The sequence below is a fragment of the Cynocephalus volans genome, unplaced genomic scaffold (genome assembly GCF_027409185.1).
Source record: "Cynocephalus volans isolate mCynVol1 unplaced genomic scaffold, mCynVol1.pri scaffold_35, whole genome shotgun sequence".
NCBI classification, from domain to species: domain Eukaryota; kingdom Metazoa; phylum Chordata; class Mammalia; order Dermoptera; family Cynocephalidae; genus Cynocephalus; species Cynocephalus volans.
The window spans coordinates 4467928-4539854 of record NW_026902463.1 but is presented as its reverse complement, the minus strand read 5'-3'; the positions used below and the strand labels follow the sequence as shown (position 1 = coordinate 4539854).

At 47.4% G+C, this 71927-nt stretch overlaps 1 protein-coding gene and 1 pseudogene across 1 annotated transcript; both read left to right on the top strand.

Annotated features, from left to right (window-relative positions):
• The first annotated feature begins 23890 nt into the window (after positions 1–23890).
• Positions 23891–31177, top strand: LOC134369027 (PI-PLC X domain-containing protein 1-like). Its single transcript, XM_063085242.1, has 5 exons — positions 23891–24017; positions 24849–24966; positions 25073–25319; positions 27478–27679; positions 30939–31177. The coding sequence occupies exons 1-5, from the start codon at positions 23891–23893 to the stop codon at positions 31175–31177; spliced, it is 933 nt and encodes a 310-aa protein (XP_062941312.1).
• A 9715-nt stretch (positions 31178–40892) lies between these two features.
• LOC134369026 (histone-lysine N-methyltransferase PRDM7-like) lies at positions 40893–55857 on the top strand (annotated as a pseudogene).
• The last annotated feature ends 16070 nt before the right edge of the window (positions 55858–71927 follow it).

The window sequence follows — 71927 nt, the reverse complement described above, 5'->3', positions numbered from 1 at the left end:
GGGCAGAGATATTAGAATGTGCGTTGCCAGGAGTAAACCATGTTTTATTGGAAGGAAAGGCGATGTTAAAACCTTGAGTATGGAAACCTGTAGAAGTAAAATTAGTTATAGTAACATTAGGTTCCTGAGAGGTGATAGTAAATATGTATGATCAGGATGTGCATATCATAAGAGAGTCACTGGTGTCATTTGGCTATCCATGTAATTTCTCATTTCTTTGAAATTCCCCTTGTCAGATAGTATGAGGGAAAAATGGAGTAGCTAAACACCTAGTAGACTTTTTTTTAAAAAATGGAAGTATAATATTAATTACAGCAAAGCCTCAGAAGAGGACCTGCCAACCCAGGATTCCATTGAGATGACTGACCAGAATAATTAAAAAGAAGAGTATAATTCCAGGTGGTATTAGAATCCAGTACCAACAAATCACATGGACCCCAATTTTCTAAAGTCCAATTATTACACAATGTGTTTTCTGTAAAATTGGTACAGTGGCAAGAAATCCAATTAAAGTCTTGAACATCTCTAATAGACCTCCCACGATGAGAACAATCAGGAATATTGGGTTTAGAATGCTTGTCTCCCCATTTAGAATTTCCACCAACTCCTGCAGTTTGAATAAATATTTGATGTTTTGCAGGTATAATATGATTAAAAGCTGTAAAAATGTGGTTCATATACCACTGTGGTCAAAAAGGAATGCAAAAGTCGCTAGCGATAAAATTAGTCACTATACATAAAGGCAATTCCTCAGCAAGGAAACACCAATTATGAAAAAGTTTGTGCCATCCATTATGATAACCCTTCGTACAGCCATTTATTCAGCAATCTTGTGAGGGGGAAGCCAGTCACCTCCAGAGTAAGCAGTATCATTAGATAACAGAAGAGTCTCTGAATCACCCCAAGTAAGCAAATCAAAAACAGGAGGATTCAAAACATGGGTCCAAAAAATATTATTGGTTACAGAAGCCTGAATAAAAAGGGAAAGCCCATATATCTTGAACAGGCATGCTACCTTTGGACCTTTGCAATTGATAGTTTTGTGAGCAAGCATGGCTACAAACAGGTTTTCTAGCATCTTTGGAGTCTGAGTGGTTTCTAGAGTGCTCTCCATCTGTGTGGTAAGCTTCTTTAAATCACTCCAAGGTGGACCAGAGGACAGCATTGTAGAGGTCAATCTTCCATTTCTTGTTCATCATTCCTGGGGGTGGTTATACAGTAGGATTCTGCAGTTCTGGAATTGGATTTATTCCCACATGGTGACACATGATATGATGAATGGCCTTTGCTGCCATTGAAAGGAGGCCTACAGGAGAAAGAACAGAAGCATATCTTCTTCCCCATGTCTAACCATTTTGGCCTTTGTAAAGGATGTCAATACAAAATGAATGGTTTAGGCCTATCAGGAGGGGATGTGAAATGTTGATCCACCACTGTTAAATTTTGGGAACGACCATTTAAAATTTTTAGGGTAAATGATCTCTCATTAATTGTTCTTGGGGGATCCAACATCCTTCTGTGTTATCCCTTTTTTGTTTATTTAGTTGTGATTTGAGGAGACCATTAGCCCTTTCCACTATTGCTTGACCAGTGGGGTTATTTGGGATTCCCATAACATGTTTAATATTCCATGTATCACAAAATATTTGAAGGCCTTTGGAAGTATATGCAGGTCCATTGTCAGTTTTAATTTGAATTGGAATCCCCATAGTAGCAATAGCAGAGAGAAGATGTTTTCTAACGTTTTATTGTTTCCCCTTTCTGTGCTCAACAGTAACATGTAGATATTTAAGATGCCCAAAAGGGTCATAATGAGTGACATCTATTTGCCATATTTCATCTCCTTTTAGTCTACGGGGATTTATGCTTCCAGGGGAGGTCATTTAGAATATCTTTGGCGAAGCTCCATTGGCGCAATCGGTTAGTGCGCGGTACTTATAGAATATCTTTGGCAGTTAGATAGGCTCAAATAATTTATTGGTTTTGTTTATAGGGTGTTTAAGAGAATGAGCTAATGCTCCAGCCCCTCGATGAAAGAAGTGATGAGAAGCAATGGCCATTTGAAGGGTGATAATATGCATAACTAGTTTATCAGCTCAATTATTACCTTCTGTAATCAAACCTGGCAATCCTGAGTAAGATCTGATATGACTTACAAAAAATGAGATGGTCCTGTTTTGAATTAATTTTTTCAATTGTCTAAACATTTCAAAAAGAGCAGGGTCATTTCCATTATGAATCAATGCATCTTGAATAACTTGTAAAGTACCTTCTACATAAGCAGAGTGAGCCACAACTTTTAATACCTAATGAGGGAAACTGTAAGGCTGCAATAGCAGCTGCTAGTTCAGCTAGCTGTGTGGAGCAATGGTGAAGAGTTAGAAAAGGTTTCCATGAACCCTGTTCTTCTCAAGTAACAGATCCTTTGCTGGACTTTCCAGACCCATCTAAACAAATAGTTAAAACATCTGGATTTAACTGATCCTTGATAGCCAAAGATAGTGATTGAGGGTGAAAAGCTCTTTGGGTAATGATGAACCTAAGTATTTCCAAGGTTCTGTTTTTTCAGTTTTTTCAGGTGCTATCTGTAGGCCTACTTTATAGCTATGATGTAGAAAATGTAAATAAATTTGAGACCCTGGAGGTGAGCCCGCTGGAAGTGGCTGGCAGCAGCACCAGTCGGTGGAACCGCATGACTCCACGTGCCCCATCACCTCGCAGCCAGGTCAGATGCATAACTATATGAAAAAAAGTGTGGATTATTCCCTTGTAGAACAGAAACTGAAACCACTTCTCTTAACATAAATACATGTAACAACTCTTAAAATTCTCAATATTGACCATATCTTCTGGGATGTGAATTATCCTTAATAAAATACAGTTAACTTATATTTAAACCAAATTATGTTTTACAACTTGCTTAGTTTATCTCTCCTATGTGACAAATAGCAGTCTCTTCTCTCTTGCTCCTTTATGACATATTAATATAACATTCTAATATGTACAAGCTCATAAGGGAATTTCATCTTTTCAACCTTATCACATTCAATTTATTGTTTAATTTTTAAAAATTTCCGATGCTTCTTTAGAACCCACAATTAACTTCACTACATTTTGGGAGAAAATGGTAACAAAAATAACAACCTCCTCAATTGTGAATAGCACAAATTTCCTAGAAGTTAAATTGATGTGACGATGTTGCCAGGCTGACACAAAAACTACAAAGCAGAGTCTTTGCTTGCTCTGGAGCATAATCTATGTAGGTGTAGTGTAGCTCCACTTATACCCAAATATGTTCTTCTACTCACCCCCAGAAAACTTAGTCACTTTGGCCTTATTTAAATTTATCTGCATATGCTTTAAAAATAAATTTCAGAGCTTGAATATAACTTTGTTTGAAGAAACAAATGGATATGATGTTAAAATCAGGTTTTCTTGATGTACATATGCTTTTAAGCCTAAATAGAAACTTACCAAAAATATTCTTATAAATTTTGTAAAATATTAGGATCCCACAACACAGTGAATTAAAAAATAATAAATAAACACAAATTCTATGCTATATTTTAAACAAAAGTAGATCAAAGCAAATGAGAATACGTCTAGGTGTGTTGGTTAGATGTAACTTCTAAAGTCGAATATACAAACTAGAATGCGTTAGAAGACAGTTACAGGGAAAATGAGATGACTCCAAATAAGGTGAATTTATGCATTCATTTGTTTATATACTTTTCCTCTCTTTCATCCCACAATTGTTTTGAGGTAGCTTATACAGATACATTAAGAGGCAGAAATTCAGATACAATAAAGCATTGAGATCAAGAAGAAAACAAAAACACGTAATAGTTATGTAGTAATGCAAGTTTTAAAGACTGTTTATGGTGGTGTGGATACATGGTCTTTAGAGTTCTAGAGTTTCCTGGCATCCATTTAGAAAATATGGTTGTTAATTTCATTCACATCCAAAATAAATAAATAAATAAATAAATAAAAAGAAAGAAAGAAAGGAAGGAAGAAAGGAGAAATGCATACAAAAGACTTAGGTTCTTCCTGGCACTAGGCTTAAAAGAAATGACTCACATGGCTCTTTATAGTGGGAACACTGAGCAATGAAGAATCAGCATCCTCAACAGCATCTCAGCAATACATAAAATAACAAGGTCCTTATGCCACTTATGTAAGTGCCCTACGGCATGAAGCTCAGGACAAAACATTCCATGAAAATAATTCCTCCAAGAGCCACATCGCTGTTATATAAATGCAGTGTTTTCTGCACTTTTAGTTTGGTTCAGAGACAAAACCTAGGGAAACATGGGTGACTTGAGAGAGTCACTGGGGATGTTGAGGAAGCTTTGGCTGTGGGGATAGCAGGGCAAGGGTGCTAGCTGTACAGCAGAGTCTTAACTGAGAAGTTTGGAGGAGGCAGCCTGGGTTTAATTTCATTCCATCTATGCCACTTCCTGATGGTGTAACTTGAGCAAATGCTTGAAACGCTCTGTGCTTGTTTGCTTCTTCATAAAATAGAGATGATGATCATATTCTACTTTATATAATTGTCATGAGGATAAGATTAGTACATACATGTAACGTCCCAAGAAAAGGGTCTGGCACTGTCAAATGTGTGATAAACGTTAGCTTTTACTTATATCTTCAAATACGAGAAAGGTTAGTTTGTGGAAGAGGATATAGGCTTGATCTGCTTGACTCTAAGCAGTGAAAATAGGATAAACACAGTCCTCATCCATGGACTTGATATTTTTAAATTCTCCTACTTGCTAAAATTTATGCATAACTGAAAAGCAATTATGGAGGGGCTGTTTTGGTCATTTGTGGACATATGCAGAACAAGGAAAAATCTGAATCACCCAGTGTGCCTGTTCCCAGCTGAGGTTAATAAAGCTACCTCTCAGACTGTAAATAAGTGTCCTATTCATACGTTCTCCTTACTACCACATTTTTCACATTTTTGTGTTTTTTGATGTTAATTTTGTTCTTTAAAATGACCCTCAAGCATAGTTTGGAAGTGCTGTCTGCTGTCCCTAAATGCAAGAATGCTGTGATGTGCCTTTGGAAAGAAGAGCTCTGGGAAGAAGAAAAAAAATAATAAAAGGAAGGTGCTAGGACTGCAGAGACTGAGCGGCTGCTTCCAGAGTGGGTGGGTCCTTAACTGTGATGTTGAAACAAAATGACCGTTTATCCCTGATTATAGAGAGAGGAAGCCAGCAAGACTCACATTTCAGGCATGAATCTTATAGCTCTGAGAAAAATTAAGACAGTTATAAAAGATAAGTATGGTTTCATCATAATACAAATACTGAGGAATGACAAAACATTAAAGAATAATGCCTGGTTTTTATTAAATTTTAATTTAAAGTTTAGCCAAAACTATAGCTATGTTTTTCTTGTTTTGTTGTTGTTAGAGCTCAACTAAGTTTTGAAGTCTTTGTGGTTAAAATTATGTTGTGCGAAGTGGGGTGTGCCTCATCGTACATGCAATGTTTACAACATGACAGACTCAAAATTAACATGGTCTTAATCAATGAGTTTTTACTTTGCACAATCCTTTTATACTTGAGGTAGTCCTAAAGCCAAATATAGTTTATTGAGCTTGCTATAAAACACTTTCTTGTAAACCCAGCACTGGTTTTGTTGAGAAAGAAGAATTATCACAGTATTGTAGTTCCACAACTGGTTATAGACCTCATTCCCAGTTTAGAGCTTAAACAGCGTATGCCCACAGATGAGGAGGGAGGGGCTCAGCCTTCTAATACTACTTTCTCTACATGTCTATTGAGACAGCTTTTGTAGAATATGCTCAAATAATTTCATAACTCAGTTTCTATGCAGTTGAAAGATTATTTCTCCAGAGTGGCCAGCAGTGCCTTTCCCTGAAATGGAATGTGAAAAAGTGTAATTGAGGATCCAGGGTAGAAAAGGAACCTTTTTCTCTGGGTGTGCATTTTCTACAGTGCAATGAAAATGTGTACACCCATTTTTTTCCAGCTATTTCTCGAAAATGGATTCTTTTTCTCTACTGCTTCACTTTTAACAGTTTACATATTGCTAATACCTTGGTGGAAACCAGTTTAGTTCACCTTTGCATCAAGTCTAATTACTTTTTTTAAAATATGGAATATTCACTGAAGTTAGAAAACAGAATAATAAAGTATAAAACTTTTATTATCACCTCCCAGCTTTGGATGTAGACACTGTCAATCTCTTACAACCTACTCTGTGGCTTCCCTATTCTATCCCATTTTTCACCTTCAGACTCCATCACTATTCTGAGTTTGTGGCTGACCCTATCCTTCATTCCTTTTTAATTTAAATGATTTTGTCACTTTGTGTATTTATAGACAACTTATATACTGTAAGATTTTATTTGCTTTATTGCTGATAACTCACGTTTGTGCTCAAATATATGTTTCTAATATTGTGTGTTGTTGCAGATAGCTATAATTCATTTATTTTCATCCAATAAATTCATAAAAGTTTATGTACCACAATTTGTTTACCTACTGTCTTATTCAAGGACATGACATGTAAGTCGTTTCCTGCTTTAGCTATTACAGCATCTAAGTACCTGTATCCTGGCATGTTTGTTTCAGAGCAGAATCACTGAGTTGTGGAAAGTGCACGTGCTCATCTCTTCAAGGCAATAGCAAATTATCCTTCAGCGTGGTGGTACAACAAACATTCCCGCCAGCTGTATAAAAGAGTTCCATTGATACACATGCACACCAGCAATTGGAATCATCAGATATATTAATGTTTGCCAATCTATCAGGTATAAGTGGAAATAGTGACTAATTACAGTTTAAAATTGTAGAACACCTCAATAATTATCAAGGATGAGCAATTTTTCTGTGTTTATGTTCCTTATCGTTTCTGAAAGAAAGTGATCCTAAATGCTGGGTACAGATCAATCTTCATTAAAGGAAAAGAATCTGCCAGGCTGCACTCAAAATGGGGAGCAGCGCTGGCGTCGGCGTGGGAGGGCTTATATAGGCTGTAAGTAAGGCTGATGTAATCAGGGAGAGGTTTGGTGCTGGTGTGGAAAATAAGTTTCTATTTCTCAGAAACCACAAGGTTTCTCATAAGGGAAAAGCTGGTGACCATTTTGTGCTCAGTGTGTGTAAAATGGCGCTAGTCATGTCCAAGATCCATTAGTTTACTCCTCAGCAAAATGCATATTCATGATTTTTTTAAAAAATGGACTTTATATTTTGGAGCATTTTTAGGTTTACAGTAAAATTGAGTAGAAGGTACAGAGATTTCCCATATGCCTTCTCTCCACACATATGCAGAGCCTCTCCCACTATCATTCCACCTGTTCACGACCTTTGTAAACTTCTCTAGTGATTCGTGTCTGTCCTTCCAGAAAAGTCATCTATTTCCTAGTTTTTGGCTTGTCTTTTAACTCTTTTATGATGTCTTTTGAGGAACAGAAGATCTTAATTTAAATGTGTAGCCTATCAATTCTTTCTTTTATGGTTATCACTTTTCTGTTTTGTTTGCAAAACCCTATTCTACCCCAAGGCCATAAAAAAATATCTTCCTATACATTCGTTCAAAAGTTTTTCTAGTTTTGCCTTTCATATTTGAGGCTTTAATTCACCTGGAGTGAGTTATTGTGTCTAATAAAGTAAGGCTCTAATAGCATGCTTTTTCATAGCAATAATATAGTTCAAGATTAATCAGTATCTCAAATTATTTCTCTCAAAATAGAAAGGCTGTAATAAACTTTAATTCTTATCATTTGTTTCTTATATACATCCTTAATATTATCCATTATTTTAGTTCTGTTTTATTTTCAAACTCTATAAATTTGGCAATATTTTCATGCAGATAATGTTTCATTTGTTTATGTGCATGCTTTTTAATTTCTTTGTTTTCCATTCTTATATCTCAAAGCTTACTTTAATAGAAATTTTTCTTTTTCCTGAAATTATCTAGGATATTGTAGGCTATTTGAAAGTATTTGTTTTCACTGTGAATTCATCATCTCCTGTGCCCAATCTAATCTGTTGGCTTTCTATTGATAATTCTGTTTTATTTTTATATTATGTTATGTTGAATCATAAAATGTGCCTTTAATAACTTTTTGCCATGCCTCATTTGTTACATAGTCTTGGGTAGTGTTCTGTCCTGAATATTTAATGTTTTAAGATGTGACTCCAGTTTTCATCAAGCCCATGGGCTTAAGATTTTATGAGTAACTTTTGTTACTATGCATAACTGTCAGCTGTCTTGAGTAGGGACATAGATAACAATTGTGTTTTAGAAATAAGTGTGGGTAACTTCAGTTTTGGAAAATAGGGAGTTTCCATATGGAGGTGATGAATAGGTAAATGTAAAGTACAGAACAGAGTCTAAGAATAGATCAATAGGAAGAACAACCAGATTATGACCCAAGTTGAAGTATTTAAACAAAGGCACTTCAGTTCCTAAGCTAAAACAAATGAAAAAAATTCACTTTGGTTACATACAGTGAGAATGTGCTAAAAGTTATAATGCTTGTACTTGTAAGGGTAGGGTGAATTGCAGAGAGGGGAATTTGGGGTAAGGCATCAAATTTTTATTTTTTATCTAGGATTTTGAAAAGTTGCATTGTTTCTACTAATACTAAGATAGAGCATTGTGAACTCTATGAGTTTGGTTTTAAAACGTGAGATCTCTCACTTTAAAAAGAACCCAGTACTGGAGAATCATCAGTAGTTCCATCATCAGAAACAGTATAAAACCACTAACCAAGACAGCTCTGAAGCTGTGGGGTGGGAGGTACCAAATTAGCTGGGAATTCTTATACCAGCTACGGAGTGCAGAGCCATCAGGGCAGTAAGAATGTACTGGGGTAAACAAAAAGAAAAGAAAAAAAAATCGCATGCTTAATCAGGAGCAAATGGACACAGGTGTAAGACGGATCTGGTAGCTAATACCAGGTAGCAAAACAGAAAGAGCTGGAGAAGATAAATGCCATGCCCTAAATGTAGGCCAATGCTGGTAGTCAAACAATTAAAATGAGTAAAATTTGGATATATAACCATAGACACAGATACTCAAATAAAGGCACAGGGTACTGAACTGAGTGGAAGTCATAGAAATATTGAGGTGTATACATACAAAATTCCAGATGAATTCGGCTTGATGGATAGGTGCTATGTTTTGTCTGCCTTTTTGTCCCTGATTGCAGATGTTTTTGTCCCTGGACTTCAAGATTTTAATACTTTCGACTTGTGCGAGAGTACACAAGATTGTACTTTAAAAACGGTAAATGCCCTGCACATCATAGGTGCTTAATAAATGTTTATTTAAATGTTTATATAATTTAATTTGGTTCTATTACAGTGCTCAACTGAATTTCACACTGTAATATAACCAAATGAGGAATATGTGTTATTGATTAATAGATTAAAGTGAAGGAAGAATAAAAGGAAGAAAGGGGTAAAGGGAGAGGGAGAAAGATCATGGAAGGAGGAAAGAAAGGGAGTAAATGAATTATTTTCTACATCTTGAGTCACAATATTATTCAAAAAGTTTTTTTGATATTTTAAAAAATTGGGGGGGATAGAAAGTAGAAGAGTATACAGAAGGATCTCATGACAAGAATGATTTTTAATTTCCAATTGGAATATATCTGTAGAATAAAAGGTGAGCATATAGCAGGGGCAGGGGAGTTTAAACACCAGTGAGGTACATAGATAAGCATCTTGTGTGTAATTGGCTCTTTATAGCTTATGTGAAGCAGGTTCACTGTGCATTGGTTACCAACATATCTGAGTCTTGTGAGACAGAACACCCACGCATATAACAAGCTGTATAAAGCAGATTTATTACTTAAAGATTGGTAGCAAGGGACAACCAAAGCCTAGGATTCATTGCCAGCTGATACCTAAATGTTCAGTAAAGCTGCCTGGAATAGATAAAGTCTTATCTGTGTGTGTCCCACTTGTACTGCAGCTGAGGGACCCCAGAAAGCAGACCATCACTGGTTTTATAACCTGGGATCTCAGGAAACACTGGGCTAAAGTGTTGAAAGAAATTCTGTTTTGAGAGGAGTTGGGAATAGAGCCCAGGTTGCTGAAGTCAGTTCCTCCCTATCGTAGGATGCTGCATTCCCAGCACCCTATACAGACATTCTTGAGAACTACAAGGAAGGAAGAAAGAGAAGTGGGTTGGTCCAAGGCCACCCGGAGAAATCTCCTGCACCTCCTGGTATAAACTCAAAATTGCCTTTAAGAGTGAAAAATAAAATCATCATGAGACTAGAAGATAAGATTGAAGACTTTTTTTTTTTTTTTTTTGGAATCACTGAAATGGGAAGGACTATGACCCCAAATTCAAAAACCATAAAGGAATACATTAATGTAGTTTAACTACATACAGTTTAAATTCAAAATCTCACCAAGGAAGAAGCTAGGAGTAAAGCAGCAGATCTAAAGAAGAGGATGAGTTGGTAAAGGGAAATAGATCAACTACATTGTATATTGATCAAGTAAAATAAAAAAAAAAATTAAAGTTAAAAATTTTCTAAAAAATAAAAGAATAATAGCAAAATAAAATAAAGAAGAGGACCTAAGAGAAAAACAGGGCGTAGTGACCAGAGACCAGGGAAACATGGATGACTCAGCAGATATCAATGTGGTGAGATAATATGGAGCAAGCACCAGGTGGAAGATTGTGTTTTCTACTAGATGAGAGTGTGATGAAAAATGACATGCCCACAAAGACATGGCAGTATGTTAGCCTCCTAGAACTTAGTCTTATAGCTTGGATCTGAGGAAAAAGAAAATACCTAAATTGATCAATTTATCCTGTTTTAACTGAATTAGCCTGAAGTGATTAAATTTTCACTCTCAGGCCAAATGGAACTCGAAAAATAAATTAGATTCAGTTTTTAAATTTTTTTAACATAAAAATTTCTTTATAGTAAAAAGCACCAAAAATAAAGTTCCAACATTTCTTGAAAAAGATTATTTAATTTTACGACAAAAAATTAAAACTTTTGTAAATATATCATCAATAAAGTCAAAAATATGAACAAAACATTTAGAAAAAGTATTTGGAATGTATATCACAAACAATAACTAATCTTAATATTTAAAGAGCTCCTAAAAATCAGTAAGAATAAAGGCATACGATCCAAAAGAGTATGAGTAAAGACTAATCATGAAAAAAAACCAAAAATTTATCAAGTATTATTATATAAATCACATTCTAATGCCAAAATCTGGCAACACAGTTTGTTGATAAATCTGTGGGGAAACATGTGCTCTTAGATATTACTAATGGAAGTAAAATAGATTTTTACAAACATTGGGTCAATTAGGCAATATCTATCAAAATTACAAATGCATAATAATATGAACCAGCAGAACATCCTATAGATTTATTTGCATGTGTGTAAAATGAATGTTTACTATATTTTATAATGCAGCGTTGTTTTTAATAGTAAATGATTGCAATCGTTTCTATATTCATAAATGAGGGACCAATTAAATAGATTAAGAAAAATCAATATGTAAAAAATTTAAGAAACATTTTAAGTAGTAATATGGGAAGATTTCTTAAGTGAAAACTTTACTCACAAGGTATGAGTAGGTATTTTAAAATTTCTGAACGTGTAAATTTATCACCTATTTAAATGAATTCTTAAAATGAGAGAAATTACTATATATATAGCATGCAAATAAAACAAAAACTGATTTGAGTGTTTTCTTATTTGAGGAGCAGTGAAAGGAAAAATTCAAAATTTGACAGTACACAGTATTGACAAGACTCTGGAAAAATAGGAAATCTTGTACGTAGCTGGTCTGCCAATCCTGCAGCTTTATCTCAACCTGCTTAACTTTTCTCTTAACAGAGATTGTCTCCCACTATAATAGATGAAAATTCCAGCTACTTGCTGTTTCAGACAAACTTACAGCTAGCATATGAGCATGCAAACTAGTACAGACAAACAGGACCTGACAGGATATTTGGGATTTGCTTTTTTCCATTCTAATAGAAAGCATCACACAGAAGGAGAGCACTCTCCTCTCTGCAGGAGTTTTTACTGTAGCAACGATCTTGTAGTATACAGGGACAAGCTACAAATGACTTGCTTTCAGATAGTGTATTATATGAAAACGGCACGTCTGTCTTTTTAGCCAGATGTGGAGTATGTTATTGCAGCTATAAGAATTCTGATATATAAATTTTATCAGAAAATGGATCAAATGTTAAACATGGAGCAACTTCAACTTATTGTTGTAACTGTTTTCACAGGGTGGAAGAGGATTAGAGGGAGTAAACAATTCTATTTTATATAGGAGTGTTTTCGCTTTGTTTTAACAGCATTGCTCCTTACTTGTGTGGTTTAGGTACAAATGGTTTTAATTTTACCATCAAATGTAATTTGTGGGCATAACAAATGTTAATCTAATTTACTGAATGAATGGGGAATTTGAGAAAATAGCTTCTCAGTGAACAATGATAATCCTGAGGGTAGTCTCCTTTACATCTTTGTTGATTTTATCTATTTCAGATGTCAGCACCTCTGTGATTTGGGCACCTGGAAATAATGATCATTCAGATCAGAATCATATTACTGGTCTCTCTCCAAAGCTATCCAGTGACTAAGAATTGACTTGTGAAAACCCAATCCATCTATAAATCCATGCAACCTGTGCAAAATTACTCTTCCCTTATAAAAGTCAGTTAAGTTTACCTTCAAAGCAAAATTGTTTTTCAGGTTTTCAAGTTTATACCCTAAAGTCATCCAAACAATTTGTTTTTTCTCCAAGTCAAGTCATATGCAAAACTGATTAATTGTTAAGGTATTTGTAGGCAGCACATAAATTAATAGAATTTACAAATAAGAATATAAGTAAATATTTCTATTGCCAATGACTGAATCAATTCTAATCAAAGTACTGGTTGAAGTTATTAATTTACTAGCCAACAAATGACTTCTCCAATTCTACTTTTCTGCACTATGAACCCTCATTTCCAGTGAAAACTTTAGTATACTCCTAAAATTGGGAAATTCTACCTAAACCAATATCTAAAACTCACATATAAAAATTTTAAATTCAGGAGTATTAAAGATATTTTTGTTTGTTTGTTGTACCATTATATCAATGGAAAAAATTATACTTCTTATATAAATTGTGCTTTATGCTTAGCATATTGCTATGGAATCTGAGAAATTTTTTCAAAACCTTAGGAAATCTAGATAAAATTGCAACTATTCTATTTGCAACAGAAGTGGCAACTAAGAAATTGACATTTCACAACTGTTTGGGGTTTTATTTTCCAGAATTAAATGATTATTTAACATAGAATAACTAAATTCTTTGTTAAACATTAAATTCTAAAGTTGACCATTCAAAATGTTTTACTGTATTATCTATAATGATTTATCTCAGGGACAAGAGCGGGAACACCTCAGTGGAGGATACCAGAGATCACATGCCGGGGGCCGCCTGCTGCCCGAGGAGCTGCCCCTCTGCTGACATGAGCGGGCTCGTCCGTCGGTCCCCGGGTGACCGCGGCAGTGGACAGGGCCACAGAGGGGCCCGGCAGTCGGACGTCCTCGATGCCTCTCTGGCCACCAGGACCCTGTGGGCACAGTCAGGATGTCCTCGGAGTCCCTCGTGCCCTGACCACGAGGGCCACGGCCAGCTGTCGGGACGTCCCCTTGGGGGTCTCCGCGGCGGGGGCGGGTCTGCGGTGTCGCGGTCCGGTGGTGGCCGAGCTTCTGTGTGGCAGGAAGTGCCGTGTCCCGCAGAGACCAGGCCGCGCTGCGGGAACCGCGAGACAGACTCCAGCGCGCACCGCAGGGCAGCACCTGTCCCCTCCGCCTGACCCAGAGCCCGGGAGGGCGTGTCCGCAGCACGGGAGGGGACAGCGTCCTCGTCGCTGTCGCGCAGGCCCTGGGGTATTCCTCCCTGCACCCTGGGGTGGAGGGGCACGAAGGGGCCAGGGGCCGTGTCACCCTTCGGGGGGCGGGGTCCGGGCTCCCTGGGTGGTGTCGCCATGGGATGAGAAGGCGCGGATTCGTCCCCAGGGTCAGACCTGCGGCGACAGCGCGGAAAGCACCGGGCGGCTGCGGGCGGTGGCGAGACGGGACAGGGGACAGGCGCGGCCCTGAGGGCTGAGCTGCGCGGGGGGCGGAGGCACGAGGGCGGGCACGTCCGGGGCAGGTGCGCCCCTGCCTGGTTCGCTCACCCCACAGCTATTCCCGGAGAGGGGGCGACGTGCCAGTCACCAGGAGTTTCCTGCGGGGACGGCAGGTGGGGACAGTCCGCGTCGCACCTGCGGGACGTCGGCCTGGACGCGGACCTTCCAAGCATAGCCTCTGACGCGCCGCGACATTGCGGCCACCGTGGCCGGGAAGGTGCGTGCTCCGTGGGGACCGGCAGGTGTGTGGGGATCACAGGACCCGCTGAGGTGGGCGGTCGGGAGGCGAGGGCCGAGCTGCCTGGGAAGGGGGCTGGAGAGGAGGATCCCTGTCTACACGACAGCATTATCTCGTGATGGGCAGAAGCCCGCGGAGGACGTGGCGACAGGAAGGGACAGGGCACTGCTCATGGCCAGGGGACCTGGGGTGTGAGGGAGGGCCTGGAGGACATGGTGATGGGAGGGAACAGGACACTGCTCATGGTCAGGAGACCTGAGGTGTGAGGAGAGGATCTGGAGGACGCAGGGACAGGAGAGGATGGGACACTGCTCATGGTCAGGAGACCTGGTGTGTCACGGGGAGCATCGGCAGGTGACATCTTCATGAGGGTCAAGGGCAAGACAGGTGAGGAAATCAGCTGGTGTGTTGGGACATTCGTCTCCCCATCAGCTCCACCTTGCTCACACCTCTCTGACCAGCCTCCTCGCAGTCCCAGCGGTGGTGACAGCCTGCCATTGCTTGGTCTTGGGGTTTCAGAAGGTCTCAGAGGGTTAGGGTGGGAGCATCTGGCAGCATCTCCTATATCCTGGGTGGATCTGTGGGGTCATTGCCCTTATAATGTTCGATCCCCAATCAGAGATATTTCCCTACGTTTGCATCATCCTTCTCAGGTCAAGGGCGAATATCCCTTGGAAATCCTGTGGTTGGCCTCTCAGTATGATTTAGTTAAACCTAATTATTAAATTTCAACCCTTTCTTGGGATCCTCCCTGAAAAGCTTCGTCTGACTAAGGGGGAAAGAGGGGATCTAAGAGGAGCCCTGCAGGGCGCACAGGCATGGGCCCTGCTGTAAGAGCCTTTCAGCCCCTGTGAGGCATGTCCAGTAAGAGCAATTCCACACTTATTGAGAAGGTGTTGTTCACAAGGACTGGAGCACTGGGGAGTGGACGGGAGCGGTGGGGAGGGGACGGGAGCACGGGAGAGGGGACGACAGCGGTGGGGAAGGGACGGGACCACTGGGGAGGGGACTGGGTTAGTGAGGTGGCAGAACTCTCTGACCTGGAGGTCTGCAAGCTTCTCCCAGTTTAGGTAACAGGGGTTTCATCCATAGGCATGAACAGAAGTAGACAGGTCCGCCTGTTCTCAGGAGGGGCCATTAGCAGGGGTTTGTGCATTTACTGACCAGTGGGGACCAGCAATTCCGCTGATCCATCCTGAGACAAGGGGCGTGGCTGGAGGGTCAGGGTCTGACCTTCCCCTAGGGAGGGCGGGCATCTCTCTGTCTCCTCTGAGTCATACAGGGTGAGGGCTCTTTGCAGGAAGCTGCGTTCTGCTCAGGAAAAGTGTAAGGGGTTCCTTACCTTTAGGTAAAATCAACATCCTCATGTGGGACTTTGTCCCATGTCACAGGTGGGGAAACTGAGGCTCAGAGAGGCTTATGAGTGAGTTGGGTCCCAGTGTGCACATAGGAGAGCCAGGGTGGCCTCCTCCTACGTGGTGGGGGAGAGGGGCCCCTGAACCAGTGCTCCCGAGCACTGTTGGGGGGCCCGGCTCTCCTTGGAAATGGGAGCATTGAGGCTTAAAAGTGATACACCTTCAGCGTTGGGGTGGAAAAGGCAAGCTGGTGGAAAGGGCAGCAGCTTTCTTAACCTGCTCCTCTCTGCCGAGGCCACTCCGGGACCACCAGCCTGTTACTGAGAGGGGAAGGGGACACTTGGAGACTCGGGGCTGCCCCTCTGGCCATGGGCCACCTCTCAGCGTCTCTGCGCAGCTGTATGACAGAAAATGGGAGAAGTGTATTCCTCCATGTCTTGTCCTTCCCAGGCCCGCGTAGAAGGACGGCTCCCTGCCTGGGCCTCCCTGCAGTACAGGGACGCCTGGTTTTCTCAAAAGAAGGAGACTGAGGCAAGCGAGTGGCCACTGGGGTCCACCCACTGCGTGTGCCTCCATGGGCTCTCAGGGGCCCTCCCTCCCGAGTCACTGCAGCACACCAAGGGCCACTGTGGATCTGACAGGACTCGGGGTCTAGGAGGGAGTATGTCTGGGAAGACAGAACTGCAGACAAAACCTCCAGCCAACCAGAGAAGCTCCACAAAGGTGGGAGAGGGTAACCAGCCTCGCAGAGGTGGACAACCGCACCCTTGTCCGCAGCCAAGCAGGGACTTGATTCACAGCTCCTGTGTTCATGACTGATTTGTCTTATCTTTATGACCAGAGGTGACTTCGGACTTTCTTCTCCCGGGAACCAGCCATTTGTTGTGTTCTCTGATCACCGCGTTCCTCAGAGGTGGCTCCCAGGATACCCGCAGGAAACGTTCCTGAGCTGCGGACCTGGCCGAAGGCTCGCTCCGCCGGTAAGAGACTTAAGGACGTTTCAGAGGAAGAGCTTACGAGGGACCGAGTCACCCGAGGTAAATGCTTTGACAAGGAAGTCTGTTCCCTTAGTCTCGGCCGGGAGGACCGAGCCTCCTATTTTCAGTTTCGACAGCCCTTGTCACCGACAGGCCAGGCTCGGCTTGTCCTCTATCATTAAACAAATGACTGGAAAGTCCAGGAGTTTGTGCAAGGATTAAAGGTTTATTCAGATGACCGGCATCTGGGGGTGACCAGGCTAAAATCATCCCCCCTTCTGATGCCTGTTCTGGGGTTTATAAAGGGGAAGAGGTGGGAAGATGAGGAGAGGGTCTTTGTTCTAAGAAAAAGTGGGGGAAGGGTCTGGGAGCAGCAGATGGTCTGAGTCAAATGTCAGGGTCCCGTGATGGATTGGAAACTTCAGTGTCACAGAGTCTGTGTTCAGCTTCAAGTCTTTGATGTCACCTCGAGGTTGGAGTCCTTATCTCCTCGGGAGAGCTCAGGGATAACAACCTTAGTCAGACATCAGAAATATACCTGACTTGGATTTCTAATGAGCATGAATGCAGTTTTCCTTTAAGTGAGAGGGGAGTTGACAACCAGCTCGGCTGTCTGCCTCTCTCTTATCTCTCCTTTGGGTAAGAAAAACAAGAAACCCAGTTTCAGTCCTTAATTGCAGGCGCACAACCTCTGACGTAAATCAGCATAAGGGGTGATCACATCTCCTGCAGCCTCTCGATTCTTCTGCTAACCTCAAGGAATTGATGATTATCAGTTCCCAAGTTAAGGGCTGACTGAAATTCTGCTGGATTTTAGTTACCCCAAAGATGGTTGTTGTTCTGGCTAAGGTCCCTTTCACCCTCACGTGCTGAATGTGCAGCCCAGGATGGGGTGTTCTTTGTACTTGAGGGCAAAACTCTCAAGCTCACTGTTTTAGTCACTCGCATTACAAGTGGACTTGTTTTTCTGTCTGTCTCGATGTGGATAAGGCCCAGAAATGATTTTACTTGGTTGGGGATTAAAATTGTAAAACTATATGCAATTAGTGGAACAATTTCCACCACGACCCGTGCTCCTGAGTCTGCTGTCACTAACGTCATTGTGAGCAGCGAGTTCGTTTGAGGCTGCTAGAAAAGTGCATGGGCCAAGGGGTCTGGAGAGGCTCAGGGAAGGGCAGCTGTTTCCCATTCTAAAAATTTACATCATACCTGGATTTTCCTGCAGGAGTCACACATACTACACATAAAAATTTCTGTGCACCTGTCAGGGTGGAAGAGCTGTTAACATGGACAGGCGCTTGTGACTGTGTCTGGGTGTGAGGTTTGTTTGTTCAACAAGTACAGGTTGAGGGTGTGGGGACGGAGAAAGCTCTTTTCCCCTGTTGGAAAAATAGGATAATTTAATCAGGACCCCTAGCCTTAGGTACAGTTGGGGGTGGTGTGGGCCATTCTTTGTAAGCAATTTGTGTGTGTGGGTGGGTGGAATTAGTGTGCAGCCATGCTCTCAAGCCTACGGCTCCAAGGACCTTTTGGCTGGTTATCTAGCTCATAGATCTGCGTTTGAGGGGTCTGGTGACCCAGCCTGGCATGTGAGGGGCCTGGGGACCCAGCCTAAGACTTGAGGGGTTTTTGACCCAATCTGGACAACAGGCTTGAGGGGTCTGTGTGCTCCAGATCCAGACCTATCTTGACACTGGCCCAGTCGGCAGGATTACCAGCAGGTAAAACAGCCTGACATTCCTCCAGCCCTCTTAGGTTCTCAGGCTGGGGCCTTTTAAATTAGACTAACAAAAGGCAGATTATCCAGAACAAAACAAGTATGTTTATTAACACGCGAATACTCACGAATCAATAACTCAAAGGGATGATAGAATTTGGGGTCTGCGCACCTACCTTAATACAGGAAAGAGAAGGGAGGGAAAAGACACATATAGAAGAGCAGAGGATGTTTTTGGACAGGTAAAGGGCCCTCAGGAGAATGAGAGAGAGTGTAGTGGGGTGTGGCAGGGTCTGCTGGGGGTGGTGCTGAATTCTCTCTGTGCAGGGAAGACCTGCAGTGGGTCCTGGGAGTGTATTTATGACAACTGAGATTTTTTGGGAGGCTCTGCTTTCAGACAGGTATGGGAATTCAGGAAATCAAATGCCTCGGGTTCAAAATAACTCTTGTGCTAAAATGGCATATCTTGGGGTGGGTGGCATGTCCTGATCTTCCTCAAGGGTCAAGAAATACGTGTTGAGTGTGTACAGTCCAGCTACTAGGACAATGCTAGGTAGACAAGCCCCCTGTTTTGGGGGTGACTCCAGAATTTCTGTGTCGGTGGGGCTTAAGAGTCCCTCTGTGTGATGAGCTGCTGAGTGACCTGTTCATCTGTGCATTCACCTCTCCATCCATCTATTCATCCATTCATCGAACTATACATGAACACATCCATTGAACAATCAACACCACCATTTATCCATCCATCCATCCATCCACCCATCCACCCATCCACCCATCCACCCATCGACCCATCTACCTATCCATCCACCCATCTACCTATCCATCCACCCATCCACCCACCCTTCCACCCATCCATCCACCTATCCACCTGCCCATCCATCCACCCATCCATCCACCCATCCATCCATCCATTCTGGGGTTTGAGAGATATCGTGGTTCACTTGAGTGACACCTTCTCTTCCAAGGATAATGGGGTTACTCCTGCACATAAATGTTCCTTAGCTGCAGTATTCTTGTTGACTTCTTATGCGATGGCCTTGGCTTTATCATGACAATGTTAAGACTGCCACTTGGACACCCATGTTTCCACTCCTACATCTAGCAGGATATATTTGAGGGGATCAGAATATGCCACTTTCACATAAGGTATATTCTGAGCTGAAGGTATTGAGGAAGAGCTGTCACACAAGAGCTCTCTTGCCCACCCCTTTATGCCTAAAGATAGGACATACATTCCCTTTGTGAAGCTGACATACATTTCCATCTGTGAAGGTGTTACCCTCTCTGTTCCAGAAACACCAGAGACTGCACTGAGATGCATATGCAGAACAGTCTTACTAAACCACCCTTACCACTTTCTAGTCACCTTCCCACAATTTACCACTCCTAGGAGCCAGTCACTTCTGCACAATTTATTACTCTTTATTAAAATTGTTTTTGAGCCCCTGGTTCTAGCTGCTCCTTTGGGTTTCTCACTTTTCTGTGAAGACCTTGTGCATGTGAAATAACATTTGCATGCCTTTTCTTCTGTTAATCTGTCTTTTGTCACTTTAATTTGCAGGCTGCAGTTACAGAACTTTAGAGGGTCAAGTTTTTTCCTCCCTTATACTCTGTTCACTGCCTACGTTGACATTTTTGCATACACAGAGGGGCCATTTTTATCCTGTTTTATCCTAGCAGCAAGTTGGAAATTGGAGGTGAAAGTTTGGAGAACCCCTGTCACCTTGATCCTCTGGTCTTTTTTGCAGTCTAATTGGTATTTCAGGTGAGACTTGCAGAGTGTGAGTTTTACCAAGGGCTAGGTGAAGGGCCTGCAGGCAGGGGTGTGCTGGTAAATGATCTAGAAGCAGCTCTTCAGGAAAAATGCATGCACACATACATAGTTTATTATGTAAGCTGATACAAAGGATGTGTACCACACAATTAACAAAGGAAAATACTATATTACTCTTATCTGATAGACTAATAATACACAAGAGTCTTACTGTAAGTGACTCTCCAAAGAAAGGAAGCATGCACAGATACATACATTTATATAAACTGATATGAGGGGTGTGTGCACACAGTTACCCCAAAATAATAACAGATGATACCCTTCATTGGAAATTTCACATAGCCAACTGAGTGTCATGATGCTTTTGTTCATTTTTGCTCAACTCTTGGATGATTAGCCAAGCTACGGTTGCCATCGACCAATGAGTGTATTTCCCACGTGATGAAGCTTGGTTGGTACTTCTATTCTTTTAAGTTAATTAGTAAGACTACAAACCTGACTGTGAGAAAAACTCACTCATTCCTCAGTGATGGGTCAACCTCTTTGCTGAACTGGATAATTGTATTTAAATACCAAATTGTTTATGAATACTGCTATTTACTGTATAACAGCCACACACACACAGACACACACAAACACACAGACACACACACACACACACACACACTTTTAAGTTTAATCTGCATTATTAACGTTTTCTCCATCACTTTCATAAGTCTAGGCAGTTAACAAAAGAATAAATCAAGGCCCGCCAATTTCTGTCGTGTAAATCTTCCCACCATGGACAATTTCAGGCTAGTTTGTTGACCATGGAGTTGCGGGGCGGAGGGCGATGGCTCACCGTTAGTGTTTCCACCGTGCCTATACTATGTAAATAACGGCAGGAGCAGAAATAACAGTAAAACGCAGTGCAATAACTAGAAGTGTTGAGTTTTGAGTATTCGTTAATATAACATTGTTATTAATATTGCTTATTCAAGTGTAGGGTCTTAATTTAATTTCTGGTAATAGCTGCGTTGCACAACCGGTTCACGCAATTCCTGAAAATTTAACACTGGGCTTTGGTGAAGGGATAATCGAGTACCTACCATTTGGGGGCACCAGCCTTCACAAGGGTTGGGGTGCAGGTGGTGTTTGAAGCTTGAGAGTCTTTTCCTCTGGAAACAAGATGGCAAGTTGATCCCTGTGAGATTCCCGGGCAGCCCTGCAGAGAAGCCTGTTCACAAAATTAGTCTGAGGGTCTCAGTCCCATCTGGGACAGGACTGGAGAGGGGAAAGGGTTCCGTCAGTGCTGCAGCTGGATGTTAAAAGACGCAGCAGTCATTTGAGAATGAGTCTAATTGGACTAATAACCAACAGGTCACCCCCATGGGTCCTGAGGATGGGGTTCCAGGCTCTGAGCCCTGGCCCTGTCCCCAGGCACGTCAGATTCCGTGAGGGGGTGCCAGAGGAAGAGGCATCATCGTTGCTGATGGTGGGTGCTGGGTGAACCAGTTGCTGCGTGCCACCTGGCAGACTCCACCTGGACGATTGCTGCACAAATGTCACGGGGCGGCTTAAACAACAGACATTTATCTCTCACGGTCCTGGAGGCTGAAGTCTGAGATCAAGGCGTGGCAGGGCTGGTTTCTCCTGAGCCTTCTCTCTTCGGCTTGTAGATCCCGTCTTCTCCCTATGTCTTCACATGGTCGTCCCTCTGTGCATGTCTGTGTCCTCATCTCCTCTTTTTATAGCGACACCAGTCCTACAGGATTAGGACACACCCCAATGACTTCATTTTACCTTAATCACCTTCTTAAAGTCCCTGTCTCCAAACACAGTAACATTTGAGGTTCTGGGGGTCAGAGCTTCAACACAGGAGTTTTGGAAGGACACAGTTCAGCCAGTAACAGTGTCCCATTGGACACTGTAAGTCAGGGGACCTCATGGACAGGGTGGCTTTGGCATCAGATGGCCATGGGTGAAGGCTCTGGTCCTGCCCAGGCGTCCCCACCGAGCAGTGTGGACCTGATGCTCAGGCTGTGTCACCTGTGCAGGGCGTGGCTGGTAGTGCACAGTCACCTGCCTGCTTATCGTGAGAGCAAGTTGATGACTGTGCACAGGTATTTGGCACGCACATTGCAGATGTCCAAGGGCAGCAGCTGGGGTCACAGTTTAGCAGCACATGTCTCTTCCGGCTTCCTTCTGCCCTCAGTGTTTTGCGGGTTCTTTGAAGGAGACGTGTTTCTGTAAAAGGTCTGAGCAGGAAAAAGCCATCAGAGGTTGGAGAGTAAAGCAGAAAGAATGCAAATCTAAATTAACACTTCAATGTAAACCCAGTTTCAACCTAGTGAGAAGGTCCATAGTTAAAACTCATAGCCTATCTGGAAACTTGTTTTTAGCAAACAGAGGCAGGTGGGACATTTGCTCCAGGATTCTCTTAATCAAAGCAAAGAAAGATTTGGGGAAACCAAGATCTGGGCAAATACCCGGCATTATTTAGAAAAAGGCCCCAGTTTTTAACTCTTTACTTTTTTATTACCCAGATCCTCTTTTTTATAAGTCAGAAAGATTTCCTGCACCCGAGCCTGATATCCCAACAGATGGAGGCAGAGCAGCCACGGGGCCAGGCTGGGAGGTGTGGAGCCCAGTGCTCCCCCAGGCAGGGCCCTGAAAGGCTGTGCCATAGCCAGGAAGGGGGACCCTACACCTGTGAGATGCTGCAGCTGGAAGACCCCGCACCCAGGAGACCCCACACGGGAGACCCTGCAGATTCACCGCTGCGCCCCTTTCCACAGTCCTGGATTGTGGGGTGGAGTTAGTGTGTGATCTGAGGGCAAGCGCTCCCCTGGAGGCAGGACACATGCTTCAGCCACTCCAGCAAAGGGGCTTTGTGGGCTCTTAGTGTGGGGGTGCCCCAGGTGGCTCTGGGCACCTCTCTTTCTCTCCCTCCCTCTCTCTCTCTCTCTATTCTGTGTGAAGACGAAGGGAAAAAACCCTTTCTCTACCCTCTTAGGTTTTGTGAACAGGGTCCTGCAAAATAAACTGACAAAGGACAGATGAACAGGGGAAAAGGTTTATTTCATATGCATGTGGTGCCCTCACAGAAATGAAATGAAAACCCCAAGAGATGGTCTCTTAAACAAAGGGTGACGTGTTTGTGGAGAGGGGACTAGACAAAGGAAGGGATCTGAGCTTCTCGGAGCCATAAATCATGTGTATGTGTGTTGGGGGGGGGGGTGCTAAGTATCTGGGGAAACTAAAGGTAGATGGGTCGTTGTAGGAGGTTTGTTCAGTGGATTCCTCTCGGTGAGTCTCTGGGCTGCAGAGCGTGCAGGTCGCCTTGGTGACTGGGACCAGAGCTTCTCACTCCTCCACACACGGGGCGGTGTGGGCAGCTGTTTCTCAAGTGTCTTTGGCTCAGAACAGTCCTTATCTACCGTGGGTATTGGGGGGCACTTTCTGGTCCCCTGCATGTTTCTCAGGACCCCCCCTCCTCTCTCTCCCTCCCCCGTCCTCAAGAACCCATCTCCGATCTCCCCACAGCCCAGACCACCCTGTCCTCCTCTGGGGAAGTCTGTTGATTCTTTTTTATTTCAAAGCCATGCCACCTGTGTAACCAGCACAAGTTTTCACCCTAAAAAACCACTTTTCTTTCCTCGGGTTGCACAGGGCTTGCTTGCAATGGGCGGCCAGGTGAGCGCTGCCAGCAGCTTCCCGAGCCTGCGCTGTGGGAACGCCAACGCGGACTGGATGACGGGGCTGTGCCCCCAGCTGTGGGACGTGCCCCTCCACCACCTCTCCTTCCCAGGTGAGGGCGAGGTCTTCTCTGCATTCCCAAGCAGGGATGCCGGCTGCAGGATCAGTCCTGGGTGTGGGGAACCCCGCAAAACACACACACACGCGTACACACAGATGCACACATGTGCACACATCTGCACACATGCGTATGCACGCACACACATGCACGTGAGCACACAAATACACGCGTGTACACATGCACACAAATGTGCTTATGCACAAGCATGTGCACGTACACACAGGTATGCGCATTTGCACACATCTCCACGCACATGTGTACACACATCTACATGTATGCAGAAGCATATGCATGCACAAGCATGTACACACATGCCTGCACATATACATACACCTGTCCTTCTCTGTCTCCTTCATCTTGATTTGGCTGCAGAGGGCACGTGGTGTACCCCAGGACAGCACAGCTTTGGCAGCCATTACGGCTGAGGCATTAGTGGCTATGATCCCTGTGACTAGTCTGTCCTTGCTTTGAGGACACCGGTGGGAGTTCCAGGCCCCTCACTGCTGCATTCATCATCCCCGTCAAAGGTGCATTGAGCATCTTCTGTGCTTGGAGTTCCAGTGTCAGGTTTGGCCCACCAGCAGGGCAAACTTAAATGCTCAGGGACTTCTTAATCAAAAGAAGAATGCTTGACACGAGTCTATAGCAGCAAAGGCCACGGTGGCCACTGCAGGTATGGGGATCCCAGGGGGAGGGGCCATGGTGTCCCACCTGTGCCCATGAACTCGAGCACATGTGGTTCACCCTCCACCATGGTGTTGGTGAGCCTGGATCCCCACCGCCAGCACCGCCACTGACAGCCCCCACTGCACCTGCGTGAAGGTGGGATGCTTTCTGTGGTGCTGCGCATGTGGCCCTCCAGCTACGAGGGGGCCGAGCTTCTTCTCAGCAGAGCCTGCCTTTGTGCCTGGGCCTCTCCTGCTGTCTGCGACCCATTCACGTGAGCCTGGACACTCAGTCAGACAGCATTTCTCTCCAAGATGCAGTTTTGTGTGCTGGGGTTCGTTTCCTTGATGCCTATTGGGTTTCTCTGCTCACCGCCCCAGGAGGCACTACAGCTCACAGGCTCAGCTGGGGGACATTCTGTTCTCTGGATCTGCCCAGCACCCCCACTGTGGGAAGGGCCAGTGCACACCTCAAGGAAGAAAGGTCCTGTCAAGTACCCTGAACAGTGAGGCTCTGGGATCCTCAATGCTCTGTAAACAAGGAAGCGGGCTATTCGCTCACCTCCTGGCCAACCTCAGGCCCATCAAGGACGTGGGTCCAAGTAGCTCCAGCACCAGGTGTGGCCAGGTGCGGTTGGGGTAGGGCCACCTGAGGTGACCGGCAGGTGGGCCCAGCTGGGAGGAAGGCAGTTTGGAGGCGGAAGGGGGGACAAGCCTCCTCTGTAAAGGGGCCCAGTCTCGTCTCCCAGGAGACACTCCCCTTCCAACCTTCAGACATCCTGGTGGCAGAGGACCAGGCCAAGGGTCAGGCCAGCTGACCTGTGGCCCTTGATGCTCCAGGGTGGTCTGTGGCTCAGCTCAGGAATTGGGGTTTCCCTAGACCTGCAGAATCAGATCTCCCCTTCAGCAAGATGTGCTGCTCATCAGACCTCTCCCGATGGCTGAGCCTCCTGTGGCAGGTTCTGGAAGGTGCCCAGCACGGCTTCCCCATGCTACCCTCGGTTGGCACCGCTGCCCGCAGGGCCAGCCGAGTTGGGTCTGCCCTCCTGGCTCCCTACCTCGTTCAGCATGAGGGGGCTGGTCTTGAAATGCAACGTGGAGCAAGAGAGGGAGACAGGAAAGGGACGTAGTGGTGTCTCTTTCAAAGGAGCTCATAACCAGTGCGTTCAGGTGTGACATCTGCCCCTGAACACTCTATTCTTCATGCTTTATCAAGATGTAATTCACACACCACACAAGTCACCCATTTAAGGTGAACAATTCAGGGGCATCTAGTGCATCCACAATGTTGTACAACCACCACCTCTATCTAGTTCCAGAACATTCCCACCACCCCAAAAGGAGATCCCATCCCCATCAGCAGTCCCTCCCCCCTCCCCCCTCCATAGCCCCTGGTGACCACTAATCTGCTCCTGTTCTGTGGATTTGCCTGTTCTGGACATTTCATGTAAATGGAATCACACACTGTGTGGTCTTCTGTGTCTGGTCTCTGTCACTGAGCATCATGTGTTCAAGGTTCATCCATGTTGCAGCAGGTGTCAGAGCTTCACTCTTTTCATGGCTGTGTAATATTCCACTGTGTGGGTGGACAACATTATGTTTATACGTCCGTCTGTTTTTGTTTCTGTTTTTTGGGTTTTTTTTTACCGTGGTTGTTGAATCGTGTGCATCCATCTGTCCCCCGAAACATTGCCAGTCAGCACTCTCCCCACCAAAGCAATCCATGTCCTGACTTCTTCCACTCCAGGTTCCTTTTGCCTCTTCTAGAACTTTCCACCGAGGAAATCCTACAGAATATACCCAGGTATCTGCTGCTTTCCCTCTGCAATGCTGTTGAGATTCCTCCATGTGTTTGCTGACCCTGTTCGTTCTTTCCAGAATTCTATAACCTTTAAAAAGACATTTAAATCTTTGATTCATACACTTATTTTGGTGGAGCAGGATCTGATCTGTACTTTTTCCGGAGAGCTGCCAGTTGTTCTGCCACTTAGACTCCTCCAACGGCCTCAATCCTACCGCTCGAATGGCCTGGCTGTGCGGTGCTGTCAGGACTTCAGAGAGGAGAGACCTCCCTGGTTCAGGCCTGGGCCTGAGGCACGACTAGGTGTAATAACACCTGATGCAGTGGGGAGAATGGTGTCACCTGAGAATGGGACCTTATGTGGAAAGAGGGTCTTTGCAGGTATAATTAGTTGAGACCATCCTGAATTAGGGTGGCCGTAAATCCAATGACAGGTGTCCTCATAAGTGACAGAATAGGAGACACAGACACAGAGGAGAAGCCACGTGAAAATGGAAGCAGGGACTGGAGTGAAGCGGCCACAAGCCCAGGGATGCCTGGAGCCACCAGGAGCTGGAAGAGTCAGGAAGGATCCTCCCCCAGAGCCTCTGGAGGGAGCACAGCCTTGCCACACCTGGATGTCACACTTCTGGACTCCAGACCGAGAGGGCATAAAGTCAGTTGGTGGTGCCATGAGCCCGCAGGACGTTCTGTTATGTAGAGTTCCCAGAGGAGGCGTGGGGTCCCTGCCCTCCCACCCTCTCTGCCTGGGGTCCTGACAGAGGACAGGCCTTGCTGTGGAGCCCCCTCAGTAAAATGGGAGTCTCCGCCTCGGGAGACACTTTCTGTCCTTTGACAGGGACATCTGCAGCGGAAACCAACCTTCCCTGTTGTTGGAATCGCTAACAGAGGTCTCAGAGCGGGTCCTGGGGGCTTGGGGTGGGCATCGTGGGCTGGTCAGAGTGTGGGAGCCACGCACTGTGGGTGCCTCTCACTTGGCACCCAGAAACTCTGTCCCTTCCAGGAGGTGCCGACACTGCGCCTGCTGTGGGCGCGGAGCCAGCAGGTGATCATCTTTTACGAGGACGAGGACACCGTGAGCTGGCACAGGGAGCTGTCACCGGGGGTCTGCTACTGGTGGGGCAACAAAGTGAAGGTGCAGGAGCTGATCCGCTACCTGGAGGGCATGAAGAGCTGCAGCCGCCCATGTACCTGGAGCTACTCCTGAACAGGGCCAGACTGAGGCCAGTGACACACTTCTGCAGTCTTGGGGGCACGTTTGCTTTCAGTTTTGAGTGAAAGAATTTTAAAGGTGATACATGTCACTGTGTGTGTGTGTGTGTGTGTGTGTGTGGTGTGCACATATGTATATGCACATGTGCATGTCTACATATATGTGCACGTGTGTGTGGACACACATGCTCACACATGTACATACGCGTGTGTATACATGACAGTACTTCAAAAAATTCACAGATTCATATTGTCTTTCAATTCAGTTTTCCCAAGATCTTTTTGAAGTGTGATGTGTGCACACATACACACATACACATCACACCAGTGCTGAGGCGTGGGAAGCTCTCACTCCCTCTCAGTCCCACATGCCCGTTTCTGCTCGGCAGCTGCTAGTCTGCAGCTCCAGGGCACAAACAAGAGCACTCCATATTGATCTGCAGTGTCAGAAACATGCCACAGACGCCATAGCACACACATGCTTACAAAGGACTGGTATTTGATGCACATGTGTATACACCACGCGCTTGCTAAGTCCTGTACAGACCTGAGCATGTTAGTCTCAAAGCATCCTGTGCAGGACGCAGTCCCTTTTGCAGGTGAGAAGCGAGGCCCTGGCCCTGGCCCCTGACGGTGCCACCTCGGCTCACGCCCTCTGTCTCTCTCAGCTTATCTCCATCTCTCTGTCTCTCTCAGTTTATCTCCGTCTCTCTGTCTCTCACAGTTTCTTTGTCTGTCTCTCTCAGTTTCTTTGTCTCTCTGTCTCTCTCGGTTTATCTCTGTCTCTCTTTCTCTCCATCTCTCCATCTCTCTCTCTATCTCTCAGCCTCTCCCAGTTTGTCTCTCTCTATCTCAATCTCTGTGTGTCAACATCTCTCTTCTGCTATCAAGTTTAACATCTTATTTGGTTCTGACCTTCCTCGCTGCTCATCTGTGTGTAGCTCATGCATGTGGCATGATTTGATGAAACCCCACCCAGAGTCCTGTTTTGCACCATGGTAGTTGACACGCATTGTGCAGAATCTTCCAGGCCCCCAGCCCCTCACACGCTCAATGTCCCCACGTCCTTTCCCAGTGGCCGCGCCTGGCCTCTGCCCTGAGTGACGACTGGCATGGGATTCGCGTGTTTTTGTGCATTTCTTTTTCCATTTGCCTGTTTTATCCACTGCGTTTCCCTTTTTCTTAGTGGTTTGTCAGACTTCGCTGGACTTGTTGGGTCTCCAGGGACCTGGGGCACCATCATTCTCACTATGAACCAGTAGCAGGTGGCCTGGTGCCTTGTGTGCTGTTGCTTGGGCCACACTTAGCAAACACCTCTGGCCTTTTTCTCTGAGCCAGCGTGATCTACAACTGCATTTGTAACAAACCCAGCACTGACCTGTCATGCTAACACCATGCGAGTGTTATCCCTGTCTGCCCAAGCCAGTAATGTGATGGGCCAGTGGGGCTCCACAACTGCGTGCAAGGACACCTGACGGAGGGACAGAGGCAAAGAGGGACCGGGGCTGGAGGGCTGTAGATGCCAGCCAGCATAGGCTTCCTGCAGCCGGCTCCACCTGCCCCAGTGTTTCCACTAAAACCGTTCACCTTGGTGGGTTTTGTGCTCAGTGCTGCCCTTCTGTGGTTCTTTGATCAGTGGTTTGTCTTTACAGAAAGGAGTTCCTGATGTTGTGGCCATTTTGGTCAGTGTTGTCAAGCACAGTGATGAGAAACTTTCCAGAGGATGGGATTTCGGGGGGGAGGAATGCGGTCCCAAACCTGGCTGGACGTTGGAATCGACTGGTCCTATGTCATGGGTGGGGCCCAGGACGTTTACAGGGATGAGTTACCCCAGGTGGCCCTTGGGGTTGAGTGAGTAGACAGTGTGCTGTATCCACACAGTGGAATACTATGCAGCCATGAAAAGGAACGGGGCTCTGACACCTGCTACAGCGTAGATGAACCTTGAACACATGATGCTCAGTGATAGACGTCAGACACAAAAGACCACACAGTGTAGGATTCTACTAACATTAAATGTCCAGAACAGGTAAATCCACATAAACAGAAAGCAGGTTGTCAGGGGCTGGGGAGGGGGAATGAGGACTGACTGCTAACGGGTACGGGGTCTCCTTTTCGGGTGATGAGAATGTTCTGGAACTAGTTAGAGGTGGTGGTTGCACATATAGTGAATGCACTAAAACCCACCGAATTGGTCACTTTTAAATGGTGAATTTATAGTATGTAAATTTCACCTCAATTTTTAAAAAACCCACTGGGGTCCGTCTGGTGCAGCAGCTTTGCAAACCACATCTTGGGTCCTTCAGAGGCAGGAATCACAGGCCTGCAGCAATGAAGGGCCCCGCACAGCACAGGGTTAGGGTTGGGCTGGATCAGCCCCAACGTGCTGCTGTTCACACTGCAAAGCGTGACCCAGGAGAGATGGGTCCTGAGGGAACAGCACAAAACCAGGCACCACAGACCAGGAGCAGCTGTCTGCTGTTTTACTATCTCGCCCTCTCACGTGTATGTAATTGACAAGGTTCGAGACTTTGGAGATAAGAATGAAAAAACATTTGCAGAGAACTTTATTCTCTTAAGGTTCCAGAGGTCAGAAATCCTCAAAAGGTGTCACAGGACTGGTTCTTTCAAGGCTCCAGGGAGAATGGGTTTCCTTGTCTTTCCAGCCTCTGGAGGCTACAGCAGGCCTTGGCCTAGGGCCCCAAATCGAGTCTCCTTTTCTCCACCTATTTCCTTCTCCACGTCACCTACTCTTCTTCTGTATTCAAATCTTCCTGTCCCCCTCCTATAAAGACACTGTGATGACACTGGACCTGCCCAGATAATCCAGAACAATCTCCCATCTCAGGATCTTCAACTGAATCTCATCTGCAAAGTCTCCTTTGCCGAGTAAAGTCACATATTCATATGTTCCAAGTATTGAGACATGCACAACTTTGGGGACATAATTCTGTACACCACATGGGGATTAGGACGTGGGCATCTTTGGGGACATTATTCTGTCTACCACATGGGGATTAGGATGTGGACATCTTTGAGGCCTATGGTCAGGCCAGCGTCCTCTGTAACGAAGTGCAACTAATATGAGGCCTCTGCTGAGCATTGTGCCGTCAGAACTCTAACTTCTGAAATGGGTAATGGGGAAGACAGGCGGGTGACGGTGGCAGTGTGAGACGGGACATATGCAGCAGCGTGCGTGTGTCGCATAATTGCTCTGCCACTTCCTTATTTCAGGCGGGTTGTTTGTGGCTGGCATCAACCTTATGGAGAACCTGGAATACATCCTGGTGCATCCGTGTGAGTCCCTGCAGAAGATGACGGTGCCCGAAGTGCCGTACCTGAGCACCTGGGTCCGAGCGCAGTGCCCGGGGCTGGGCTCACGGTGCACCAACGTCATCGCGGGTGACTTCATCGGCGCGGACAGTTTCGTCAGTGACGTCATCAGACTCAACGAGAAGCTGCTTTGGTGCTGACGAAGCTCAGTACGGGGCGGCTCGAAGATTCAACCATAATCCTTCAAGTATCGCGCTCTTGTTTCGGCCAAGTACCAGTGAGGGCAGGGGTCTGGGAGTTTGGGGCGAGGCCAGCACGGCCTCCTGCCACCTGCCCTCGTTACCCTCCAGTTTCGACGCGGGATGGAGTCAACGTACATGCTGATGGCTAAAGATGACTACGCGGCAGCACCTTCAAAGGAAGACGCGACTCACCTGTAAACGTCGGCTTCTCCCACCACCGCGGCCGTGGCGTGGGTGTTAATGACAACCCTCAAGTGTGTCCTTCACCTGACCACTTTCGAGAGCACCACAGTGCAGTGACGTTTGAATAGTGACAAGGCACTCCTTAAAGTGCTCACGATTGTGATGCTGGCGGAGTAGGACTAAGGGGGTTGAAATCCTACCGAGAAACAAATTTTTTTAAAAGAGAACGAGGGTTACCTATTTTTAATTCTGATGAAATCACAGACTGTTCCCCTAGGCCAAGGGGATTCTTGGGTGCTCGCTGGTTTTGCTTTGGCTGTTCCAGCTGTTCATAGGAACAAATTTAATGAGATGTTTGAGGACTTACACAGATGGGGATGACGGGCCGTGTACGAGATCGGTGTCGAACACACGCTCCTCACGTGTCCCCCGGGCCTCCCTGTGCTGTTCTTATGTGCAGGAGTAAGAACACAGGTGTGAGCGGCACAGCACAGGTATTTTGGGCCCCCGTGCCACAGCCATGCTGTGACCTCGCTGTCACAGCTGTTTCTCACGTCTTCTCTCTCACCTGCCACTTCCAGTAACCTTCCTGGGCCTCCTCTGTCCACCCATCTCTCCCTCCAGGTGAGAGGCTGCGCTGCCTCCGCCAGGTGTCCCCAGTTGCCGGCTGAGATGCAAGCCCACCTGTCCTTCCTGCAGTCCCACCCTCTCTGCCTGCCAGTAACTCTTCCCTTTCCTCCAAGGCCACGGTGGGTTTGTCAGTTTTCCAACGTTTCTGCCTGTTCTGTGTTTTCTTAGATTACATTTTTGTCTGTTTGGCACCTTTCATCACAGGGCCGGCTCTATTAACTACATTTTCCTATTTCAAATTCTGGATGCTCTGGCATTTGGGGGCCTTACAGATGAGAAAAGAGACTGCCCTTCCCAGGGCCAGCAAACTCCTGAAGGTAGCCAGCGACCCGCTCCGGAGCACTCTGCTCCTGTGAAGCCCCTTTTCCTAATTGTCACACACCCAGCCAGTATCTCCCTGCCCTCAGTCACCTCAGGGCTGGGTATCAGGCCAGCAGAGGACCCACAGCAAGAAGCCCACTGTGGTTTTACAAACTCACCAGCCCCGAGCTGTCCACGCAGCCTGCCTTCCACTCCTGTGGAAGCTCCAGCAAAGGCTGTGACCCAGGCTCTCCGTCGCCCCTTCCTGCCTCCTGACACACACCAGGGCTTTCCCCACAGCCCCGTGTGCGGTGACGGTCCCATCCTCTTGATTAATGTAGTAATTTCTTCTTTCAGTGGCATTGGCCTGTGTTGGCAGTTGGTCACCTCCAAACTTAAAGGCCAACGGGTACAAATGAGACTCCCCCACTGTGGCCTGCCGTCCTTGGGTGATGTGACATTTTCCAAGTGGGTTTTTGCTTCACTTCCCAATACTGAGGGGTCCAGGTTTCACAAACCCCAAAATCACAGAAATACCTCCTTCTGTACATCTAGTTTTTCAGAGCTGGTGGTTTAAATTCTCAGCCACATAATGGATACCAGACATAAGTTGTCTTCCAGTTCCCTCGTAAGAGGGTACCCAGCTAGGGATTCTTGTTTGTCCATGTTCTGGAACAAGACAGGTTTTCTTAGGATAGTCTTAAAAATAATTCTTTAATCTACGTTGACGTGTGTTGTTTGGAATCCAATTAGTCGTTCTCCAGAGGAAAATCTGCTTATACTTTTGGTATCCAGTTGCGATGATTCTATGAAGGTACCTGAAATCCAGGAGGACAAACTCATGGGCCACCACCCACTGGCTACCTCAGACCCATGACTTTCCTGGATCCAGCAGCCCAAAGCTTGATGCTCAGGAAGAGCACGATGGAAATGAAGGAACACGTTTAAGGATAAGTCTGTGACAATGGCCAGTGTTTCCACTAAACCCGTATCATGATTCCGTCGTCTGTGCTATTCAGCATGACTCGTTTAATTCCAGAGATTAAAAGAAATTAAAGTCAAATGTCTTTATGGGTTTTTGTGACCATGGAAACAGCCAAGACAATTTTGGTAGATTTCAGAATAATCCATGGGAAGAATCTAGAAAATGTTACCTTGATTGAACACTTTTTTCAGATCACAGAGTTAAAAGAAAACAATAAAATCTTGCCTCTCTCCTCCTCAGGTTACTTTTGTCATAGAAACTCAAGGATTGGGTCAAAGTTTTGAGTTTTGCATGATTTAAGCTCCGCCATGGGGACATTAAGTAAAGATTGTGTATTGAATTTTAAAGACGAACTTCTGAAGCTTTTGAGTTCAAAGAGAAATGCTCTGTCAGAAAGAGCTTTCCGGCGGGGAGGGACTCCATTGCTCTGTGCACAGAACGCCAGCCCCGTGCAGGGCTGAGTCTGCCCAACTTCCCGCCTTCATAGCAGACAGTGCAGCTTCTGTGTCACTACCCGATAACGTTTGCAAGGGGACCTATGTGACACGGGTGCACCTCGGGCTCTCTCGCAACCCGTCACGTGACAGATCCGGGAGAGGGGCCCCCATGGGGATCAGCCCAACGCAGACCCCCTCCTCTGAGTCCTGCTTTCCTCCCACCCAACGGGGTTTGTTCTCAGGACCCCAGTGCTCTGGTACAGCCAGATTGAGGAACTGGGAAGGGACAGGCCCAGCAGCAAAGCAAGGAGACTGGAGACACTGGGAGCTGAGAAGGACGGGGTGCTACACCTGTGCCTATCCCACACGAAGCCCACTACCCACTGTTCTGGGCTCCCTGAGATGCCCACCATCTCCTCTGCGCTTCATGAGAGCCCCACCCTCTCCTCTGGGCTCCTTGAGACCCCCTCTCCCCTCTGGGCTCCCTGAGACACCCAACCCTGTCCCCTGGGTTCCCTGAGGCCCCCACCCTCCCCTCTGGGCTCCCTGAGACCCTCTCGCTTCCCACATGAAGGCCCCTGTGTTGCCGAGCTCCTTGCAGGGGGTCTCTCACTGGGCTGTGCCTGAGGAAGCAGTGGGGGCCACGCTCTCCCTCAGTGTCTGAGTCAGGGTGGAGACCACGAGAGTGGCCAGGTGGGTGCTGGAGGACAGCCAGGAGACCAGACCCCGTGCGGCCATTCCTGTGTCACCCAGACAGGGAAGACTTGGACAGGACCAGACACAGTCTGGAGCCAGACCTGGGAGGACAAGCTGGCCTTGCAGATGGGGAGAGGTCTCGGGATCCATCTGGCCCTGCAAGTCCCAGGAGGGGGTGTCTGGGAGAGCTCCTAGGAGCACAGTGGGCACAGCCCCTGGATGGCCACAGGCTGGCAAGCGGTGGGCTGTACCCCACGAGCCCCCAGGAGGCACTGCCCAAGCACGATGCTTCACAGCCCACAGGAGAGTCTCCAAAGTTGCGGTGAAGTGACTCCTCCACAGCAGATCCCAGTGAACCAGATGGGCTGGGGGAAGCACCCGTCTCCAGCCACCGAGTCCTGAGGCCTTCAGTGGTCTCCTCACCTACTGGTCCCTGTCCCAGACGAGGGGGCTGTTCTGCTCCACTTAGTAAAGCCTGGGCGACCTGCACGTGTCATCCACCCTGTGAGGCTGGGGACAAAGGGCTAGACAGAGGGTGCAGCTGGGACCACGTGCAAGCTCTGTCCTCACCTGTGGGTCCCAGGACACGGCCCCAGCCCTGGAGCCTACACTCCTCACCTGTGAGAGGTGTGGGAAGGACAGGTACTGAGCTGGGGGGAGTGGGAAGGAACAGGAGGGGCCGTGTGTCTGGCAGGGCTGTGTGTACAGCAGGGCCACCTGGCCCGCCATTGGAGAAGTTCACATGCACCCCATTCACACACTCAGGAGAGGGGTACAGATTTATTTTTGTTTTTTTTTAAACTTATCCCTGAATGCTGAATTCTGGAACTCAAAAACACTGACCACTATAAGTTGAATGTAAACCTAAGAAAAAAATACGATTTTTCCTTAGTGCCAAAAGGGAAAAAGGACACTACCCGACTTCTCTCAGGCATTTCCTTAGGAAAACGTGCCATCGCAGGGCTCCCTCAGTGTCTCCGACTCTGCAGATCACTTTAAAATCTGAATGAGCCTGGGGCCAGCTGTGCATCCCATGAATGTCTTTCCAGGAGCCGAGAAGCCTCCTGTGCAACGTGAGCATTAAGTGGGGCCCTGTCTCCCTGCCTTTGTTGGAGTTTTGCTCTAAGAGGTAATTTCCCACTCCTTGAAAAGATGTAAGTAGTTTCACTTTTCTTTTGGGTAAAGACAATGGATGTGTATGTGATGGGCTGTATCCACCTGCATTTAGGAAGGTGAGATTCTCTCTGTCTCTGCGATCTCTTAGCGGTGTTCCTGGTTTGTTGCTTTTCCAATAATAAAACTGTTTTCTTTCTCTTTTACCTTTGTGGGGAGCTTTCTGGGCTGTGTCTCGACACCAGCAAGGGGACAGCAGGGCAGTCTCTGAGTCCGTGAACACCCGGTGCCCAGCACGCGCTGAAAGAACTAGAAATGCCAGTTGAGGCGCCTCAGAACAAAGCTTTTAATACCTCGTCACTGAAACATCCCAGAGGGAAACCAGTTCTTGCCACGCACTGATGGCTGGCCTGGATGGTTCAGAGCTGACACTCCAGCCGCCCACTCCGAGGTGACACCAGCCCCACCGTGGTGTCGTCATTGGCAGCAGACGCCCAGGCACACACAGGCGGAGGTGGCCTGCTCTGCTCTGATGCTGGAAAAATGCGATTCGCTGGCCGAGGGTGTCTTTTCATTCCGGAAAGAGCTTCCAGAATTTGCCATAGGTGGCGTTGCTGATGGTGACTGTAACATCGGCTGCCCCGTCCTCAGGTATCACGTCCACCTGCTGCACAGTTGCCTCCTTCTACAGCCAGCTGGGGACGGAGAAGCACGTTCCATGAAGACCGTGAGGACCCTCCACTCATTTGGTCAGTTTCAGCATAAATACCCTGGAGGACAGCCTAGCCACCCCCAAGCCCCTGCTCAGACCTCCTTGTGTTGCTCAGGGAGGTACAGCCTGTAGCCCAAGAATGTCCATGAGCACAGATTAGGCACCTGGTGTACGCAGGCTGAGTCATTAACACAGCTCAGGTCCTTTCAGAAACATCCCAGCTACTTGCAGAGTCAGAAAACAGACCTAGGGTTGCCAGGGTGGAGGGGGGCAGGGGGAGGGACGCTGGGGAGAGGTTGGGTGGGGACACAGGGAATAACTGCAATTTGTGGTGAGGGGCACACTGAGAGTATTGATCTGATCATCACATCTTGGGCACAGGAGGTGATAGCTCTGTGCTCCTTGAATATGAATAATCAATTAAAAAAAAATAATCCCAGCTGATGCCTGCACATCTAAAGCTGGGGGTGCTCTGCCTGTTTTGTGGCTCTCCCCAAACACCCAAAGGCCCAGTTCTGGGCCTGGCGCTGGGACCCAGGTCATCACCCTTTCCCGCCCGCCAAGGCCGCTCACCTGAGCTGGGCCCCTGCCAGGCGGACACGGAGGGTGAGGACCCATCTCCTGGTGGCTCTCAAAACCGCCTCTTCCAGCTCAGTTCTCAGTTCCTCCAGCCCATGCCCCAGGAGGGTGGACACAGCCAGGACGTTTGGTTCTGTGGGGCTGTACCTGCCAGGGTAGGACACAGACCCAGAGAGGACACAGACCCGGCTCAGCCTCAGGGATGACCTGTCGAGAAGAGGGTCCCCTTGTCACCCACCCACAGCCGGCTTGTGACACTTTAATTGGTGCAAGGTGAAGACACCAGCCCCACCGGATGGTTAGGACATGGAAGAGTGAAAAGAGGTGGCAGAGGCGGAGGCAAACCCCAGGCTGGGAACGAGGAACTGTCCTGAGATCACCCCTGCCCGCCTGCTGGCCACACCTGGGGAACGGAATGCTCAGCCGGCACTGGGTCTTTGGCTCACCCAGGCACCAGGTCCCCCTTGTTGTGCACTTCCACCATGGAGTCCAGGAGCGGGGCGGGCAGGCCTAGGCCCTGCAGGGCAGACAGCACGCTGGCTTTCTGCAGCTCCGTCTCGGGGTGGCTCACATCCCTCACATGGACAATCAGATCATGCAGGACGGGCCACACGTCAGAGCTGAGGTGAGTCCGACCCCAACCCCACACCCGTGGATGGCCTGCACGGTCACTGCAGGCCGGTGGGGGCAGGAGCTGCCCCGCGTGCAGTCTCAGACGGGCACCTGAGGACGGGGGCTGCTGAGGCCACCCATCGCCCCTGCGTCCGGATCCCACCCACTACCCGCCGTGACTCGCTTAGGCTACTGCTTGTGTGACACGGGGACCACCACTCGGTGCCTGACTGGTCTCGGGGGCCACAGGTACCTGCTCTGCCCCTCCAGATCCATGGACAAGGTGAGTGCCGGGTGTGACCACCCATCCACTGACACCTCATTCAAAGCTTCCAGCTGTTTAATCCTTCTGAAAAATCTTTAAAAAATTTTTTGTAAATGATTTCATGTTTTAAAGGATGCTTTTCTTCATTTTAAAAGTATCTGTACATAGGTTCCTTATGCAAAGTCTGGAAAACACAGAAGAGAGGAAAATAAAAGCCACGTGTAATCCTGCCACCAGAAACAGGTGCCACTTACAGATTAGGGTCTTCATGTCTAGGTTTTGGGGTTTGTTTGGATGTTACTTAAGCTTTTAAAAAATCTTTTCACTTTGGAAAACTTTAAGACTTTCAGAAAACTTGCAGATGTTGGAGTGGGTAGCCCCTGGCCCTTGGCCACCTTTTCCCACAGTCCACCCGTGATGTGAGTGTAGGCACCTGTCCCATTGGAGGGCCGACACTGTTACATGCTTGTCACTCCTCACCTCGTTTGATTTCACTAGCTTTCCCTGAAGGCCTCCTGCCCCAATGCCCAGAAGAAACAGATACGTAAAGTCCTCACATCTCAGGCTCCTTGGCTATGACTGCGTGTAGTTCTTCTGCTCCAATGGTTGTAGGATGTCCTCTGTCTGGAGATTTTCTCAGGTTGACACGGGGTTAAGGGTTTTGGGGGTAGACCACAGAGCAGGGTGTCCCCCTCAGCACCTCATGTCAAAGGCACTTGCTGCCAACCTGACCCTCCATTGGGGACGCCAATCCTGGCCACCTGGCTGCAGAGTGTTTGTTAGGTTTGTCCCTGTTCAGTGACTCTCTCCCCCATGATGTCCTTCTTGGAAGACGTCACTAAATACAGCCCACACTTGTGGGAAGGGTCCACCTCTTTGAGAGTTTGGAGCTACATCAGTCACTGTTTTCAGGAGATTTATCTCTTTTCCCCATTGCAGAAACATAATTGAGAAGGAGCTGGAAGTGGCAGGTAGGATCCTCCTCTGGAGCCACCCTAACCCTAACCCTCACCCTAAACCTAACCATTAACCTAACCCTAACCCTCACACTATCCCTCACCCTAAACGTAACCCTCACCCTCACCCTAACCCTCACCCTAACCTTCACCCTCACCGTAACCCTCACCGTAACGCTAATCCTAACACTCACCCTAACCCTAACCCTAACTCCTAACCCTAACCCTAACTCCTAACCCTAACCCTAACCCTAACCCTCACCCTCACCGTAACCCTTACCCGAACCCTAACACTCACCCTAACCCTAACCCTAACCCTCACCATCACCCTAACCCTCACCATCACCCTCACCCTCACCCTAAACCTAAACCTAAACATAACCCTCACCCTCACCCTAACCCTCACCCTCACCCTAACCCTAACCCTCACCCTCACCATAACACTCACCCTAACCATAACTCCTAACCCTAACCCCTTTGAGATCCCCTGTGGACAGGACCACGGGGCAAGGCTACCCTAGTGCTGAGAGCCAGATCTGGGCCTCATGACAAGCCTGTAAGGCCGGTCACGACCTGAGAGACTGCTCTTCAGTACTCGAGGCTTCTTGACTGACGCATGCGCAGTACCCAGAGTGGCGAATGCCTGAGGTTTTGGGCAGGATCGTCCACCAGGCGGGAAAGAAGTGGTGCCTATTACTGACAGGTTTAAGTTCCGCCCTACTCCCTGCCCCTTTATCCCCTCCTGATCGCTTATTGGCGGGAGCTCGGATTGGCGGTTTGGTGGTACCGGCGGCTGCGTGGCCGTTTCAACGGTCGTCTCCCTCCTGAGAGGATCCGAGCGGGCGCCAGGCCAGGGTGGGCCGCGCGGCAGGAGAAAGCCAGGGAGACTGACAGGAACTCGGGAAGTCTTTGCCGTGCAGTAAGAAACCCTTGTAAACCTTCAGCCCAAGACCTTCAAATTTCAGCCTGGGAAACCCCAGATCCCCTGATCCCCAAGACACCTCGAATCCGCTAACCTGGACTGACCTCAAACCCCCTCGGCCTGAGACACCGACGCACCTCAGCTTCAGACACCTTCAAATCTACCGTTCACCCACAGGAACGCCAAATCCTCTAATGCTTAGAGCCCAAACACCCTAAGCCTGAGGAATCACAATTCCCCTCAGCCTAAGGCACCCCAACCCCCGCAGCCTAGGAAACCCTAAATACCGCAGCCACAGAGAGACCAATTTTCCCCAACCTTAGAGATCCTGCTCAGCCTGGAAACGTCCTTCAGCTTCAAAGACCCCCAAATAACGTCAGTGTCAGAGAGCCTAATGCCCCCTAATGAGAGACCCCAAATCTCCTTAGCCTGAGAGACCCCGAGTTTCCTCAGCCTCAAAAATGCCACATCCTCTCATCCTGAGAGACCCCAAATTCACTTTACCTGATGAATCCCAAAGCCTCTCAACCTGAGCATCCCAAATCTCTTCAGCACGAAAGACCCAAAATCTTGTCCTGAAAAAACCCAAATACTATCAGCCTGAGAGACCCCAAATCCCCTCGACCTGAGAAACCCCCAGAACCTCAGCCTGAGAGATCCCAAATCTCATTGGCCTTGGAGACCCCCAATCTCCTCAGCCTGAGGGATTGCTGCTCCTTAGAGATCCAGGCTGCTTTACTCCCAGACTTTTCCAGAATCTCCTGGTGGAGATCCCAGAAGCCTTCCTATGACAAATGTTCATTTCCTCTCGCTGGAGGAGAGCCCCGCTGGTCAGTGTAACCTGAGTCCCACCAGTCAGGGGCCCTCAAGGTCTCCATGGGACTCCCCTAGCCCTCACACCTCAGGTATCCCCTTGAAGACGCCTAGCCTTGACCCTCAGTCACCTTTGCCACCCTTCCTCAGATGCATCAAGATGCAGGGGAACTGAAACAAAACAGCTTACATTAGGTGGTCTGTGATGGCCAGCAGAGACCCCCCCATCCCGTCAATAGCCCCCAGACCTCCCCAACGCCCTCCAGTCCTTGCAGGGTCCCCACAACTTCCTGGTCTGGACACCCTGGCCAAGTGGAGAAGACAGAGCCTGGCTCTGGGCAGTGGTCTGGGCTGTGGCCCCCTCTCAACAACCTCTCTTTCCACAGGAGCTTTGGCCTTGCAGCTCGGAGACTCACGGGACCTTCTCTACCTTGGAGGTGGAGCAGGGCCTGCCATCCTGTCCCAGCACCATGAGCTCCAACATCTCCCCAGAGGAGAACCCTGAGGGAGATGCAGGGAGAACAGGGCGGAAGCCCATGGTGAGAGGTGGGGGAAGTCGAGCGAAGCTCCAAGCAGGATTTGTACGAAGGATGGAGAGGGGGTACTAGTGACAAGCAGCTGGTGTCTGGAGGGCCACAGACTTGTGGCCTGCAACTCTGTGTGACCCTGGCTGTGCATGTGCATGCAATGGGGACAATTGGTCCTGTCTGGGACATGAGGGCAAAAAGGAGACTAGAATCAAACTCTCTGTGTTGGGGAGAGCTAGGAAAATGCTGTGTTCTCTCAAACCGAACACAATCTGGGGAGGGAGGTAACGAACATCTTTATCCTTGTTTCATAGAGACCACCGCAAGACCCCAGCCTATGTTCTGATTGTTAAGATTACAAGGCAGAAGAAAAGGCCCCACTCGATCTTGTGATGTGTGCAGTAAATCACTGATGAACTATGTTATTTTCTCTAGGCTAAAGATGTTTCCAAAGACATTTCCATATACTTCTCCAAGGAAGAATGGGCAGAGATGGGAGAACTGGAGAAAATTCACTATAGGAATGTGAGAAGGAACGATAATGTGCTGATTAATTTAGGTAACTTCAAGTGCTGGTTGCAGACCGGCCTGCGAAATATAAAACAGGTCTTCTGTCCCCGTGTTATTTTGGCTCTCTCTTAGGCAGCTGCATGGGCCCACAGTTCCCTTCTGTATGGAGACAAATCTGGAGGGGTAATTTTGTTCTTCTTCATCATTTTTTTTTTTTTTTTTTGTCAGTGCACAGCTGAGTATCGGCACTAGTCATGCAGAGCTCACATCTTGACCTTTTTCAAGACTCTCCCAGCACGCGCTGAGCCACACTGGCTTTGTGGTGCTTTCCATTGCCACCACCCTTTGTTCCTCCTCTCACCTCTTCCCTTTTAGGACAAAGATTTGGCTTCTTTCCAGGTGTCGGAGCCTCTCAACCAGCTTTCCTGTGTCACCAAAGGCAGACCAAGCACCATGTGGATGACACTGAGGATTCTGATGAAGAATGGACACCTCGACAGAAAGGTGAGGGGCCAGGAGGAATTAGAGGTGACCTCCTGAAACCATCCTGGGTTGAGGTCTCGGCTTTATCTCAGGAGTTAACAAAGGAGACCATGTTCTCTCAAAAACGTAAATGTTCAACAAACAAGCAAGGTGCAATACAGTATATACAGTAAGAGGCTATTCATATAAAGGTTTTAAACCTGTAAAATAATTACATATTTTATTTACAGATACAGTAATAAGTGCTAAATGTATAAAAATCTGAATGTGAGTAAGAAATACCAAACTCAGAAGTTATTATCACAAGAGAAGGAGGAAGGGCTGGCAGGAGGCTTCACTGCGTCATAGTTACCTTTTTTGTTTGTTTTATTTTTACTTTTGAATTTTGAAATAAAAAGTAGAAATAAAAACATCTCAAGCAGCTGTGGCAGAATGTTGAAATGGGACTGCATGGTGGTGGATTTATGTTTTCCAGCATTATTCTCTGTACTTTTCTATACGTTTAAAGTTTACCATTCTTTAAAGTCATAAAGAAAGAATGGTTTTGCTAGACATTGTTAATTAATCAGCGGGAAATTAACTAAACTTTCATTGAACTGTAAATCCACCAAAAAGCTTTCTAACCCTAATGTCTTAATAGTTCAGTCATTGGATCAACGGTCTTAGAAGAAGACATGACTAACCCCATGGTTTGTCATACATCGTTATCTGCACTCAGTTGATCCCCCCCTTAGTCACTTTATCATCTCTTATCGAGAAATCTTGTGGGATTTCTACAAGAATTTTTTTTTTTTTCCTTTTGAGATTTCTTATGAGAAATCACACAACGGCAACTTACCCTTCCTAACAATTTTTGAGTGTTTGATATTATTAACTATATACACACTGATGTGCAAGAAACTGCTAGAACTTTTTCATCTTGCATGACTAAAGCTACACCCGTTGAACAACAACACACCATTTCCTCCTGCCCCAGTTCTTGGCAACAATTCTACTTTGTTTCTATGAATTTGATTACTTTAGATACCTCATATAAGTGAACCATGCCATATTTGTCTTATTGTGACTGGCTTCTTTAACTTATCAAAATGTCTTCGGTTTGTCCACGTCATAGCATTGGCAGGGTTTCTTTATGTTCTAAGGCTGAATAATAGCCCATTGTATTTATATACCACATTTTCTATATCTATTCACTTGTTGATGGATATTTAGGTTGCTTCCACCTCTTGGGGGGAATCTCTCTCTTCCTCTTCTTGTAAAAGCACTATTCCCATCATGAGGGCCCCACCCTCATGAACTCATCTAACCCTAATTACTTCCCCAAAGCTCCATCTCCCAATGTTATCACACCAGGAATTAGAATTTCAACATATGAATTTTGGAGGAGCAAAATCCAGTCATAGCACCCATTTTTTAACTGAGTTTTTTTTGTTGTTGTTGAGTTGTAGGAGTTCTTTAGATATTCTAGGTATTAACCCTTTTTCAGACATATGGTTTGTAAATATTTTCTCTCATTCTGTAGGTCGCCTTTTCACTCCACTGATTTTTTCTTTCAGTGCTCAGAAGTTTTCAGGCTTTACATAGTCTCTTTGTCTATTTTTGCTTTTGTCACTGATGCTTTTGGTGTCATTTCCAAGGAATCATGGCCAAATTCGATTTCTTGAGTCTTTCTCCCATGTCTTCTTCTTGGAGTTTTATACTTTTGGGTGTTAGATTAAGGCCTTTAATCTATTTTGATGTTATTCTTGTATGTAGTGTAAGATAAGGGTCAATCTCCATTCTTTTGCATATGGCGATCCAGTTTTCCCCATACCGTCTCTTGAAGAGACTGTCCTTTCCTCCATTGTGTGGTTTTGTTTAGCGTTTTTTCATGAAAGTTAAGCCAATTCATTTTTTAAAAGATAAATGTAATGGAAACCTTGTGAACACAAGAAGAAGCAGAGATGAGGTTTGGTGTTGTTTTCTTTGCTTTGTGGTGCGTGACCATTTACCTCAGTTGGTGAGAGTGTGGTGTTAACACCAAGACACTGGGTTCTCTTTTTTAAAAAAAAAAAAACATTTTAAGAAAATTAGCAATGCCTCCAATAGAAGCAAAGGTCTTAATGTTACTTCAGAAACCGTTTTCAAATCACCCGTGGATAATACTTGGAATTGTCACTCTAGTTCAGAATTCTCTGTCCCTAATGAGAATCTTCTGAGCTGGGAAATATTTACCGACCAAAACACTGGTTTCTCATCACCTTTTAGTCAAACCTCCTCGGGCGGCCTTCAGAGTGGGACAGAGTAAACACCAGAAGGTGAGTAACTGAAAAATCCTATCGACAAGTCAATCTTCCTCATGGAAGATCCAAACACATGGAAGGGAAGGAGAATGTGCAGAGTATCCTAGGACTGCTGCCTTCCTTTTCTGATCTCTTCAGCACAATGTCTGACATCATCATTTTAAGAGTTAATAAGAAGAGCAACAATAATCACTACCACTCGTTTTATTTTTGCAATATTTCAGACTTTATTTTAAGCATTTTACATGAATAAACTCACTCAAACCTTACAACTATAACTATAACCATTTTGTGGATGAAAAAACTGAGCTACAGAAATGTTTGAGATCACAGTCAGTAGTGGTTCAGTCTAATCCAATACTCCTTCATTCTCTAAAGTACTTACAAGCTCATTAAAGCTTTCGTGTTTTGTAAAGTTCATGTTGCCTTACCCGGACACCTTTACATTATTCATCGGACTGATTATTTCAACCTAATTCTTGTCTGCTGTGCTAAGTGAGAGATACGCTAAGACACTCTGAGGGAAACTTGCAAATATACAATCAATTTGCACTGCGCACGGTCCCAGAGGAAGGCGGAGATAGTTCCTACTCTCTCATAAGGGATGCTTTCAGATGTGAGAAAGTTGCTCCAGGCCCTGAGAAGTTTGAGGTTTGACTGAGAAACAACAGATAGGAAAATGACTTAGCACTTCATGTATTTTACACTATCCAGTAGAAATGCATCCTGGTACTGATTTTAAACTCTCCTCCCTGTAGGAAGAAGTAACTACTCCTTTCTCTGGGCCCAAATTAGGCAAATGTCATGCTGTTTCGAATCATTTATTTAGCCTGCTGCTTCTGTATTGTGAGTTCTTTGAGAGCATGGTTCATACCCGATTTTTCTCAGGAGTCCCAGGCGAGGCTTAGAGCCCCTGAGGGCCCCCTGAATGTTTTCTGAATGATTCCAAGTTTTGCAAATTAAAATACGTGTAACAGGGTCAAGTAATGCTGAAGATAATATCTTTGAATTAGATTTCAACTGTAGAGATGGTTGAGGAGGTAAATCGATGTCAGGACTATAAGAGAAATTATTAATCTCATGTTTGCACTGTATTTAACAACTCGCAAAACACTTTGGTGAACATTATTGCATTTCATGTTCACTATACCATTAAGAATGAGAATGCATGCCAATTTGTGGATCAGAAAGCTGAGTAGAATTAACTAATAGTACACCCTTCCTTAAGTAGAATTGGTACAGGAACCAGTTCATTCAATTCCAAAGTTAAATATTCCTTCCAGGTTATGGCAGTTTGCAACTCTTAGCATCACTTTCTTAGTTGTCTGCATACATTTATACCAACTGTTTCTTCTCTTCCCAACCTCACTGTTCATTTTCTAGATGTGTGTTGTACCCTCTGTGCTTTTCTACATTTCTCTTTCAATCAAAAGTCTACTAGTTCATAGAAGATCCCCTCTTTTTCTCTATAAGCCCCTACCTCCTTCTTTCAAAGACCTGGTTGAGTCTCCTGCTAGTATTCCAAAATATTCTCCCTCCCTCACTCTAACGTATATAGAGAAAGTTGAAAGAAAAGAGCCTTAAGACATGGGTTCTAGTCCTGGAGTCACTACCCAATCAGGCCTTTCCCTTTCTCTCTGGTATTCAGACACTCCAGGTTTTTCAAGGGACTGTTGAACAAAACTCCTACATGTGAAAACATGTTGCAAGCCCTAAGAAACTAAATAAATGTATGTTGGTTTTTAATATGTGACTCTCACATTAAAGGGAATGTCCAGGGCACTGTTAAGTAATGAATCTAGTTTGAAGAAATTGCCCGGAACAACAGATTTCCTGAACACAAGTGACTCAGAGAAGGCCCAGAAACGAGTGTCCCCTCCTGCAGAAGCAAGTACCTCCAGACGGCACTCTAGACAAAAATTGGGTAAGAGAAAATAATTTGGGGACTTTATCCCCTCTAGGTCCTTTAGAAAAGTTGATGAGTATGGTCTAGATATGTGGCGAAGACTTTCAATAGGCCTGCACTTAAGCTGGACTATGCTGAGACCAGAAGTTAGGTACTGTACTGAATAGCATGTGGGAACACCAACTCTGAAGTCACACGCTTGTTTTAATCCACGCAGAATCATTAGGGCCTTGGGCAGACATTATAAATTCTCTGCACTCCTTAAAGCTAATCTGTAAAATGAAGATAAACACATATAGCTCATATATGTTTTAAAAGCATTAAATTAAATATAAAAGAACTGATACATACAACTGTGATAATAGAGACCACATTTTCTTATTGTACATCCATGCCTTTGTTCCATGCCTAATATGTAATGCACCCTCAACAAATATTTTGTGGATAAATAAATGCATGAATGAACTGTTTTGTAAGTAGAAAGTTTGGGAGGTTCAATCTGATCATGGGAATCCAGAAACTAAAATTGACTTATGCATCTGTAGTCAGTGTGGAGTCTTAGTCTCTCTGAAATAATAGTTAAGAGGTACTGAAGGGGTGGGGAGCCAGAGTATGTAGAAGGATAGATAATAATTTGATGGTAAGAGATTTCACATCTTCTGAAAAAACAGAAACAAACACTCCAGACTCCTAACTTCACTCACTTACTCTTCTCCAATGTAGAACTCGAGAGAAAGGAGATTGAAGTGAAGGTGTACAGCCTGCGAGAAAGAAAGGGTCGGTCATACAAAGAGGTCGATGAGCCTCAGGATGATGACTACCTGTGTAAGTGACCCTTTTGGCCCACTCATGGAGAAGGCTATATCCCGGTAGAATAATTTTATCTTGTTGTTTGACCCCAAATCATTCCTTTACTCTGGTGGCTTGGGATACAGGATTGAGGCTAAATTATGTAACTGCTGGGCTCTTTCTGAAGCTCTTTATATCCAGGAACATGCACTATACTTTTCCAAATCCCTGCTGCTCTCGCCTCCAGATTGTGAGAAATGCCAGGACTTCTTCATCGACAGCTGTGTGGCTCATGGACCCCCTACATTTGTAAAGGACAGTGCAGTGGACAAGGGGCATCCCAACCGCTCAGCCCTCACTTTGCCCCCTGGGCTGAGAATTGGGCCGTCGGGCATCCCTGAGGCCAGGCTTGGAGTATGGAATGAGGCATCCGATCTTCCACTGGGTCTGCAGTTTGGCCCCTTTGAGGGCCAGATCACAGAAGATGAAGAGGCAGCCAACAGTGGCTACTCCTGGATGGTGAGAAGGGCCTACCTTACCCCATCTTCTGGCTTCCTATATCCCTTCTGTGCCTTTGGTGGGACATCACCTTCTACATGCTAGAACATGGATACTGGCAACATGGTTAGCTCTGTGTACTTAGTGGTCTTTGCATGAACCTGGAACTCCTATTTAAAGGTCAGAGGGTGAGCGGGAGAAAAGTGGCACGGAGACAGAAAAAGTGCATTCTCCCTATGGGGCCTCAGCTCTGACTGGACAAATCAACTCAGATGTGTAGATGATGCTGAGGAGTACACAGCATGTGTCACCATTGGCGGCTGAATCCATGCAGGCTCAAAATGCATCGATGACAGTACAATAAAATAATTCTGATTATTACCTGCCCCTCAACCCCAAAATGACTAACTTATTTTTCTGAAACTCAGATCACCAAGGGGAGAAACTGCTCTGAGTATGTGGATGGAAAGGACAAATCTCGGGCCAACTGGATGAGGTAAGGCCAATAGGTTTCGGGTTCCAGCAGGGACACTCATCTCTCTCAAGCTCGGCTTCTTTCCTCCTCAGCATGCCTCCCTCGATGGATTTTACACTCTCTGTTCTCCTTACAATGTTCTTTCATATAATGAACATCCAGGAAAAAAGAGATAAAATATAAATATTACCATTTCTTTTATGAAAAAACTAAATCTCTATGATAGACAAAATTGGGGCACCAGAATAAACGCTGAGGAGCCTAGATTCATTGGGGATGCTGGATTCGCACTTTCATTGATCTAATCAGCATTTATTAAGCACTTACTATATTCTTGTTTAGAAAATGGAGTACATCACATGAACAGATCACACAACCCATGCCCTCGTGGAGGACTATTGCGCGGAGATGTGAAACATTTGATTATAGGAGAAGTACACAAGGCCAAGACAACCTAAAACAAGGGACCTTTAAACTGTGAGGGCAGGAAATCTTGCCAGCTTCAATGAAATTAAAACCTGAAGCCTGAGAAGTGAGCTGCAGGGTGGTCACGGGCCTCTGTGCTGCATGGGCCAGCCCCTTTCCATGAGGGACTCTCATTTTATTAGAAGATAAGAATATGGACATACTGTTATTATTCTGTATTTTCATGCTAGGACAAAGGGACCTCTAAGTTTCTATGGAAACCCAGGGAGGCAGGTGAATGGCACCTGGGTAAACTATGGGAGATTAGAGAAAGGTCTCTTAAAAGAAGATAGACTTGGGCTGAGTAAAGAATGATGTGTGCTAATCCAGAAGCGGAGTACATGATTGATCAAACACCAAATTCTGTGCTATCAGCAGAAATCGATTGAGAGTTTAGAGAAGTGAGAAGTTAGTATTTTATGGCCAATCAAGGTGGAGGTAAGTTTGTAATTGGGCTTTGAAGAATGGATAAGTAGGCAAAGGGGGGGAAAGCATTCCAGGCAGGATGAGCACCATAAGCAGGACTTGGAGAAAGAGGCTTAGGTATGAACAGCAGGTTCCTGGAGGAGGGTAACGGCATGGCCCGTCACAGCATGGGGGCCTTGACCATCTGGTGACAAGCCCAACACGGCCCTGGCAGGTAGTGGAGACTCACTGCCTGTTATTTTCTGTCCCTTTGTCTGCCTCAACCCCAGGTATGTGAACTGTGCCCGGGATGATGAGGAGCAGAACCTGGTGGCCTTTCAATACCACGGGCAGATCTTCTATCGAACTTGCCAGGTCATCAGGCCGGGCTGTGAACTGCTGGTCTGGTACGGGGATGAATATGGCCAGGAGCTGGGTATCAAGCGGGACAGCAAGTGGAAGAAAGAGCTCACAGCAGGGAGAGGTGGGCACCACTATTATTCTTTAAATAGAACAGAAGAGAAAGAATTCTCCTTGGGAATTTTCATGGTACAACTCTTAAGTAGAGTAAAAGGCAGTCGAAAGATGGAAAAATTTCAAATCAGGTGCTTCTGAAATTAAGGATTCATTTCATTTGCCTTTGACTCTTAGGGACAATTTATATTTTGAAATTTCTGTTCTTATTTTATTTTTTTAACTTCTTTATATGAAAAATATATAACAACATATAGTCCTGACAGGCTTAGAGACAAAGAAAAAGTCTCAAGCACCTACCAGCTCTTTTATCAAGGCAGTTTCATCTGGCTCTTTTAATTGTTTCTTAATTTCTTCCATATTTCTAAATAACATGCATATATTGTTTTTCATTCATTCATTATTTCAATTAGTTGTCACGTGAATTCCTACTCTGTGCCAGACGATGTTCCAGGAACAGGAAATACACACAGAACAGGATGATCAGAATATGTGCTCTTGAGCAGCTGACACGTGAATTAAGGAAACACGCAGACACGCACAGGCATGTGCATATCAGACAGTGATTCGTGCTTTCAAGAAAACTAATCCAGAAAAGAGCCTAGAGATCATCATGAGGGGAGGGAGGGTGTGACAAGGGATGGTCAGGGAAGTTTCTTCTCAGGACATAACATTTGAGAGGTGCATAGTTGTGGGCAAAGGACTCCAGGCAGAGGGAGCAGCTCGTGCAACAGCCCTGAGGCAGGAGAGAGTGAGGGTGTTTGAGGAATGGCTGAGACCACCCAGGTGAAGGAAGCAGAGAAGGGAGCAGAGGTCAGAGAGATACACAGAAGCCTGGACATGTAGTGCCCATGATTCCTGCCCAGAAACTGGGGATTTTCCTAAGATGGAAACAATTGTGGAGTTTTGGTTAATTTTCAGAAAATAAACTGCAGTGGGTAATCCCATCAGAGGCCACTTTAGACTCCAGGTAAGAGAGGATGGTGGGTTGGATAAAGGTGGAAGTCAGGAGGTAAAAAGTCTGATTAGGGATACAATTAAAACAGAACTTTCTATTAAATTTGAAATGGCCTAAGACTGAATGAAATAACTCAAGTAGGAATATTTGGCGTGTCACCCAAGGAAGGACATATTTTCATTTTATGATTTGTGGACAGAGAGAGAAGCAATTCACAATCTAGTTTAGGCAGCAGGAACCAGAGTCCTTTACTCAAGGGGGACTGGACCACTCTGAATCCCACTTCCTGATGGAGAACCAGGTACACAAGAGTCCTCAATTAAATGTCTTTGACTGGGGAAACTCAAATTCAGTGCTCTTTAACCACTACTCTACACTGCCTTCTACATTTGTGCATCTCCAGACAAAGTGGCTCCTGACTTTATAGATCCCTTTCCCCTCATAAGAAAAGTCACTAAGGATGAGTCCATCCATAACAGCCCCTTTTCGTGTTGCTATAACACAATACCTGCGACTGGATAGTTTATAAAGAACAGAGGTTTATTTGGCTTATGATACTGGGACAGCTGCATCTGGCATGAGCCTCAGGCTGCTTCTACTCATGGTGGAAAGTGGCAGGCAGCTGGCAGGTACAAGCGGCAAGAGGAAGCATGAGAAAGAGAGATGGGGGAGGTGGTAGGGTCTTTTAAACAACTAGCTCTCGTGGAAACTAATAGAGTGAGATCTCACTCACTACTGCCACCTTCCAGGGAGAACATTAATTCATTCATGAGGGATCTTCCCCCCATGACTCAAACAGCTCCCAACACTGCCATATTGGGGATCAGAATTTCACATGAGTTTTGAGGGTTCAACACATCCAAAATCTATCACCATCTACGTAATCCAAAGTCAGTTATTATTTCTCAGTAGAATAAAATAGCTGCAGATGCTCTATCAGGAAAAGTACCCAGAGATTAGGGGGAGAAGACGATATGATATGACCCAGAAGATACTTGTAGTGTGTGTGGCAAAGTCACTGCAGTTCCTTCTGTATAAAGACTGAAGCTGCCTCTGATGCTACTGAAGGTCCCTGGTTTGGCTGGTACATAGACAAGGCCCTTGACCTAGGCTTTCTGGATTTCTGTGGAAGTTGTAGAGAACAAAAAATGGAATGAAAAAAGACTGTAAAGGAACACTCGGTGGGAGACAGCAGGCGTTACCACATGAGGAATGATTAGGGGAGCAGGCCTTACCATACAACTAAGCAGATGTCCCAGACAGTGTTGTCTACACCTCCCCTAACCAAAAACTTCCTCTTTCAGCAGAACAAAAGCCAGAGATCCACCCATGTTCTTCAAGCCCTCTGGCCTTCTCCAGTCAGAAATTCCTCAGGCAACATGTGGAACACAATCACTCCTCTCAGACCTTCCCAGGGACATCTGCAAGAGAACTTCTCCAGCCAGGGAATCTCCATCTAGTTTGTCAGAATCAGGAGCAGCAACGTTCTGATCCACACAGCTGGAATGACAAGGCTGAAGGTCAAGAGGTCAAAGAAGGGTCCAACCCCTTATATAAAAGGACAAAGCAGAGGAGAATTTCAAACACATTTTAAAGCCCACCCAAAGGACTAATGGGGAGTTCTCAAGAAGAGTCCAGAACAGGCCAGAAAGTGCGTCCAGAGGACACAGGCAAATTATTTGTGGGGTTAGGAATCTCAAGAATTGCAAAAGTCAAGTGTGGAGAGTGTGGGAGAGGCTTCAGTAACAAGTCAGGCCTCATCCTACACCAGAGGACACACACAGGGGAGAAGCCCTACCTTTGCGGGGAGTGTGGGAGGGGCTTTAGCCAAAAGCCACACCTCGTCCAACACCAGAGGACACACACAGGGGAGAAGCCCTACCTTTGCGGGGAGTGTGGGAGGGGCTTTAGCCAAAAGCCACACCTCGTCCAACACCAGAGGACACACACAGGGGAGAAGCCCCAGCAATAAAACCACATCTCAACAGAGAGAGAGGTGGCCACCACACACCTCCACGCCCCAGCACTGAGGGGGCTTCAGAGAACGTCTTTTGACCTCTTGCCTTCCCCAGGAGTGTCGAAAAAGATGTAAGTGATCAAACACACCCTCCACTTTCATGACCAGAGACGAGGCAGAAAATGTGGGGGGTCCGGGATTCCTTTAGGGCTCACGGGCTATGGACAGGTACAGATCCCCTCCATGTCCCGCATGGCTCCCCTCTATGTTCTTCTGGCCTCCTTTTCCAATAAACGTTGTTCCCACACAAACCTGCAGCACGGGCTGTGTACCTCGTCCCCAGTTCCGAAGGCGAGAGAGTCCAGGAGGCCACGGGAACTCAGACTCTCAGCAGGGTCTCACGGGAACCAAGTCCCACTTAAATCACCTCCTGGGCCCAGGGAGAGAACCAGGGGAGGAGATGGAGACAGGGATGGGTCGGGAGGGGACCACCCCCACCAGCGACCCATGGTCTCTCCCGTTACCCCCATCTCTGTAGCCTCAGAGGCGAAAGCCAGGCCCAGACACGAGTGGGAACTCAAGAGAAAAGGAAAAGAAGTCAGGAAACCAGTTGGCCAAGGCCCCAACTTCTTCTCAATGGGTCCAGTCATCAGGTTGGGTATCAGGTATCATAGCAGAGGGGGCAATTGCAGCCCCAGGATCTAGGGCACGTTTACAGAGCAGGGCTTCAGTGGTGGGGTGGTCCCAAACCCTTTAATGACAGAGGCCTCATTCCTGTCGGGTCCTGACCACATGAGCCAAGTCACTAAACCTCTCTTGAAACAGTAAGGCTAAGCCTGTGAACCAAACTGACTCCATTTTCCCTGCAGAAGACACTTTGTTACTTTTCCACTCCTCAGTCATGAGACCCCTCCATGCAAATGATTACCCCATGGGCTGCCCTGACAAAACAGACTGACATAAGACAGGAAACAGATATTTCCTGAGTGGCAAAACCCCTCCCCAAGGCTTGTTTACTATAATTGTAAAAGTTACAGTTTAACCTAAGACCGCTTTAGGAATTCCCACCTGTGCACAAAGTGTCAAGGTGACTGCTACAATGACCCTCCTGGGGTGACAATGATGAATAGCACTGCCTACTGAGCATACACCCATGACACAACCAGGAAGAACAGAACGGAACACCTCCTGTGATGCTGCCTGCCACCCCTTAACTCCTTTCCTATAAAAAGACCCTGAGCAGCTCCCCTGGGGGGGCTAGCTTTACTGTTGCTACCCCCCTCATGCATAAGTCCATCTCCTCTTTTAATAAAGCGCTGCTTGCTCTATTGCTGGGTACATTGTTCATTTCTATGACTTTGGAATCCGAGAACCTAATTTAATCACTGGCAAAAATTGGAAGGGCATCGGAGAGGACCCCAGCTGCAAGAGGCAAGTGGCCACTGGGACTATTTTGCTCCCATGTCTCTGCTGCTGGCAGATCTCTCCTGGAGTCCCTGGCCTAAGTTCTGACAAGTCAATGCTTTATTCTCTTTACGTTTCTCTGACTTTCCCGGCCCTCTTCTGTTTGCTGGATTGTATCCACGTCTGTACAGGTGCACCGTGGAGGGCTCCTGGCTATGCTTTGTTTTTCTGATTTAAATCTAGTTGGTACTTTTCTTCTTTATGCTGAAAACAAAGGGGAGAACTGCTTTTATCAATTCTTGTTAATGGAGTAGGTTGGCCCCGCAGATTGGGACTAGGCTGAACTGGACCCCACTGCTCCTCTTTTCTCTTTGTTTGTTTGCTTGGTCAGAAATTTAGTTGAATACGTGTAATCTGAATAAACCTTCCAATCCTTGCATCAGCTTTTGGACTTCGAGGTCATTTGTTTAATGCGAGAGGGCAGGGCAAGCCTGGCCGGTTGGTAACACTCTGTGCCTCAGTTTCTTTGTCAGAAGAACACGGAGAGTATATGTTCCTGCCTGTACGAGTTTGTCAGGGCTGCCATAACAAAATACCAAGAACAGGGCTTCAGCAGCAGAGCTCTATCCTCTCACAGTCCTGGAGGCTGGCAGGCCAAGATTGAGGTGTGGCAGGGCCAGTTTCTCGTGAGGCCCTCTTCTCCCTGTGTCCTCGCGTGGTCTTTTCACTATGCACAAGCATCCCTTCTTTGTGCTCAAATTCCCTCTTATAAGAACAGGACATTTAATTAGGGCCAGCCCTAACACACAACCTCATTTTATCACTGTGAGACCACATACAGTCACATTCTGAGCTACTGGCGGTTAGGGTTTCAACTTATGAACTGGGGTGGGGGAGCACAATTCAGCTCATAGTACTACCTCACAGAGCTGTTGCAGGGTTACTGAATGAGTGTAACGTGCTTAGCACCATGTCTGGCACATGGTAAGTACTCAGTAAAAGTTAGCTATTGATATTATTATGTATGTCTGTGATTGCTTGTATATCTTTGAAAGGCAGACTGGTATGGCATGAATTGTGTTTCCCCCAAAAGTCATAATCCCCAGTACCTGTGAATATGACCTCGTTTGGAGATAGGGTCTTTACAGACGATCAGGGTAAGATGATGTCATTATCATGGGCCTATAATCCAATACGACTGGTGTCTTTACGGAAAGAGGAAGTTTGGGTATAGGAAAGACGTGCACGGGGGAAGCCGGCCATCTACAAGCCAAGGCCGCTGCAGCCGCTGGAAGCTGGGAGAGAAGCATGGGGCAGGTTCTTCCCCACAGCCTCAGAAGGAGCCAGTCCTGCTGACACTCGATCTTGAGCTTGTGCCCCAGAACGGTGAGAGAGGACACCTTGCTGTTCAAGCTTCAGCTGTTCGAGCTGCCCGGCCCGTGGTCCTCTGTTGTGGCAGCCCCTGGAAACTCATGCGCAGACTGCCCTTTACACTCCTAAACACCTAGAGCCCAGTCTAGCCCTGGCGATGCCGCAGGCGTGCTGTAAGTAATTTCTGAGTCTGCTGCGAAGTTTCACCGTCTCTCTGGGTTGAAATCACGTGTCCTCATCAAGCACTCACTGCTGGTTCCCAGAAGTTCCTTCATGATATTTAAGGTGCTGGAGTCATGAACTAATTCTTTCATTTATTTTTTGAAAGTATGATTTTCCTGATGTTTTCCCCCTAAGTTCTCCCAAGAGGTCCTCCAGGAAAAAAAAAAAAAAAAAAAATTATGACTCTTTTATTCTGCAGGTGTCTGGGAAATGGAGGAGGGGGAGAGAATCTATCCCAGTTCTCCTGTCCCTGGAGATCAGGATTCCCCCCAAGCCTTGCTGAAGTCCTGTTGCAGCTGGGAACAGGTGAAAACCTGCTATTTACTTTTTGGAGAGTCAGATAAACAGGCCGTTTGCGGCAGCACCGGTGTGGGCTCAGGGGCTGAGAAGAGGGCTGGGATCCAGCTGCTCCCCTGGATAGCTCAAGCAGCAGCTTTTCTGCCCTGCTTCTGTCATCCAAACAGGCCGTGGACACCTTGGAGTTAGGGGGCGGCCTCCTCGATACACAGTGCCATGCAGAGTGGGAACCGTGGAAACCGCAGCACGTGCGGAAAGTCCCAAAGCCAGGAGGCAGTGCTGACACCGCTAGACCCTCCCTAGGGCAGAGCGCTTCTGCTGCCCCCCACCCCAGCGATGCACAGCAGAGCAGCCCTCTGAGCCACCAGCCTGCGCCATGGCAACTTCACAGCAGCTGGATTTAGAGGCGTGACGCGTCTGAACTGAGAGGCTCGAGCCACCGAGGCCGCTGCCGTGTGTAGCTCAGAACCGGCCTCAGCCAGGATGGCCCCTGACCACCCTCGGGGTCTGCTGGTGACAGACGTCCCCTCGTCCCTTCCTTGTCATCGCTATGCTGATGACACAAGCACTGCCGCCTCCAGCCTGGGCTCCTCTCCCCAGTGCCAGGTGCATCTATGCAGCCACCAAGTGGCCACCTCCCCTGGGGGCTAAGGGGTGTCCAGACAACAGAGATGGGGTCTGCTGTGCCTATCCCGGGGCGTCACTCTGAGCCAGACATAGGGACTGTCCCCCACCCCCCACTCCCCTTCATGCCCCAGCTCTGCACGTTAGTGCTCCTGACGGTTCCTCCTCCAGAATCTAATCCCACCACTCACATCACCTGAAGCCACAGCCCCATCAAGCCCCCACCTGTGTCACTGCCCAACACACTCCTCACCCCCAGCATCGCATACCCAGGCCCATGAGGCTTCCCGGATCAAATGTCAGACTAGGGCACCCCAACTCCCAGCTCCTGAGGGTCCCCATGTTTGCTGAGCGTCTGTTGCGGGGGACGTCACACGGCCCTGAGGTCCTCCTCAGGCTTCCCCTTAGCTTCCTGACGCCAAGCACTCCTGGGCGGGTCACATGGGCACCCCAGTAGGTCAAAGTGACACAGCCTGATGGAAGACACCCCAGAACTGCTCAACTCAGGAGGGGACTGGCCCCCTCACCATGGGATTAGTAGTGTCAGTGGATTTCCCAGCTGGAACTCCAATCCCTGCACATGGAGTGTCCCCCAAGCCACCACATCACCCCATGGGACTTGAGGTGAGAGGGACTAGCACACATCTTAGCCCTAAGAAGGGTGCATGGGGTACACCAAGTCTCCCCAAAGCTTATGTGTTGGAGTCCTGACCCCAGAATGTGACTCAGAATGCAACTGTGTTTGGAGATGGGGTCTTTAAAGAGGTGATTAAGATAAAATGAGGTCACAAGGGTGGGCCCTAATCCAATAGGATTGATGTCCTTATAAGAAGAGAAGATTAGGACACAGACACACATAGAGGGATGACCATGTGAGGACACAGGGAGATGACAGGGTCTACAAGGACAGAGGCCTCAGGAAGAACCGGCCCTGCCACATCTTGATCTCAGACTTCAAGCCTCCAGGACTGGGAGTGATACATGTCTGTCGTTTAAGCTGCCCAGGCTGTAGGACATTGTTATGGTGGCCCTGGCAGGCTCACACAGAGTAAAATCAGATCCCAGAGTCAAGGAGCCCACGCACCCCCCTTGTATGTCCCCTGTAACTTTACAGGGTCCCCAGGGACCCAGGGGCGTCCTGAGCAGAGGGCTGTGCCTTGATGTACATAACCTTCAGGAAGCAGCCTCTTGCTCCCTCTGTCACAGTCTGTCTGGCCTGGCTGCGACATTTGCTCGATGTGTGAGTGCTCTCGACTACTTGACACTGTGCATAATTGACTGCACTGAGCGTCACAGCCATACTTAGACTGGGACTTTTCTAACCCTATCTGGCAGCCTCGCGGCTGTGCCGCTGAGCAGGGAGGGGCTGCCCTGGGTGCGCATGTAGCAGGGGGCCGCTGTCCCAGGGTGCACGCTGTCAATGGTGAAACTGGATCCTCCACACAACTCTGCCTCCAGCTCCATGCTCCCTGCACTGCCCAGCGACATCTCCCACAAGATGAAGGGATTTCAGCCTTGGAGCAGGGATGCTGCTGTTCTCCAGGGGCAGCTGGTTCATTGGGGAAGGACGCTGGACTCATAGAACATCTGACATGTGGAGAACCAGGGTAGAAACCATTGTGCCCATGCCTCAGCCTTGGCCTGGTCCCGCGCCCAATTCACCACACAGGCATGGGACTCCAGGTGTCCTCACCTGAGTGTGCTCAGGCCCAGCTGTGCCCTTCTGGACAGTTGTATCCGTGCTACTAATTTCAACCATGACGCCAAACTCACTTTGGGCCTCATGGATCCAGTAGTGGTCCCCACTTGGAACTTCCAGGTGTGTCCCTTGGGCTCCAAAGATTAGTGTGTTCTCTGCCCAAGGCGGCCACTATCTGCTCAGACGTATGCTCTGTGTAGGGCCCTGACCGGGAATCTACCTGTCAGGCCATGAAGTGGTGCCTGGGGTCTGCTGGCATCTTTGGGCCTCAGTGACCTCCCTAGGGACAGTGAAACAGAATCAGTTCTGCAGATCTCATCAGAGATACCAGGCACCTCTAGCTGGCCTTCTGCATACACGGTGCCCTTTTGTAAAAGACTGTGTCACACATGTGGCCCCAGCCTGAAGCTGCCCCGTGAACACAAGGTGAGACCTTAATGCTGCCTGGGGAGCTAAGAGCAATTAATGCCTCTCAAATGATAGTGGTGGATATTTTCCGTGTAACAGAGACTTACGGCGCCTGGGAGTTTTAACTATGCCGGTTGATGTCAGACATGCTATTGGCCATTCTCTACCAAGTGTCTGCAATTACAGTGAATTTGCTGATTTGTGCTGTTAAACAAGGCCGGCTTTCTGTAAGTACGGCTGTCCCACTCACAGGCTCCCTGGGAGGCTGGGCTGCAGATAAAGTGCCACCCTCCCTCGTAAACCCTGAAAATGTTTACATTGCAAGCACATTCACCCGAGCGCTCTCTACAAAGCAGCGACGTACCACAAGCGCTCTGACACACCAAGAGAATGGCAACATCCCTGGGGGCCTAGACCCGACTGAGTGCGGACCAGCCACTTGCTACAGCAGGGCCCAGCACGGTGGCCCACAGCCATCTGCATGGACTTAGCTGGATTATTCAACAGGATAGACAAGGGTGTGTAATATGCAGACAAATAGAGGAAGCAATAGGAGAAATGTTGTGCATAACACGACTGCATCCGTGTTGAACACAGCTATACACACTCTCAGAAGGCAAGTTTATTCCTGCAATCTTCTCCAGGGCACCCACTCGCACACTTGATGCAGAACTGCAGTTTGGCATGATCACCTCCACTGTTAGCGTCAGGCTGGAAGCTGCCACACACCCCTCTAACAGGATTCCCACAGCCACTCTGCTTCGGGGTCTGGTCTGCACTGACCTGCAGCCCAGGCATCACCGTGGCCAGAGCCCACCTCACCCCGCAGTGCTGGAGCCACCTGGCTGCCCGCCACAGTGTGCTTTCCTTTGTCCTGAGATTGTGTCCAAACAACGTCTCCCACCCGCCCTGCCCTGCAGCTTGGGCGCAATGTCCCAAGTTTCCAGTGGGAAGTGGGTGGAGGTGAGGTGTATCCGAGCTGGCCTGGTGTGAGGAGGAACGAAGGACGCTGTGCTTCGTGGTCACTCCACACCACCACCCACCTGCCCTGCTACTGGCCCTCCACCAAGGAGGAAAGTGAGAAGCCAGGAGGACACAGCCTGGGCCCGAGTCACCGCGGCAGCAGAGCTGTCCACTTGCATCCCTAGATGCTGACATGAGGGAACGGACGCCTCCTCCTTCCAGCCCCTGGTGCATCGGGACTCTTTGTAACCTCGACGTTTCCCTAAACACAAAGGTGCTTTGCAAACCCCTCCCCAGTGGTAACAGAAAATGAGACTTAATGTAGCTCACACTTCCTCAACCACAGCCCACGCTGCAGAGATGTGTCTCAAGACCATTACTCACGCGACGGTGCTTAAAGGCATGCCCTCGGGAAGAACCCTCGGGTCCAGCCTCTCCCAACTCTGCTGTCTGCTTTCAGGAGAGGCTTCCCTGAAACCGTGCAGCCTGCTCAGTTTCCTGTACAGCCACTCTTTGCAACTGCCTGAGCTTTCCTTGTTTTAAACATCCATTTCAGTCCCATTGAGCCTAAGGCAGCAGTGCCATCATGTGTCTCGTACTGGCACAGCCTCGCTGCAGACAGGCTCATACTCTTCCAGTCCTTCTAGGTATTCTTTGGTGGCATTAGACCTTTACTGGTTAATATCAGAACTTTGTCACTTCTGTGTTAGAGTATTTACTGTTCCTACCACTTAAACTCTGCACTGGAACTAGTTTGTTGTCCTTTGCTTACTTCTAAAATGGGGGAACTTCCTGTGAGGACCAGCACTCGAGCTCTGTGGTTGAGCTAAATTGCTGCTTTGCTGCTGATTCTCTGGGGAAGGCTTTTTGTGCAGCTCAGGATTTAATTGTGGTTACAAGATGGTCTTGTAGGTGTCTGGGTGCCAGTGTGTGTGCGGCAGGAGGTATCTGCTTAAGCGTGGTGAGGTCACCTGACCCTCGCGGGGACATGCTTCGTGCGTGCGGCGTGAGGGCGCCCGGTATTTTGGAGACCTGCTTAGTGCTTTTGAGGAATACAAACTTTATCGATGTGACCTTGAGGCGTGCGTCCCTCCGTAGGGGAGATGGAGAACAGTTAGTGGTTGTCAGAGATTTAGGCGGGGGACGTATTCCTGTGAGTAGAGGAAGGTCACGTGAACCGCAGTTGGGGATCATGCTCCATTAGGGTGCAGGCCACATGGCCCGCGGGCATCCTGCTACCTGAGGGGTGATGTCCTTCGCTCTGATGGGGAAGACATGTACTTAAAGGGTGAAGGTGCTCGGCCTTCGGGGACGGACCTCGTCTGTGAAGTTTGAGGGCTCCAAATCTTATACGTGTCCTGGTGAGGGTGCGCGGCCCACGGTGCGGACCTGCGCCTTTCGAAGTGAGGTCTCTAGGCCTTACAGGTATGTGTCCAGGTGAGGCGTGCGTCTCTACCGCGTAGGGACCTGCTCAGTGTAGAGGCAGGGCGTGCTTCCCGCGGTAGACGAGCACATTCCATTCGGAGGGAGGGCATACGGCCCGCGGGAGTCTTGTTCCCTGTGAAGTGAGATGATGTGACATTCGCCGGAACGTGGGCCAAGCGTATGGTGTGAGGGCTCTCGGCCCTTGTCGTGACGTTCTCAGTTCGTCACGGTATAAGGCCACCGCGGGGAACTGCTGCACCGTGTTGGGTGAGGGCATTCCACTGGCTTCTGGGACCTGCTCCGTCAGGGCTAAAGGCGCGGGACCCGCTTTGGTGACATCACGTGACCCTGGAGCGGACATGTTCCCTGCGTGCGGGGTGAGTGTGCGTGGCTGATTTGGAGACCTGCTTACTGCGTTGGGGGACTAGAGACTTCATCGGTGTCCCCTTGAGGCACGCGTCCCACCCTAGGGACCCGTTAATGGTAGAGTGAGGTTGCACGTCCTGCAGTGGGGTGTCATGCACCATTCGGCTGCAGGGCCCGGGTCCCGCGTGTGTCCTGCTCCCTGTGGGGTGAGATCCCGCGGTCCGCTGGGGGCGACCTGCTCCTGAGGGGTGAGGGCACTCGACCCCCGGGTGTTCTGCTCCCTGCGGGATGAGATTTGGCGGTTCGCTGGGGACCACATACTCTAGTGGTGAGGGCGCCTGTCCCGCGGGGGTCCTGCTCCCTGTAGGGTGAGGTCCAACGTTCTGCTCTGGGCGACCTCCTCTTCAGGGGTTATGGAGCGGGACCCACGGGTTCATGCTTTCTGTGGGGTGAAGTCTCGCTGTCCCCTAGGGGCGACATGCTCTTCAAGCTCGGGTCGCGTGCCCCCCTGGGGTCCTGCTCCCTTTGGCGTGAGGTCCTGCGGTCAGCTTGGGGCGACCAGATCTTCAGAGGTGAAAACGCGCAACGGGTGTCCAGCATCCTGTGGGCTGAGGTCCCGCGGACGGCTGGAGGCGACATGTTCTTCAGGAGTGGGGCACGCATCCCGCTGGTGTCCTGCTGCCTGTGGGTGAGGTCCCACGGTCTGTGGAGAGGACATGTTCTTGAAGGGTGAAGGCGCTCGGCCCGCGGGGACGGACCTGGTCCTTGAAGTGGGAGGGCTGCAAATCTTATACATGTCCGGGAGAGGGCGCCTGGCCAACGGTGCGGAGCTGTGCCTTTCGGAGTGAGGTCTCTAGGCCTTACAGGTAGGTGTCCAGGTGAGGCGTGAGTCCCTACCGCGTAGGGACCTGCTCAGTGCAGAGGCAGGGCGTGCTTCCCGCGGTAGACAAGCATACTCCATTCGGAAGGAGGTTATACGACCCGCGGGAGTCTTGTTCCCTGTGAAGTGAGATGATGTGACACTCGCGGGAACGTGGGCCAAGCGTACGGTGTGAGGGTTCACGGCCCTTGGTGAGACGTTCTCAGTGCGCTATAACAGTATAAGGCCAGCGCGAGGAACTGCTGCGCCGTGTTGGGTGAGGGCATTCCACTGGCTTCTGGGACCTGCTGTGTCAGGGCTAAAGGCGTGGGACCCGCGTTGGTGACATCACGTGATCCTCGCGGGGACATGCTCCGTGCGTCCAGGGTGAGGACATGCAGCTGGTTGGGAGACATGCTTCGTGCTTTTGAAGACTACAGACTTTATCGGTGTCTGCTTGAAGTGCGCATTCCACAGAAGGGAACTGCTCAGTTTAGACTGAGGTCGCACGTCCCGCGGTGTGGGATCATACTCCATTCGGGTTCAGAGCACACGGCCCGCGTGGGTCCTGCTCCCTGTGGGGTGGGGGCCTGCGGTCCGCTGTCGGTGACCTGCTCTTGAGGGGTGTAGGCCCGCATTCTGCGAGAGTGGGGAGGTGGTGATGTGCCCCTGCCGTGTGATGGTGCGAGGCCCACTGTGGGTACGTGCTCCATGAAGAGCGTGGCTTGCGTGTCGCCGGGCACGGCATCAGCTTCTTTTGGTTGGAGGGTGCGCGGCCTTCGGGAGTTCCTGCTTTGTGTGGGATAAGGGCGTGTTTGCCAAGTCAGGGTGACCTGCTCCGTGTGGGGCGAGAGCTCCAGACCTTATCCGTGTCAGGGTGTGGGCGTACGCCTCGCAGAGGTCCTGCTTGGTGCATAGTAAGGGCGCGCACCCGCTGGGGGCCGTGCTTTGTGTGGGCTGAATGCTCCAGAGTGTACTGGTGTCCCGGTTAGGGCTCTCAGTCGCGGGTTGGGCGGGATATCTGAGCACAGATAAAGGGGGTCATCCAGGAGTGCTTTCCTAGGGTATTCTGCAAATACTATGGTTGGTAAAATTCGTGTCCGAGGGACGTTGGTTTTAAAAATTCAGTTTATGGTGTTTGGCGTTTGCTTACTCGGAAAACTTCACTGCAGTTAAGCAAAGTGCAAAAAAATGTATTGGATCTCTACTTAACCCACCAGGTGGTGTGTGTATTCTTTTCTGTTTTGCACCATATATTTTGTCTCGCGTGTTTTTAAATCTGAAACCTGAAATCCTTCCCCTGTCCCGGTTTTTCAGGTTTGGATTTTACACCACAGGTGCGCAAGCTGCTCTCCAGGTCCGAATCCGGCTTGCTGCTCATTTCCTATGGCCCATGAGCTAAGAGTGGGTGTACATCTTTAAATGTTTTTTTTTTTTTAAATCGAGAGAGGAATAGTATATGTTGCCATGTGACTGTCACATGACGTTTAATTGTCAGTGCCCATGAGTAAAGTTGATGGGAACGCAGCTATGCTGTTCGTTTGTGCGTTGTCTAGGGCTGCCTTTGCCCTGCAAATGCAAAGTTAAGTTCTGGACAGACAAAGCCAGAAATATTTACTATCTGGCCCTTTACAGAACAAGTTTGCCAACATCTGCTTTAAATTATAGGATGGCACTTTTTACAGACATCTAAGCTAGATTTTGCCATTTTGTTTAACTTTTTATGTTGGAAAATTTCCAGCATATGTTAATGTAGTAAATGATATATAAATGAATAAAATAAATTCCTCTTACCCTTCATTCAGCTCATCTACACACCCCCTCATCCGCCTCACTGGATTAATTTTAAGCAAATTCCAGAACTTTTATCATTTCATCCCTACGAATTCCAGTGTACAGCTCTAGAGGACAAAGACTCTTAAACATATATAACCTTTATATCATTATCACTTTAAAATGATTAAAACCAATTCTTTAATGTCATCAGTGTATGTTTAGTTGTATCGTAAGTGTTTTTGTTGTTTTTTGTTTTTGTTTTGTACAATAGATTTCTTTGAATCGGGTCAAAATACTGTCCACACTGGCAATTGGGTGATAGGGGCTGACCATTTTGGAATCATGTATTTGCAGAATGTTTGTCCTTGAAGGCGGTTAGGTATTTTCTAACTGCCCTCCATACCCCACCTTGTGCAAGTTTCTGGGCACAGGGCTGTGTGTCTAGGGCCCAGCTATTCTGTCCCCTTACCCACATTGCCAAAAACGTGACTGAAGGCGCTCAAGAAACTTGACTTCAAATAAATGCTTTGCAACCTCAAGTTACTTTATCAGACTTGAGGAATAAGACAGGGAAGCAATATTTCCTTTTTATTTGGCGTAAAATCACTTGCGTGCAGGCTAATTCAATCAAAACTCCTTTTCTTCCTGATTCTACTAAGTCGTTTTGGAAAAGCATCTTAATAGTAACTTAGTTTCTATAACTTGAATATCTGGAAGTAAATGTGTACCCAGACATCTTTTGAGGGTTAGTGAATTATTATGCGTACATCCTTTAGCCTTAGAAAGGGTGGTGGATAGTGTTGTGAGGAAATGAGGAGAAAGCAGAAGTCAGAAGAAAGCTGGTGACCTGTCCCCTTACAGAAAAATAAGAAATACGATGCCTACCTCATAGGGCTTTTATTGATCTCAAAGGAGTGCTATGTGCCAAAAGTTATATACAGAAGAAAGGCATTATTTTTATTAGCAGTGGCTTGATAATGAGAAATAGTATGTCTTAGTGTCCCCAGTTCTCCTTTAGTAGTGTATTACATAGTGTATGTTTAAACAAAGGGCATTGTATTACCTAATGAAAAAACCATAATATGTACCGAAAGTGTGTGCGCTGTTTTAAGTAGCATTAGATATGTGGGTCTAATAACAAGGGAAACTCACAAATAACAAATGTAAAAAGCAAATTATTGAGAGCTAATTTGTGAAAATCTTAAATGTATGTTTTTTAAAAAGAATGAAGGATTTATATATTCAAACTTCCAAACTGTGCTTTATGAATAATTCGTTTTCAAATGAGGTATAATTAACATGGAGATTAAAATTGAAGCTGAGAAATACAGATTGCTATTCAAAACATCACGTTGCAATGCCAAGCAAACAATAAAAAAAAAAAAAAATAGGGATGAGACTGTAGCCAAAGATGGTTCAATTTGAAATCAAAGTGCATGGGATTGCCTTGCTATCATAAGAGTTATTTCCTGAGTAATGCAGTATATTTTCTTTCTCTCTCTCTGCACACTCCAATATGTGTAGATTTTTCTAACTTCCTTCAATTCCCTTCTCTTCACTTCCATCCTCTCCCTTCCCTTTCCCCTCTCTTCCTCCCTTCCTTTCTATCATCTATCTCTATGTGTCATGCTTATCTTCTATCTAGCATATCTACCTAGCTTCCTTACTATCATATCTGTTGTCTGTCTGTCTGTCTGTTAATCTATCTGTCTGTCTGTCTGTCTGTCTATATCTATATCTGTCCATCTATCTATCTGTTATCTGTACAAAGCAACTAAAGTCAGCTTTAGATTTGAATTAGAATCAGACACCAAGCATCATTTAATTCTCACGTAGGTATCATAATACGTTCTTCGGTGTTGTTAGGACTCCCAGATTTCGTTGAGAACATCTCCGATGTGAACGGAACAGACATCTGGCCTGCCTCTTTCTTCATGGGGAGTGCGGTAGGTGCTCCCACCTTTGTTCCCCTCTCCACCCTACTTACGTTCTTGTCACACTGCCATGATTGACTAAGGAGTAAAGAGGGACATACATGACCCAAAAGACTAACATGATTCCAAATACGCATTTTTACTGATCGTACAGTCCGTCACCTGGTAGAGTCAAAATAAATAATCGGTGAGAAACACACAAATGAATGTACAATAAAGATCCGCCAGGTGGGAAGGTGGCCAGGAAACGATTTAGAATGCTCGGCAAGTCGGAGGGCAGAGTTACTGGTAACCAGGGACTGATCCTCCTCCACCCTGCACCAGCTGTGTGTCACTTGACAAGGTAATAAACATCTCTGGCACTCCAATTCTTCCTCTGTAAAATGGAATTGAACATACTAATGCCTGCTTGCTGTAAATGTTAGCGATCATTTTCATGAATTATTTTCATAATTCAAGTGGCAGTTACCAATGGCCTACTGAAGGCATGACAGAGTGCTGTGTATGCGTATTAATTGAACTAGAACATCTTGGGAAAAATTAGATGGTAGTTACACGACATATTTAGTGTGTCAACCACAGCAGCTTATCTTTTCTTATATTATAATAAATTAGGCTCCCAAGTCTGAATGAAGAGTTTCTTGGCTTAAATATAGAGAAAAGGAACAAATGATTCACTGACCTACACAGTTATATCCACATACAGGCGCTGGCACTCTTTCTGTCATGGGGCCCCTGGTAAATACCTTAAAGTTTGAGGTCCAATGGTCTTCTATTGCAACTCCTCAACTCGGCCACTAAGGCGTGAAAGCGGCTACCGACAATTCTCAACAAATGAGAGTGGCTGTGTATCAATAAAACTTATTTAGAAGAACAGGTGATGGGCCAGTTATCGCCTGTGTGGGCTGTACCCTGCCAACTGCACCCATGACTTCTCCAAGAGTGTGATGATGTTTAGAGTTCGTTTATTATTTTATATTAAATTTTACACCTTGAATGAACAGAAAGCAGTAACAGAGTAAAGTTTTCAAACTATCATGAAACCAGTGTAGTTTCTGTGGGGGAATGGTTCTATGTCTCCTTCCTCTTTGTTCTGGGATCTTCCACCCCATGATGGCTTCGAGAGGCACCTGGCTCTAAAGCCATCACATCTCTCTGGCAGCCCTGTCCAAGTGCAGAGTAAAGGAGTCCCACTTTGGCTCCGTGGCCTGTCAGGGGACAGTGCCCTGTCCCTGGGTCCGTTTTACTCCTGCTCAGGAATTGTGCAGTCTACAGTGGGAAAAAGGAGCTTATCAAATTAAGAGAGCAGAAGTCTGCTAAGAGAACAGTCTGTGTCACTAACATCAGTCTAGGGGTGAAAGTTTACACAGAGCACACCCACACCCCCTGCTCTGTCCAGCCATTGATAAACACAGTCTGGAGATTTTCCTCTCTTTATCATTAAACTATGAACCTCAAAAGAAGAGACACTTTACACAGAGGTCTGTAGAACAGTGGAATATACTGACAGAGATTACATGGTAAAATTAACACGAAGATCAAAATTACAAAAACAAAACCTATACAGGTCCTTTTGATTTCTTAAGGGGAAGGAGAAAGCCTAAGAATTCAAAGAAAACATCGTGTTATCTGGAGAATGAAAATAAACATGTATAGATCGAAAGTATTTTTTTTTAAGTTAATACTCACTTTGTCTACACCAGCACTCAAAATATAATTCCCCTTTTTGTTCCATTTCAAGGCAAAGATGGGGTCTCTATGTTGGCCTAAGGTGCTGGCCAGAATACCTGTTATGTAAAACCAATACAGACAAACATGTTGACTTCAAAGTCATGGTCTGTTCACTTCACGGTTACATACAGAAGAGGGTCCTGTCCAACCCCAACACGACAGACACAGGACTACCGTCTTCCATCCATATCCTTGCAAAATGGTCATATGAACCTATGGCCAGAAGCGTCCCATTGCTCTGCGGGCCAGAAAGAGACACAAACCCACAGAAGCAGCTTAGTAGTGGTGGCACCAGAAAAGCACACAGAAATCGCCAGGATCCCAAGTCTAGAATATTCCTAAGCCGATAACTGATGCCACATTAAGAGACTAACGGGTCATCTCTGACTACTTCAGCACACAGTGCTGTTAAATTAAATGCAAGGCATGTGGACCAGGAAGTGAGAAAGCCACACTGGAACCACTCAACATGTGTGCTGTCTAATTAAGGACAGAATTTAAAATACCTACAGAAAGTCATCCTAAGACTATGCAGAAAGCAAAAAGAAGTTGAACGGCATGTGTCTCACGTATAAATGCACTTAGCTGCTGGTCCTGAGCTCTCCAGGTGGAAAGTTTTCTTTCCTGGCTGCTTGTCACAGCTCCCCAGCTGAGCCTCCCGGGGGTCCCACCTTCACGCTGTGAGGTCCCCCTCTCAGCGCCATCAGGCTTGACTCGCTCATGTGTGCTGACCATGGGAAGGCACGGCCACCCAACACCCAGCTCATTCTGTGCCCGCCATGGCCTCAGCAGGATCTCTTGGAGATGGAGAGCACCTGTGAGCCCACAGCTCAGGGCAGGGCCACCACACATTTCAAGGGGCCCAGGGGGTGGAAGATACTTACATTCCAGTCCAGTGAGGTGACATCTTTGTTATTGGGGACATCGTGTCCCCCCTCCCGTATACATTGCCTCGGTAAAAGCTGGGTAGAGTCCCCGTTGCTGTGTTCATTAAGGTTCCATATCCTGGCCGTCGAGTCTCCAGACCTGCAGAATAAAAACACACGCACGTTGGCTCTTGGTGGGAACAGCTCTTTCCCCCTTTCCCATCCACCCCCACTCTGCTCCTTCCCACCTCTGCATTTAGCAGTTTTAAATGTCTTTGCTCCCCATCCCATGGAGAACACGGCGTGGAATGTCGACTTCACAATCCGAGACACACAGAGCTGTGGACTTCACAGGACCCACTAGGGATCTGCTCATGTCGGAAAGACATGACACACGAGGTCAGACAACAGCACGTGTCCCTTGAGGCAGAATGCCAGAGACGAGAAGGGGTTCCCCTGACCCTGGAGCATCCCCCACCTGACATCCTCACCCAGAAGCCAGCAGATCACTGACAGGGTTCCAGGCACAAATGAACAACTCAGACTCATGGCCTCGAAGGACTGTGGCTTTGTTGGGTGGAATCTCAGTGTCCCCATCAATTTGCATGGGTTTCGAGTGATTATCTGTTGTAGGAAACACAAAAAGGCACGTGGCTCATCAATAAAAAGGAAACTCATTCTCAGGGGGCTTCTGTTTTAGGAACACCTTATTTTTATATACTAGGTGATACCATCTCTGATGATTATAACTAAATCATGGCTTTGTGTGATTGGGTATTTTATGTCTCTTTGTATTTTGCCAGTCTTCAAATTTGAGTGAGAAATACACTAAATTATTCCTTAAACTGGGGCCAGTCAACTATGGCCCATGGGCCAAAACCTAGCCTGGTGCAGCCTCTCCTCATAAATAACGTTTAAGTTATTTACTGATGCCCACATATTTAGGCATTACCTGCAGCGACTGTTATGGTGTGAACCATGTCCCCAGTACCTCACACAGTGACTGTATTTGGGGACGGGGTCTTTAAAGAGGTGATTAAGGTAAAATGAGGTTGCTAGATTGGGTTTTAATCCAATATGACTGATGTCCTTATAAGGAGAGGAGATTAGGACACAGACACACACAGAGGGACGAACATGTGAGGACACAGGGAGAAGATGGTGTGTACTAGCCAAGGAGAGAGGACTAAGGAGGAACCAGGCTGCCCCGCCTTGAGCTCAGACTTGTATCCTCCAGGCCTGTGGGGAGAAATGTCTGCTGTTCCTGCCGCAGATCTGCGGTGCTCTGTCACAGCTGCCCGAGCAGAAGAGGACAGCTGCTACGGCATTTCAAGACAAAATTGGGTCACTGTGACAGAGACTGCCTGGCCCTGAATGCCTGTGACAGCCACTGTCTGGCCCCTTAGGGAAAGTTTACTAGCCCCTGCTTTACGGGAAAGAGAAGGCAGAGGTCCAATCTAACTAGCACACAGTCAGCAGCAGCTGACAGTTTTGTAATGCAGTGTAGAGTTGAGTCTGCTGTTACATCTTCTTGTTCAGATATTTTGGTGGAAAACCCCAGGAAGAGAAGGACTCACTTCTCAGTGGCAGGTAACCTAAGATCCACTGCTTCTGGGTCAACACATAAAAATATGAAAATGCCTGGTGACCCTTGCTTGGATTGAGAAGCCTGACACAAAATCTTCACAGCCTACCCTCAGGAACAGTGGGGCTGTGAAAAAACCCTACTTCTTTTATGCTTCCCAAGTTCCCATGTGGCTGGGAGAAGATGAAGATAAGCAAAATGATCTTCCATGTTTGGTGGATCCATCCCCTGGTGATGGCGAGAGGACAGCTGGCATCCTAGCCAGCCGTGCAGTGGGGGCCTGGGACTCTGTAGAGGCATGCAGAGTAGGCTGTCACCTGCTCACTTATCCACAGGCAGCCGTGGCACGCTCCAGCACAAACAGGCTGGTCTGCAGACCAGGCGTGAGGTGCTGAGAAGGGGGTTGAGCTGGCTGCTGCAGAAATTAAGAGCAGTGAGCGAGGGTGTGTTAGCCACGTGCACCAGCAAGAGAAGGAGGCTGGGCTCCCTGGGGCAGGGGTCAGTGCCCAGACGCAGCCTGGGCAGAAGAACTCCCACTCCCACGGCCACAGCAGGGAACAGCCTCCAGAGGAACAGACCAGAGATGGGGAACGGGCAAGGAGCCGACCTCAGACCAGAGGGGTTGCAGAATGGCTCAGGTCCTTGATGGAGCACAGGCATGCCTTGCATTCTGACTTTGGGTCCCAGGACATGGCACCTCTTTTGTCTCCGTTGTTCTAGTTTTAAATAGATTTTCTGATGTGGGAGTTAGTTGGTGGAAGGTGCACCGGGCCTGAGCAAGTTTTGTGATATGATTGTCGAGCTCTGACTCATCTGCTGCATACTCTTGGGAGATTAGCTAACAGGTCTAACCTCCCGGAGTTTTGCAATGACCTAGTAAGATGATGCCTGGTGTTCGGGGCGTGGTGCCCTTGCACTGACCATGGGCTCGACTACTAGACCATAATTTGGCTGAAAACCCTCTGCATGGAAGGCTGAGAGAGATACTTGCTTATGTTGGACAGTGATCATCTGGTACTTGTCCCTGTTACACGCGTGCCCTCAGGAGCAGGGCAGCAGGATTTCATAAAATCCAGGATGTGTGTCGAGAAGGTCATGTCTAAGGATTTTGCTGACAAACAGGGAATGTGAAGGTCTTCCGGCCGTACAGTAAGCAAGCACTGGAAAACAACTGGTGAGAAGTTGACAGCAGGCAGATCTCTAAGAAGTCGTTGCATTCGCCCAGCTTTAGAAGCACAATAAAGCGCCAGAAGAAACACACTTAATTATTGCGTGTGCTCGTTCTCCTCCCCGTTGACCGTGGCCTCTCCATTCTTTGGTGGATTTTGCTGGGAAACTGCTGCGGGCGCTGACGTGGCTGCCGTGGCTGCTGCTGCAGCCGCTGCTGCTGCCGCTGCGGCCGCCGCACTGGCCTGCTGCGGCGCGAGCTTCTCGCGGAACGCCTGCTGCCGCGTCTGCACCACGTCGGGCATCACAGCGTCTATCAGGGACAGGGACTCTATGGGGCTGCCGTCAAACACCGTGCCATCCTGAGAAAGTAAGCCAAGTGCAGCCGTCAGCAACCGCAAGAGGACCTCGAGGACCAGACTCTGCCTTCCAGGTGGGAGAGGTGCAGGAAGGTGGCCCAGAAACAGAGACGCCTGGGAGCTCAGGGGCTGGGGTCGGGGGTCGGCGGCATCAAGCAGGTGCCCGGAATTTAGGGGCAGGGCAGAGGGACTCTCTGGTGGGCCAAGGACAGGGAGGTGGACAAGGGGAACCATCGATGAAGAACTAGGTATGGTGGCTGTCTCGAGGGAGACCTGATATTTGGTAAGTGTCAACCTGAACTGGGACATTAAGGACATGTGAACCTGTCTCCTTTATTCCTAGACAAAAGTGCTATATCCCTGATGCAAGGATTCTCAACAGGAGCAGGGATGTGTGTAAGGGGGGAGTTATTTTGTCTCCTTGGGGGACATCAGGGAATGACTGGAGACATTTTTCATTGTCACCACTTGGCAGGGAATCTACTGACAGCTGGTGGGTTGAGACCAGGGATGCCGGTCCACATCCTCCAGTGCACAGGACAGTCCCCACTACAGAGCAGGGTCCAGCCACATGTGTACATAGTGCTGAACAGGAGAAACCCCGTCTGGTGCCACGGCAAGTGTGGAATCTCTTAGTACCCACTTTTGTGGGAGGAGTAAGTCTTTGGAATCAGCAGCCCCGTTTTAGAGATGCCTGCAGCATTCAGGATTTCCTTCCTG

Coding starts and splice junctions, on each gene's coding strand:
- LOC134369027 (XM_063085242.1), top strand. CDS start 23,891: ATGGGCGGCCAGGTGAGCGCTGCCAGCAGCTTCCCGAGCCTGCGCTGT. Junction 24,967..25,072: donor GCTGTCTGCGACCCATTCAC/GTGAGCCTGGAC, acceptor TCACCGCCCCAG/GAGGCACTACAGCTCACAGG. Junction 25,320..27,477: donor CCAGCACCAGGTGTGGCCAG/GTGCGGTTGGGG, acceptor CTTGGCACCCAG/AAACTCTGTCCCTTCCAGGA.